Source organism: Mauremys reevesii, unplaced genomic scaffold, assembly GCF_016161935.1.
Source record: "Mauremys reevesii isolate NIE-2019 unplaced genomic scaffold, ASM1616193v1 Contig19, whole genome shotgun sequence".
NCBI classification, from domain to species: Eukaryota; Metazoa; Chordata; order Testudines; family Geoemydidae; genus Mauremys; species Mauremys reevesii.
The window spans coordinates 563,395-634,870 of record NW_024100815.1 but is presented as its reverse complement, the minus strand read 5'-3'; the positions used below and the strand labels follow the sequence as shown (position 1 = coordinate 634,870).

General features: G+C 50.2%; 4 non-coding genes across 4 annotated transcripts; 1 reads left to right on the top strand and 3 right to left on the bottom strand.

The window, feature by feature from the left end:
* Positions 1 to 10,671: 10,671 nt before the first annotated feature.
* Positions 10,672 to 10,744, bottom strand: TRNAQ-CUG. The gene has a single exon. It is a non-coding gene; the product is annotated as a tRNA-Gln (tRNA).
* A 13,964-nt stretch (positions 10,745 to 24,708) lies between these two features.
* Positions 24,709 to 24,780, bottom strand: TRNAQ-CUG. Its single transcript has one exon. It is a non-coding gene; the product is annotated as a tRNA-Gln (tRNA).
* Positions 24,781 to 27,502: 2,722 nt separating this feature from the next.
* Positions 27,503 to 27,584, top strand: TRNAS-AGA. Its single transcript has one exon. It is a non-coding gene; the product is annotated as a tRNA-Ser (tRNA).
* An 11,765-nt stretch (positions 27,585 to 39,349) lies between these two features.
* Positions 39,350 to 39,421, bottom strand: TRNAA-UGC. Its single transcript has one exon. It is a non-coding gene; the product is annotated as a tRNA-Ala (tRNA).
* Positions 39,422 to 71,476: the final 32,055 nt, after the last annotated feature.

Genomic DNA, 71,476 nt, shown 5'->3' with positions numbered 1-71,476 from the left:
GCCAGGATGGTTAAGAATGGTGTCCCTAACCTCTGTTCGTCAGAGAATGGAGATGGATGGCAGGAGGAAGATCACTTGATCATTGCCTGTTAGGTTCACTCCCTCTGGGGCACCTGGCATTGGCCACCTTCGGTAGACAGATACTGGGCTAGATGGACCTTTGGTCTGACCCGGTACGGCCTTTCTTATGTTCTTACACTTGGGGAGAATGACTAGCAACCTGGCTACCATGGCAAGAGCTACCTTTGACAACTGATTGCCCCCTTATTACCAGAACATCATTACAGAAAGGAAGTTTGTAATGAAACAGGGCCAGATGTGGATAGCCGGGATAGCCTCCTGCTGTGCTCATTTGGGTTTGTACTGTAGTACGGTGCAGTGTTTCTTTACAAAGGGCAATTGTTTGCTAGTTTCCTTAGTAAGGACTAGGTGAAAATAAGATGAAAAATTCCAGCTCTTTTCCTTGGAGATTGTTTATCTGCTCCTTGCACGTGGCTCTGCGCGCCGTCAGCCGGGGTGGGCCAGGCTGCGGACGTGACTCAGGCTTGGGCCACATGGCCGCACTTTCCTGGCGAGGCATGAAGCAGGCCAAGAGCTTTGCACAGCCTACAGGGAAGTGGGAGGGAGGCGTCTTCAAGCCAGCGTGTCTCGTCCGCTTCTCCCTTGCCGCTTGGTGGAGGCAGGAGGGGCGAAATGTTCCCGGCTGAAAGTTTTTGGGCTCGGCCTTGAGGATTAAGCCTGAGCCTCCGGCACGGCTGCTGGGAGATGGGTTTCTGAATGGCATCCAGCCCGCTCTTCGGGCCACCAGCTGAAAGCACTGAGGCCAAGAGGAAGCAAAATGGGGCCTTTGAGGCTCCCAGCAGGCCTCAGGGAGCAAGGAAGTAGCACAGGCTTACTACTGTCCCTGCAGGGCTTGAACCACCATCCTTTCCGTTAACAAACATACTGACCCACTGCACCACAGATCAGTAAGGCTGTATTGAGCATACAAGTCAGGAATCAGCTCAGAGTATGGTATAGCAGATGTGTGCAGTGATCAGGGATAAAAGTGACTTAAAGGACTTGGCAGTACTCCAGAGTCCAGTGGAGGGGATGGTTCCTCAACCGGAGGAGGTGCGGCCTCTATTGGAAGAGGTGGGGCCTTTAAATTCTGGGGCTTTTAAATTAGGATTTAAAGGGCTTGCGGATTTGGCTGAAGCTAGGAGCCAGGCCCTTTAAATCACCCCTGGAGCTAACAGCTGCAGAGGTGGCTGGGAGTCCTGGGGTTTGGGCAGGGGTGAAAGTAATTTATATTTCTTACCCATATAGTCCAATCGCAAGCAACCCACCTCTCCTACATACTTCATGGATCCCTCCCATTGCATGACATAGATAGAGAAAATAAAACTACTATTACTACTATCAGTACTGTCTGTAATAAAACTTTACTATTGGAATAAGCCTGAAAAAGTGAAAACTCACTGTCCCATTTTTCTCTGTGTCTTCCCTCCTCCTCCAGCGAGGCTGGAGACACTAGGCTCCATGCTTTCTTCCTGTCTGGCACTGAGCAGAGCCCCTGCTGGCGGGGGCAGGGGGAGGAATGCAGAGCTTTGTCTGCAGGAGAGGGAGAGGGAGAGGGAGAGGGGACAGGACAGTACAGTACAGTGAATTTTCCCCTTCCACCTGCTTTTATTAGCTCTGGATTTAAGATGTGCAGCCAAATGCTTGTATTTGTTGTGTATATTAGTATTGGAGAGATTCCCTCATCCCGGGGGCAGAAGAGGACTGCTCCTGCCATGGTCAAACACACTCTCCTCCCTCCCCCAAGCTACTGTGAGTGAAATTAACAAGAATGCCAGAAAGCGCTCCTAACCCCGGGGGCTGAACAGCTCAGGGAACAGCTGAGTTTAACTATTCTTATGCAGGGGGCAGGCTTCTCCCTCCCTCAGCCAGCCTCCTTTCCTTACTGGTCCTCCGTACCGGCCCGTACCGGCTTACTTTCACCTCTGGCCAGTGATTTCCCTACACCCCCCCCTGAATTTCCCCCCCCCCCCCAGTTTTGTGAGCTAGTTACATACCAATTTAGTGACTGTTTGGAAATCTGAATTTAAACTGAAACATTAATACACACTTTAAAAGCTTATACAGTGTATGATAAAATATGTGTATCTGAAAAAGTATAATAGATTTGAAAAGTATGAACATAGACTAGCTTCCTTGCTTCCTTATACAGCTGTTTTTTATGATGTCAGTGCATTCATTTCGGTGATGTTGGCCAACCTAATAATTTCAAATGATGATTTGTAGGCAAAGTCTAAATGAGTTCTCCCCGACAGCTAGTGATGAGCTGGGGGCTAAGGCTTCAGAGCCAGATTATATTTACATTCACACCTAATCTACCTAGGGATCCAGCAATCAGAGCTGTGTTGTCCAAGTGAGAGATTTTGGCTGGGGTTACATAACATAAGAACATAAGAAAGGCCGTACCAGGTCAGACCAAAGGTCCATCTAGCCCAGTATCTGTCTACCGACAGTGGCCAATGCCAGGTGCCCCTGAGAGAGTGAATCTAACAGGCAATGATCAAGTGATCTCTCTCCTGCCATCCATCTCCATCCTCTGACGAACAGAGGCTAGGGACACCATTCTTACCCATCCTGGCTAATAGCCATTTATGGACTTAGCCACCATGAATTTATCCAGTCCCCTTTTAAACATTGTTATAGTCCTAGCCTTCACAACCTCCTCAGGTAAGGAGTTCTACAAGTTGACTGTGCGCTGCGTGAAGAAGAACTTCCTTTTATTTGTTTTAAACCTGCTGCCTATTAATTTCATTTGGTGACCCCTAGTTCTTGTATTATGGGAATAAGTAAATAACTTTTCCTTATCCACTTTCTCAACATCACTCATGATTTTATATACCTCTATCATGTCCCCCCTTAGTCTTCTCTTTTCCAAACTGAAGAGTCCTAGCCTCTTTAATCTTTCCTCATATGGGACCCTCTCTAAACCCCTAATCATTTTAGTTGCTCTTTTCTGAACCTTTTCTAGTGCTAGAATATCTTTTTGAGGTGAGGAGACCACATCTGTACACAGTATTCGAGGTGTGGGCGTACCATGGATTTATATAAGGGCAATAATATATTCTCAGTCTTATTCTCTATCCCCTTTTAATGATTCCTAACATCCTGTTTGCTTTTTGACCGCCTCTGCACACTGCGTGACATCTTCAGAGAACTATCCACGATAACTCCAAGATCTTTTCCTGACTCGTTGTAGCTAAATTAGCCCCCATCATGTTGTATGTATAGTTGGGGTTATTTTTTCCAATGTGCATTACTTTACATTTATCCACATTAAATTTCATTTGCCATTTTGTTGCCCAATCACTTAGTTTTGTGAGATCTTTTTGAAGTTCTTCACAATCTGCTTTGGTCTTAACTATCTTGAGTAGTTTAGTATCATCTGCAAACTTTGCCACCTCACTGTTTACCCCTTTCTCCAGATCATGTATGAATAAATTGAATAGGATTGGTCCCAGGACTGACCCTTGGGGAACACCACTAGTTACCCCTCTCCATTCTGAGAATTTACCATTAATTCCTACCCTTTGTTCCCTGTCCTTTAACCAGTTCTCAATCCATGAAAGGACCTTTCCTTTTATACCATGACAGCTTAATTTACGTAAGAGCCTTTGGTGAGGGACCTTGTCAAAGGCTTTCTGGAAATCTAAGTACACTATGTCCACCGGATCCCCCTTGTCCACATGTTTGTTGACCCCTTCAAAGAACTCTAATAGATTAGTAACACACGATTTCCCTTTACAGAAACCATGTTGACTATTGCTCAAGAGTTTATGTTTTTCTATGTGTCTGACAATTTTATTCTTTACTATTGTTTCAACTAATTTGCCCGGTACCGACGTTAGACTTACCGGTCTGTAATTGCCGGATCACCCTAGAGCCCTTTTTAAATATTGGCGTTACATTAGCTAACTTCCAGTCATCGGGTACCGAAGCCGATTTAAAGGACAGGTTACAAACCTTAGTTAATAGTTCCGCAACTTCACATTTGAGTTCTTTCAGAACTCTTGGGTGAATGCCATCTGGTCCCGGTGACTTGTTAATGTTGAAATCACTGAGAGCTGGTGGAACCTCAAGAGACCAAATCGCAGAGGTCACAGTGGTAGGTGACAGCAGAAGGTGACTGTGCAGGGCCATTGGCAACAGAGTGGTGGAGTGAACAGTGGCACAATGAACAGCCGTTGCCAGAGCAAACTTTGCCTTTTTGTCCCCCACCTGGAAGGTGTACTCACGTGAAAGCACCTCTGAACTCTGAGTCTCCACTGACCAAGGACAACACCAGTGAGCGGAGTGCAGTGGAGGGAAAAGTGAGGGGCACGTTAAATAAACATTTGTTTGTTGGATTATATTTTAGTCACTTTGCTCCAGAATGCTAGATTTGTGACTGGGAATGGAAACTTATATAAATATGTTTCCCAGTAGGCCAAGATTTTTAAAATGCAGTATTTGCCAAGGTTGTTATCTCACATTGTTGCTATCTTGGGAGGTCATTATGTTGGGGAGTTTCTGTACTAAACATTTTTATTATAATTAATTTTTACATAAGAATGGTCATACTGGGTCAGACCCATGGTCCATATAGCCCAGTGCCCTGTCTTACAACAGTGGTCAAGGCCAGGTGCTTCAGAGGGAATGAACAGAACAGGGAATCATCAAGTGATCCATCCCCTGTTGCCCATTCCCAGCTTCTGGCAAACAGGCTAGGGACACTCAGAGCATGGTGTTGCATCCCTCTCATCCTGGCTAATAGCCACAGATGGACCTGTTCTCCAGGAATTTATCTAGTTCTTTTTAAAATCCTGTTATAGTTTTGGTCTTCACAGCATCCCCTGGCAAAGAGTTCCTGGGTTGACTTTATATTGTGTGAAGAAATACTTCCTTTGTTTTTTAAAATCTGCTGCCTATTAATTTCATTGGGTGACTGCTAGTTCTTGTGTTATGTGAAGGATTAAATAAAATTTCCTTATTCACTTTCTTCGCACCAGTCAAGATTTTATAGACCTCTATCATATCCCCATTAGTCATCTCTTTCGAAGCTGAAAATTCCCAGTCGCTTTAATCTCTCCTCCTGTTTCATACCCCTCATCATTTTAGTTGCCCATCTCTGTACCTTTTCCAATTCCAGTATATATATTTTTAGGATGGGTGACCAGATCTGCACACACTATTCAGGGTGAGCACGTACCATAGATTTATATAGAGGCAATATGATATTTTCTGTCTTATTATCTATCCCTTTCATAATGATTCCCAACATTGTTTGCTTTTGTGACTGTTGCTGCACGTGGAGTGGATGTTTTCAGAGAACTATCCACAATGACTCCAAGATCTCTTCCTTGAGTGTTAACAGCTAATTCAGATGCCATCATTTTGTATGTATAGCTGAGATTGCTTTCCAATGTGCATTACTTTGCATTTATCAGCATTGAATTTAATTTGCCATTTTGTTGCCCAGCCACCCAGTTTCATGGGATCCCTTTGTAGCTCTTCGCAGTCTGCCTGGGACTTAACTATCTTGAATAGTTTTATATCATCTGTAAATTTTGCCACCTCACTGTTTACCCATTTTTCCAGATGAATATGTTGAATAGGACCCTTGAGGGGTCCCAGTACTGAGCCCTCAAGGATACCCCTTGTATCTCTCTCCATTCTGAAAACTGATAATTTATTCCTACCCTTTGTTTCCCATCTTTTAACCAGTTACTGATCCATGAGAGGATCTTCCTCTTACCCCATGATGGCTTACTTTTCAAAAGTCAATTTAAATTAAATACTTTTTTAAATTATATATTTTTAGAAATCTAGATCTGTTATGTGTTTTGGTGTAACTTGCATTTTCCTTATGTTAAATTTCCATTATCCTAACAAAACATTTACTTTATTCACTTTCTTCACATCAGTCAAGATTTTATAGACTTTTAGCATATCTCCCCTTAGTCGTCTCTTTTCTAAGCTGAAAATTCCCAGTCATTGTGGGGGACTGTATCAAAAGCTTTGCTAAAGTCCAGAAATAGCACATCCACTGCTTTCCCCTCATCCACAGAGCCGGTTATCTCATCATAGAAGGCAATTAGGTTAGTCAGGCATGACTTGCCCTTGGTGAATCCATGCTGACTGTTCCTGATCACTTTCCTCCTTTAAGTGGTTCAGATTTGATTCCTTGAGGATCTGTTCCATGATTTTTCCAGGGACTGAGGTGAGACTGACTGGCCTGTAGTTCCCTGGATCTTCCTTCTTCCCTTTTTTAAAGATGGGCACTACATTAGCTCTTTTCCAGTCATCCGGGACCTCCCCCAATCGTCATGATTTTTCAAAGATAATGGCCAATGGCTCTGCAATCTCATCGGCCAACTCCTTTATCACCCTCGGATGCAGTGCATCCGGCCCCATGGACTTGTGCTCGTCCAGCTTTTCTAAATAGTCCCGAACTACTTCTTTCTCCACAGAGAGCTGGTCACCTCCTCCCCATACCGTGCTGCAGAGTGCAGCTGTCTGGGAGCTGACCTTGTCTGTGAGGACAGAGGCAAAAAAAGCATTGAGTACACTAGCTTTCTCCACATCCTCTGTCACTAGGTTCCCTCCTTCATTCAGCAAGGGGCCCACACTTTCCTTGACTTTCTTCTTGTTGCTAACATACCTAAAGAAACCCTTCTTGTTACTCCTAACATCTCCGGCTAGCTGCAACTCCAAGTGTGATTTGGCCTTCCTAATTTCACTCCTGCATGCCTGAGCAATACTTTTATACTCCTCCCTGGTTATTTGTCCAATCTTCCACTTCTTGTAAGCTGTTTTTTTGTGTTTAAGACGAGCAAGGATTTCACTGTTAAGCCAAGCTGGTCGCCTGCCATATTTACTTTTCTTCCTACACATCGGGATGGTTTGTTCCTGCAACCTCAATAAGGTTTCTTTAAAATACAGCCAGCTTTCCTCGACTCCTTTCCCATCATGTTATTCTCCCAGGGACCTTGCCCATCAGTTCCCTGAGGAGTTGAAGTCTGCTTTTCTGAAGTCCAGGGTCTCTGTTCTACTGCTCTCCTTTCTTCCTTGTGTCAGGATCCTGAACTCGACCATCTCATGGTCACTGCCTCCCCTTTCTTAAAAAAGCGAAGGTTTCAGAGTAGCAGCCGTGTTAGTCTGTACTGCAAAAAGAACATAAGCTTTCGTGGGCTACATCCGATGAAGTGGACTGTAGCCCGCGAAAGCTTATGCTCAAATAAATTTGTTAGGGCATGGCTACACTTGCAAATTTGCAGCGCTGCAGCAGGGTGTGAAAACACACCCTCTCCAGCACTGCAAATTGCGGCGCTGCAAGGCGCCAGTGTGGTCAAAGCCCCAGCGCTGGGAGCGCGGCTCCCAGCGCTGTACGTTATTCCCCACAGGGAGGTGGAGTATGGACAGCGCTGGCAGAGCTCTCCCAGCACTGGCGCTGACTACACTTAGCGCTTCAAAGCGGCAGCGCTTTGAAGTGCAAGTGTAACCATAGCCTTAGTCTCTAAGGTGCCACAAGTGCTCCTGTTCTTTTTTAAAAAGCAAACAGAATATTGGGAATCACTGACTGCCGCTGCACACTGAGAGGATGTTTTCAGAGAACTATCCACAATGACTGCAAGATCTTTCTTGAGTGTTAACAGCTAATTCAGACTCCTTCATTTTGTATGTATAATTGAGATTGTTTTCCAATGTACATTACTTTGCATTTATCAACATTAAATTTCATCTGCCATTTTTGTTGCCCAGTCACCCAGTTTTATGAGATCCCTTTGTAATTCTTCTCAGTCTGCCTGGGACTTACCTATCTTGAATAGTTTTGTATCATCTGCAAATGTTGCCACCTCACTGTTTACCCATTTTTCCAGATCATTTATGAATATGTTGAACAGCACTGGTCCCAGTACCGACCCCTCAGGGATACCACTATTTATCTCTCTCCATTCTGAAAACTGATAATTTATACCTACCCTTTGTTTCCCATCTTTTAACCAGTTACTGATCCATGAGAGGACTTTCCTCTTTCACCATGATGGCTTACTTTTCAAAAGTCAATTATATTTTTTTAGAAATCTAGACCTGTTATGTGTTTTGGTGTAACTTGCATTATTCTTATGTTAAATTTGCATAATCCTAACAAAACATTTACTTTATTCATATCTCTTTTATATATCTCATTGGTCCTGACACCCCCCCTGTAAATTCAAACACCCCCCCTAATTTCAATTCCTGGGGAAACCACTGCCTCTGGCAGTGGTTAGACAAGCAACAGCAAGGCACTGGACTGGTCTGGAGTGAAAGTTCTGTGGGAAGGAACTGAAAAGAGTATTGGGGCTGCGGTGCAGCGCTTGCAGACACTTTCTTTGGCCTGTTTTCCTGGAAGAGTTAGCAGCGAGAGATTGTTAGTCACAGGTCAGTGGGTGGGTTTGTGCAAACTAGGAGTGTACAGGGAACTGTCTTTGAACAGAAGGAAGGAGAGAAACCGGCAAGAGGAAGGAGGCTGAAAGACTTCTCTGGCTTTGAACAGAATTCTGTGTTAATAGTTCTTGCTTTTAGCTGATCTCACTGAGGTCAGTTGGGGTGCATGGACAGACATGGGAGTGACTCAGCCAGGTCATTCCCATCTTCTGCCAAGCAACCAGGAGATGACAATGGCTAGCAGTTGTACTGTACTGTTTGCTACCAGCCTAAGATGTAAAAACTAGATGAATCAAAACAAGAAATTGACCTGTTTTGTTTTGTGAAATCAACAGCCTGCTAAACCCAGGGTTTTGAGTTCAATCCTTGAGAGGGCCATTCTGTGTGACAAAGTTGTTTGTGTTTCTCCTTGATGCAAAGCCACCCCTTTGTTGATTTTAATTTCCTGTAAGCCATGCCATCAGTCGCCCCTCCCTCCATCAGAGCAATGGCAGACAATTGTTTCACGCCTTTTCTCAGTGCAGAACCAGAATCTGCAAAAGCGAAAACAGGCAAGGAGGTGACAGCAGTGCGGTGACAAGAGTGATGAGGACATAGACATGGTCATAGACTTCTCACAGAGTACAGGCCGGGCAATGTGCCCTGGCAATGTGCACATCATGCTGATGAGCTCTGCATGAGCTCTGCATGGTCAACTGTGCTGATCAGCACGCCACACTGGCCAAACAGGAAATGAAATTAAAAAGTTTGCGACCCTTTTCCTGTCTACCTGGACAGTGCATCTGAGTTGAAAACGCTGTCCAGAGTGGTCACAATGGAGCACTCTGGGATAGCTCCTGGAGGCCAATACCATTGAATTGCGTCCACACTACCCTAAATTTGACCCAGCAAGGCTGATTTCAGTGCTAATCCCCTCGTCGGAGGTGGAGTAAAGAAATCGATTTAAAGAGCCCTTTAAGTTGAAAAAAAGGGCTTTGTCGTGTGCATAGGTCTAGGGTTAAATGGCGATAACGCTGCTAAATTCGACCTAAAGTCATAGTGTAGACAAGGCCTCAGAGGAATTTTATAGCTACTGGCTGGGTGTCCAAAAAAGGGAGCTACCCACCTACCCTTTCATTGATCACACTTGGTAACTACTAAGCAGAAGCACAGAATCTAGATGGATTTGCTGCGTCTCCTGCAGGCCTTCCTAATGGCACAGCAGGGCTGCTCTTGGCTCTGCACAAGGTTGTTTTGTTTAGCAGTGACTGTGAAGGGACTTCCAGCTATTTGGCTGTGGGAACTCTGGTATTAAGTGGACACCCTGTCTTAACTGTGTATGGCTGTATTGCTTGTAGACTTCTATATTCTGTACTGATGTTACCAAATGGAGTATTTTGTAGCGGTCTGCTATAATTTAACTTATACAAACTATGAATATGCTCCCTCAGACTTAACCACCCGCCTTTCACACACTCCCTGCTTCTCACTCTCTGGGCTGGGAACAAGCCACCGGCATGTGCGTCCATTGGATTATTTTTATTTAATTACTTCTCATTGTTAAATTATTTATGTTTTTTAAATTTCATTGCAGTGCATTTTCTTCCTGCCACTGTCACCTGGCAGCTAAGGGATGTGAGATTCTCCTCCATTGCGTTTCTGCCCACGGAAAAAGAAGAGACCCCACACTTCAGTACCTTTGGAAATAAAAGCAACCTGGAAACAAACCAGCTGTCTCCTCAGTGTGCAGTTTGTGTCTCTTTGGTGCAGTTGATGTGTGTGCAGCATGTGTGGTGGACAGGGGCACTGTGTGCTCACATGGGAATTCACCATCCTTGGTGCAGCATTTGACTTGTTCTGGGAGTGAACATAGCACTTGTGGAGTTTCAGGCACAGGCTGCATGACCCCCTCCATTTATCTTTGGTGCAGATACAGCCCAGGCAGCACTAGTGCAACCTCCTCTCCTGCTGCCCTCCACCATCATCTGCACAGCCCACCTGTCAGGGCAGGAGGGGAATGTTGCTCCATGGATCCTGGTTCTCAGATGGGACTACCCTGGGATGGGGAGGTGTGGTTGCATCCATTAGGTCACCAGACTGAGCCTTCTAATATCCCTTGGTGATTGTTCCCAAGATCCAGGACTTTGTGCTCAAACATCTCCCAGCTTCCTTGTTTAATATAAAGGCCAAGGTTTCCTTGCAATATACAGGAAGAAAGTAGATTTTCACCCCAGATGGGACTTGAACCCACAATCTCTGGCTTCAGAAGCCAATGCCTTATCCATTAGGCCACTGGGGCCCTGATGTACAGCTACTGAAGAGATGGAAATTCCCTCTCATAAATGCACATTCCTCGCATTTGCTTCAACACCAAATAGCCCCTTTATGTGCCTTACAGAAATGTCTGCATCCCCTGGCAGCGAGGCAACTGGGCAGGTTGCTGACACAATTACAACACAGAATACAAAGTGTACAGTGCTGACTATATATAGTTTTATTACAAATATTTACACTGTAAAATATAAAGTACTATAGTGCAATCTCTTTATCATTAAAGTGCAACTTGCATATGTAGATTTTTTTTTGTTGCATAAGTGCACTCAAAAAGAAAACAATGTAAAACTTTAGAGTCCAGTCAGTCCTACTTCGGGTTCAGCCAATCGCTGAGACAAACAAGTTTGTTTACATTTACTGGAGATAATGCTGCCCGTGTCTTATATACGTCACCTAAAAGTGAGAACAGGCTCTCTCATGGCACTTTTGTAGCCAGCGTTGCAAGGTATTAACGTGCCAGATATGCTAACATCCATATGCCTTCATACTTCAACCACCATTCCAGAGGACATGCTTCCATGCTGATAATGCTCGTTAAAAAATAACGTGTTAATTTGTGACTGAAGACCTTGATGAAGAACTGTATGTCTCCTGCTCCATGGTTCTATCCGCATTCTGCCATATATTTCATTTTATGGCAGTCTTGGGTGATGACCCAGCACATGTTGTTCACTTTAAGAACACTTTCACTGCAAATTTGACAAAACGCAAAGAAGGTATAACGTGAGTTTTCTAGAGACAGCTACAGCGCTCGAGCCAAAGTTTAAGAATCTGAAGAGCCTTCCAAAATCCAAGAGGGACGAGGTGTGAAACGTTGTCAGAAGTCCTCAAAGAGCAACACTCTGATGCAGACACTACAGAACCTGAACCACTAGACAGGAAAATCAATCTTCGGTTGGTGGCATCGTTATCGAGCAGTACCTGTCATCAGCATGGAAGCATGTCCCTGGCCTCTGATTGCTAGCAGCTCGGAGAGGAGAACAGGGGCTGGACCTCTCCATGGCCGCCTGGTCTGCTCACTCCCTCTGAAGCCCATAGCCAGGGCCAGCCTTTGGGGTGGGTGCCACCAGGGAATTGCCCAGGGGTACCATGGTCAAGGGCGGTGCTGTACGGTAGCAGAGAGGTGTGTGCTGCTGGTGTAAAGTCAGAAACTGCTCCCGGCTGGCAGGGGAGTGCTGCTTGGGTGGTGCCCAGATTTCTCCCTGCTCCCTCCCGGCACAGGAGCATGGGGAGGGAGGAAGAGAAGGGGGAGATAGCGGTGATGAGCGGATACTGCTCCCCCCAATGTTCCTCCGTGCCCCCCTCTCACAGCCCCCTAGCGATGTGCGGAGGAGCAGTGTTCAGGGGCGGCGGGGGGAGCGAGCAGCAATGCCAGCTACTCTGTGCATCCAGGTCAGTTTCCCCAAGTGGGCACAGGAGGGGGTGCAGGGGTTAGGGGAAAAGGGGGCACAGTGCAGGGATTACGGGTGCGGGAGGAGGCAGGGGTTAGGGGACCTGGCGGGGGCACCGGGGGAGGGGTGCAGAGCTTCAGGGTTGGGGGCCAGCGGGGGGGGAGCAGGGATTAGGGGGACAGTAGCACAGACCCCACCTACTCCTCCTGCTTTCTCCTGACACCAGCACCACCCTTCCCAGCATCGCCTCATGGCAGCATCTGCTTCCGGACTCGCACCAGAAACGGGAAGTCTGGGCCCTGCCTGGCAGCAGCTGTCAGGAAATGGAAGCAGGAGACACGACCACTCCCATGGTGCTGTGGGGCCTGTCCTGGCTGGTGGGAGATGGAGGCAGTGGATACTACCACTCCCATGGTGCCATAGGGTTTTCAGGTGGGGTGCCTCCCCCCCCGGGTTGGGCTCCAGGGGAGGTTTGGCATCTTAAGAGACTGGGGGGGGGGTTGCTTGGAGGAGGTTTGAGGACCAACAGCGAAGGGGAAGTTGGACACTGGCCAGAATACCAGGGAGACAAGGCAGGTGAGGTGATACCTGTTACTGGACCAGCTTTGGAGCCACACAGGGTCTTCTTCATGCAGGGAAAGGTGCTCAGAGCATCACAGTTCAATAGAAGGTGGAACGCTCTGCCCTGAACACCAGACATTCCCCTGCTTCCTGGAACGGGGGGGCCTGTCCCCACTGTCCTGTAAACAGCCCCACCATGTACCCCAGAGGTGGCTGCATCTTAGCACCAAGACACCAGTGGTCACTGCTCCAGAGGAGATGGTACATACAGGCCACTGCCCTACGTGGCCCCACACGTTACTGCCCCAAGAGATGAGGTACACACAGGCTACTACTCAAACTGGGCACCTGGGGTCACTGCAGCAATGGTTGTGGGGGATACATGCAGGGCACTGCCGCACATGGCCACCAGGAGCCACTGCTGCAATGGTGGTGGTTTGGGGCAGGGGGGATGATAAACAGGCCACTGACTGAAGTGGCCACTACCACAATGGTGTGGGGAGAGAGGGAGGGAGATATCAATAGGGCACTGCCACACCAGGGCACCACAGGGAGGTCACTGCTCCAATTAGTAGAGATACACATCGGGTAGTGCCCCAACTGGGGGCCCTACCCCAGAGAGAGAGGGGGCTGGGGAGAGAAGAGGAAATCAAAGGCCACTGCCTCACTTAGCCACCAGGGGTCACTACCTAAATAGGGGGGGACAAACACACAGGGCACTGCCCCACCTGACCAACAGGGGTCACTGCCCCAATTGGGGGATATACAGAGGGTATTGCCCCACAGAGATGCCAGGGATCAGTGCCTGCCATACCTGGCTCAGGGATAGGGTGACCAGATGTCCCAATTTTATAGGGACAGTCCCAATATTTGGGGCTTTTTCTTATGTAGGTGCCTATTACCCTCCACCCCATCCCGATTCTTCACACTTTCTATCTGGTCACCCTGGGGGGCAGGGGCAGGGAGAGAGGGGGCTACACACAGGGCACTGCCATACTTGGCCACCAGTGCACATCCCTAGTGGGGGAGTGACACACACCAGGAGCAGGGCTCACTGCCACAAAGGGGTTGGAAGATACTGAGGGCACTGCCTGACACGGCGACCCAGGCACCCTGCCACCTTGGGGGAGGTGAAAAACACACCTCAGGCACTGATTCCTCTGGCTACCAGTGGTCACTGGCCCAAGGCAGGGGTTGGGGGGACTAAATACACAGGACTGCCCCACTGGGACAACACGAGTCACCGAGATGAGAGTGGGCTATGCAGAGGCACTGCCCCAATGGCTCATATACATACAGGGCGCTGCCTCACCTACCCACCAGCGCTCACAGGCACAATGGCAATGGTGGGGACACATAGGCAACTGTCCTCAGTGGCCAGCAGGGGTCGCTGCAGCAATGCTAGGGGGGATACATGCCAGGCATTGCTGCCCCTCACCACCAGGAGTCACTGCTCCTACAAGGAGGCCCCCTACAGGACACTCTCGTGCCTGGCCAGCAGGGGTCACTATCACTGGGAGGGGCTATGGGAAGCAGAGAAAGAGCAACTAACTGCAGTGGGGAAAATCGTCATCTACCGGGAGAAAGAACGGACTCCGCTAGGACATCGCACCAACTCCGGCCAGGCTGGATACCAGCAATTGGGCTGGAGCAGCTCCAGCTAGAGGCTGGGCGGAGGCAGGTGACCTCGGTCTCTGTGCTGAGCAGGATGCGTTGGCAGCGAGGAGGGACAGGGAACCCCCCAGCCAGGGTCTTGCTGCCCAAGGAGGGGGAGATCTGTGGCAGTTTTGGAGTAGCTGGTTCAGCAGCCGTGAGCCGCATGCTTGTCCCGCCTGAGCTCTCCAGGAGCACATAACACACAGGTGTACACTGGATGTAGGCACCAGTGTAACGACAGGGCCAGACTCTGCTGAGTGCTGCCTGCGAGAGACAGGGGCAGAGTCAGACGGGCAGATGGGGGCAGGAGATGACAGGGCCAGCGGCCATGAGCTGAACCCATCACAAGTCCAGCCTGTGACGTCACCATCCGTCCCTGCAGCTCTCCATCTGTCCCGCTGTCCGTCCAACTCTCAACCCCCATCCGTCCCCAATGTATGCCACACACCCCCCTTCACCCATCTGCCTCACACACTCATCTAGTTCCTCATGCGTCCTGGTGTCCTCTGATTGTCCCTGCAGTGCCCAGCACAAGGAGGCATAGTGGACCCTGAGTGAGGCTTTTGGGTGATGCAGTAATGGAGCTAGCGGGTGATAAGGAGGGTTCTGGGAATCTCTAATCCCAGCCCCACTTCTCCTGTGCCCAAAGCCATGACCACGAGCCCACCCCTCTCAGTCTCAGACCCCACAGCCCCAAAGACATGACTGGCCACTCATGCTGTGACCCAGTTACACCAATGAGGTCTCCCCGAAGATAGAGGATTGGAAGAGCAACCCCCTTATCCTGGCAGGCAGGACACATCCTTTCCAATATGGCAGAGACCTTGCCCGGGGGCAGATGGATCCAGCTGAGCCCATAGGAGACTGGGGGAGGGGGAGCAGAGGAAGAGGATGCAGGCAACTGAACATGACAGGTGTCCATGAAAGGAGAGAGAGAGTTTGAGTGTAAGTTGGCCAACATAGAGAAACCTCAGAGGAAGAAAGAAACTCAGAACAGGGAGTCACCCTCATGGATCCAACTTTCTGCTAGGGAGCACACACCACTCCTGGCCAGAGATGATCAGCCCTCGCAAATGGCAACATCATCTCCCTTGAAGCCACAGCTAGTCTGGAAACCCACACCCAGGTAACGGGAAGTCCCTGCCTGGAGCCAGGAGGACTGTGACCAGAGCCCTTCCCAAACCAGATACATATCTCACCGACAGAGACAGCTACTCTGATCCCAGCTGGGCAGGTCTTGCCTGGCATCAACAGGATTCACGCAGTCACTGCTCTCGCTCACTTTCCATCTCACCTCAGGGCTGGACTCCGTCCCCGCGATTTATTTTCTCTTGGTATGAAACACAACACAAAAGAAAAAGCAACGGTGGCGAGGCTCCTCTTCTCACTACTCCCACACCCCAGGGCTCCGGCTTCAACCCTCCTCCCATTCTGCCATCACAGCTACAATTAGAAATCTGTAGCCTGGGCTCACACCTGGTTGTCTCCCCAATCCTTGGCGCTGTCCAGCACGTCTCCCTCCACAGAAGTCACCTGGCCTCGTCTTAGACTCCATCTTCATATTGCTCTTCTCCTTCCCAGAGCTCCTGCTCTGCCCCTCAGGCCTGTCTGTGCTCAGCTCTGCAGGCAGAGGGGAAGGGGCAGGATGGGAACACACACGCCCCATTCCAGACACCCCGCAGCATCCACCGGGCTACCAAACCATGTCACCTGTGGCCAAAACCACCCCCCACCCCGAGGGAGCAAACAGCCTTGGTGAGCCCAGCACACACAAGGCAGGAAAAGAGTCACACCCACCCCAGCCCAGCCCAAGGGGGAGCTTCCTCACTTCCCGGCCACAGGCCCACGGGCTCCTGGATGGGCAGTGGGGCCCCTGAAGAACTAGCTCAGCGTGTGATGAGTGACTGGGGGGTATGTGGGGCAGGGCCGCCCGGAGGGGGGGGGGCAGGAGGGGCAGTTTGCCCCAGGCCCCACAGGGGCCCCCACTGGAGTTTTTGGGGCCCCTGGAGCAGGGTCCTTCACTCGCCCCGGGGGCCTGGAAAACCTGCGGGCCGGGCCCAGGAGCTTCTCCGCTCGGGCGGAAGGACCCTCCCGCTGGCGAGTTACCGCGCAGCGGCACCCGCGCCGAAGTGCCCGGGACCGAATTCCCGCCTCTGCCCCGAGCCCCCGCCCGTATCCCACGGATACCAACGTCAGCAGCGCGCCAAAGGGGGAGCCTCGGGCGAGGAACCGGGCCTCCCCGCGCCGAGTCTCTGTCCCGCGCTCTCCGCCAATCAGGAGCGGGAGGGGCGGCGAAGGACGAGTTACGCCCTCCTGCAATAGAGGCCGCGTGAGAGAGACAGAGAACTACGCTTCCCAGAGTGCACCGGGAGGAGGCGCGTTGTCCGAGCAACCGGCACTTCCGCTCTGAGACGAGCCAGGAACTACAACTCCCAGCCTGCCCCGGGCACCTCCGTCCTCTCGAGCCCAGGGAAGGGCGGGTCCCTGGGTCAACCTGACACCTCCTCACAACTCCTCAGCCCCGCCCCAGAGAGCCCCGCCCCTCCGGCTCCTGACGCGAACTCGCGTGTCCCGGGGTCTCGCCCGGCCCTGCCCCCCCCCCTGCCTGCTTCTCCCTTGGCCTCCTGTCTCCCCAACCGGGGGGGGGGCTGTTGGATGGAGCCATATGGAAATATGGGGGAGCCAGGACTCCTGGGTTCTCCCCCAGCTCTGGGAGGGGGGTAGAGTGGGGGAGGGGCAGGGCTGGGAGCCAGGACTCCTGGGTTCTCCCCCAGCTCTGGGAGGGGGGTAGAGTGGGGGAGGGGCAGGGCTGGGAGCCAGGACTCCTGGGTTCTCCCCAGCTCTGGGAGGGGTGGAGTGGGGAGGGCAGGGCTGGGAGCCAGGACTCCTGGGTTCTCCCCAGCTCCGGGAGGGGGTAGAGTGGGGAGGGGCCGGGCTGGGAGCCAGGACTCCTGGGTTCTCCCCCAGCTCGGGGAGGGGCAGGGCTGGGAGCCAGGACTCCTGGGTTCTCCCCCAGCTCGGGGAGGGGGGCAGAGTGGGGGAGGGGCAGGGCTGGGAGCCAGGACTCCTGGGTTCTCCCCCAGCTCTGGGAGGGGGTAGGGTGGGGAGGGGCAGGGCTGGGAGCCAGGACTCCTGGGTTCTCCCCAGCTCCGGGAGGGGGTAGAGTGGGGAGGGCAGGGCTGGGAGCCAGGACTCCTGGGTTCTCCCCCAGCTCCGGGAGGGGGGCAGACTGGGGGAGGGGCAGGGCTGGGAGCCAGGACTCCTGGGTTCTCCCCCAGCTCTGGGAGGGGGGAAGTGGGGGAGGGGCAGGGCTGGGAGCCAGGACTCCTGGGTTCTCCCCAGCTCTGGGAGGGGTGGAGTGGGGAGGGCAGGGCTGGGAGCCAGGACTCCTGGGTTCTCCCCAGCTCTGGGAGGGGTGGAGTGGGGAGGGGCAGGGCTGGGAGCCAGGACTCCTGGGTTCTCCCCCAGCTCTGGGAGGGGTGTGGGGGTCGAGTGGGGGAGGGGCCGCGCTGGGCGCCCGGACGCCTGGGTTCTCCCCCAGCTCTGGGAGGGGGGCGAGGGGGGTAGAGTGGGGGAGGGGCTGGGGTGCCTGCTGCCCTCGCAGCGAACAGCAGAGCGCCCCCTGCAGCTTGCCGCCCCAACCACGTGCTTGGTGTGCTGGTGCCTGGAGCTGCCCCTGGTTCCAGCCCCTCTGCCCAAGCAGCTCCCCCAGCCTGACACACACACACACACACACACAGAGCCCCTGTACCCGCCCCACCCCAGGGCTCCTCATCCCAGAGGAGCCCCCGGCTGAGTGGGAATCAGACCCCCCCGAAATTACCCTGGGACCAGCTTGATCTTCCTCCGCCCTGCCCTGCTCTGCATGTATTCAGAGTGAGTCAGTTTCCCTGTCCTGCCATGTGTCTCTTCTCCTCCCCAGTTCCTTCCAAACCGCCCCATTGCCCCTGCACCCCGGGCTGGGTCTCTGCCAACCCTCCTGCCCCCAATATCTCCCTGCCCCTACAGGTCTATAGGGCTGGATCCCTCCCTCCCCCCTTCTCCCCTCATTTCCTGCCTCTGGGGGTCTATGGAGATGGGTGTCTCCTCTGCCATCTCCTCCCCTGCCTCCAATATCCCTCTGGGGCTCTCTGGGGCTGGGGCTCTCTCCCTGCCCCTGTGCTCTCCCCTGCACACGATGTCCTGGGAGTGACTCAGTTTCCCTGGACCAACATTTCACACACCCCACCCCACCCGACATGTCTCCCTCCACCCCACCCCCTTCCTCCTGCACCCCAGGCTGGGTCTCTGCCAATCTCCCTTCTCCCCTCCTGACCCCAAGATCTCCTGCCCCTACAGGTCTATGGGTTGGGTCTCTCCCTTCCCCTGCCCCCCATCTCTCCCCCCAATATCTCCCTGCCCCAGGCCGTCTATGGGGCTGGGTCTCTCCCTGAAGCCCCGCCCCCAGCGCGGGGCTCATGGACAATCCCCGCCCGGCGGCTGTGACGTGCTCACTCCCTGCAGACAACTCAGTCCCTGGAGACTAAAAGGACAGAAGGTGTCAGGTGTCCATGGGCGGGGCTATGCAGATGAGCAGTGTCTGGAGGCAGGACGGAGAGCAGCGAGATGAACCGAAGGAGACCGGTGGAGAGAATTCTCTCCGTGTGGACAGAATCCGGTGTGGGGAGTTCGTGCTGTGGGTGCCTGCACCGGAGTCACTTCGGGGCAGTGTTTGCCACTGAGCTGCATATTGACCAAAGGTGTGTGAATGGAGTGTGGTGCCTGGCGGGGAGCAGCTCATGGTGAAAAAGAAAGCAGTGGGAGCAGCAGATCCTGTCCTAGCAGTGGTTTGTGCGGTTTCTTTGCAACCATGAGTGGGATTGTTGTGGGTGCAACTAGACCCCACCTTCTCTGATGGGGTGGGGCTTCTACTGTCTGCCTGGGGGGGGGTCCATGATGTCACAGCCCATGGGCGGGGTTGAATCATGTTTCTGAAGTGGGAGAGCAACTTCCCCTGTTCCCACTCATTCTCCACTAGGGGGCTGGGATCTCTAGGAGGAGCCCAGGAAAAAACAGTCTCCCCTATGGAACCAGGAGTCCTGTCTCCCAGTCCCCCTGCTCTAGACCCCCTCCACTCCCAGAGCCAGGGATAGAACCCAGGGGTCCTGGTGCCCAGCCCCCTCCCTGCTCTGACCACTCGACCACTCCCCTCCCAGGGTGGTGCAGGGGTCACTGGGTCTGTGTCTCAGCTCTGCTAAGGGCCTTGACTGATTTTCTCAAAAGTGCTTCCTTCTGTATCCAGCATATCTGCCCCCCCCCCGCCCCGGCGCGGCCCCCCCCCCAGGGGGGGCCCCCGCAGGGTGCCGGGGCGAGATGGGAAATTGTCCAAGCTGGCCCAGGAGAGACATGTGTGTCCCTGCTGGTGGGGCTGAGCCCCGCTGTGTGTGTGTGTGTTGGCTTTGCAGGATTTTGTATCCTGCAGCAAGTGACACACACATTGATGCACAAAGGGACTCACACAGTCCCAAGAACACTCACACACAACACACCCAGAGGGGCATGCTAGCTCCATCCCCAAAGAGAGAAACAATCACACCCCCCAGCCATGCTCACAATCACACACACACTGGAATATTCACAATTGTGCTCAGAGACACAACCGCACACAGTTCACTCCCACTGCTCCCAACACAAGGACCTCCTGCCCCATACAGCATGTGCCAAGGCCTGTGGAACTCACTGCCACTGGACAGCTACCAATGAGAATGGACCTTTCCAGGAGACCAATAGACATAGCCGTTGCGACAGCGGGGGCTGTGCTTCCAGGGCCTGACCCTGGCTGAGACTGGTTCTGACCATAGGGTCTATCCAGCCGGGGGCAGCGTGACACACACAAACCCACCAGAAGCGCCTTTCTTAGCAGGTCTCCCAGGCCATCCCCCACCCTGCCCCGGGCTGGGTAACAAAGGGGCAGTATGAGACTCTGGGCCATGTGTGAGGAAGTGGGACTGGTCTTACTGGGGTCTGTGAAGCTTCAGTGTCCCCAGTGCAGTTCTTAAGTATCTAGCAAAGCAAAAGGCCAGTGCAACCGAATGCCTGACACTCTGTCTCCTAGCAACTGATGGCCTGGGCCCCTCCCCTGCAAAGGTGCAATTGAAGGTGTTGGAGACAAAGGGGTCAGGTGACCTCCTGGCCCAGGAAAGAAGCTGAGCAGAGAGGAGGGGCTGGAGGGGGTTGGGCAGACTGGAGCTGGCTGGGGAAAGAAGGGAAGCACAGACAGGGCTCTGATCCCCAATGGGGGCTATAGGGCTCCTGGGGCCCCAAGATGGACCTAACAGGGGGGATCCTGTTATCTGTGCCTGCAAGACCTGTGTTGGACTGTGTTCCTGTCGTCTAAATAAACCTTCTGCTTTACTGGCTGGCTGAGAGTCACTGTGATTGCAGGAAGCTGGGGGTGCAGGACCCTGACTCCCCCACACTCCGTGACACCATGTCGCAACTCGGCCCCAGCCCCCCACTCACACACGCTGGTGACTTGGGTAACTGCCGAGGGATTGCACAAGAGAGAGTCAGAGCCAGGGAGAGAACCCAGGAGTCCTGGCTACCCCCGACACACACTCTAACCACTGGACCCCACTCTGCTCCCAGGGCTGGAGATAGAACCCAGGAATTCTGACCACCAACCCCTCCCCCCCCCACTCTGACCACCAGACCTCACACTCCCCTTTTAGATTTTAGTCTCGCTGCCTCTTCTATCCACCCACCCCACCTGTCCATCCCTTTGCTGCAGGTTTTTGGGGTGTCACCCCTGCTCTGCATTCCCCCAGTGCAGCCCAAGGCTTTTCCTCCCCTCAACCACACATCCTCACCCCTCTTGTGCTGGATCATCTGCTTGGCCCCTGCCCCTCTCGGATGCGCTGTGCGGCTGGGGATTGTGCAACGACCCAGCACCAGGCAACACAGAACGGACACCACGTGCCCTGCCCCACCTCATGTGAGCTGCTCTCCAGGTGCATCGGAGCCCGGTGCCCCACATCTTGGCACTCCTGCCCCACAGGTGAGCTGCAGCCCCACCACACTCCGCAGAGGGGAGAAGGGTCAGGCCAGCCAGCCCTTGTAAGATGGAAATCACCACCAGGGTGAATGGTATGGGGGCTGTGACATACAGAGAAACGGTTGTTGCCGGCAGAGGGCAGCAGAGCATGCACACACACACAATTGCAAACATACACAAACACATGCATGAATCCAGACACACACACGCACAGAATTGCTAATATACACAAACATCCGCACAAATCCAGCCAACATCAACACAACTGCTAACAGATGCAAACACATGCACAAATCCAGCCACATGAACACACAGACTTGCACAGCCACAAACACCCTCCACACACAAAACCCCATGCAGAAATCAATCAATCAATCAATACACACACGCACAATCCCCATTCTATGCACACACCTTGGGTCAGTGTGACACTGAATACTTCAATTGGATGGGGGGCCCAGCACCATGGCTATTCCCTGCCCCCCAGGGCTTGCAGGGGTGGATTGGGGGCACAGGGGGCACGATCCATTGCCAGACAAGGGGTGGGGGGGGTAGAGATGGGGATGGAACCATGGCACCACCCAGTTCCTGGCACAGGCTCCTTCCAGGATTTGCATTTCTTGGTAGTTTTCACCCCATCACCACTTCCTGCCCAGCCCCCTCCTGCTGTGCAAGACGGTTCTGGGGGGACGGGAAGAACCCAGGAGTCCTGGCTCCCAGCCTCACCTGTGCTAAGGTACGAGACTCTACTCTAACCCCAGTGCTGGGACTGGACCCTAGGAGTCCTGACACCCATCTTCCTTTCCTCTAACCACTAGACTCCACTCCTGCCCTTTTGGGGAGCCAGGACTCCTGGGTTCTGTCTCCAACTCTGGGAGCAGAGTGGGGTCTAGTGGTTAGAGCAGGAGGAGCCAGGACTCCTGGGTTCTACTCTCAGTGCTACTGTGTGACACTGGGCCTCTGTTTCTCCTCCCACTTTTTGGGTGTGGAGCCTGTAAACTCTCTGGGGCATGGCCTGTCTCTCGCTGTGTCTGGGCAGCGCCTGGCCCAACGGGGCCTGATCTCAGCTGGGGCAGGGACTGTCTCTGTGTCTGTGCAGCCCCCGGCACAACAGGGGCCTTGATTCTGCCCCGGTCTCTGTAGGTGCTGCTGTTGTACAGATAAGTAGTCGTGATACTAAAAGGCGTGGCAGTGCGTGAGTGCACCACCATTGCCATGCAAGGGCTAAATGTGATTCTTATCCCTGTGACCCCCTGTGAACCCTTCCCCCCCCCCCGATGCTCCACCCAGAGCCCCGTGTACCCCTGCCGTTTTAAACGGCAACGCAGAAAGCCACCCAGCTCTAGCCCTAAAACAAGAAGATGACCAAAAAAAACCTCACACCAACAGGAAACCAGCCCAGCAGTTTGTGACTTCACTTCCCAAAATTATATACACAAACACACACACACAGAGCCCCTCAAACAGCCCCCTTTGCCAATGCACCACCTCACCTCGTCCAGAGAGGTCTAGGTGGGAAGCTTCACGTGGGAGCAGTGATGGACAGCACCATCAAGGTAGGTTCTGGAGATAGTCCTCCAGATGCAGGCGTCTGGGCTCCAACTGGCACTGGGCTCACACTGGGCTGTGTTCAGTTCCTCTCTCTGGTGTGCGCCCCGGCTCCACAAACGCCCCGCCCCTGCTCTTTCCTTCTGGTACAAAAAATATCCTCTTCCTTCGCCCCAGAGAGAGACACCCACGGTGCTGCTCAGCACACGCCTTCCCCCCACCGTCCCCCCCCCTTCCCAGGAGCGTGCAGGAAGGGAGTCATGATTGGGGAGAGCCCGTGTCCCGAGGAGGGTATTTTGGGGCTTGCCCTCCACAGAGCATGGGGTGCCAATAGGCACCTATGGATGGTCCCGCCAAGCAGGGCCAGGATGGAAATGGGGCCTGTTCCCCAACATGGAGAATCTGGGTGCAACCTTGCTTAACGGGTCAGTCTGTCCTTTCTCTGACTCTCTCATTCCAGCTTCAGCTAGCACTTGTGGTTCATTTGCTCTTTTTCATTCCTTTCCTTCTCTAGCTTGTATGTCCTTGCTTTCTTTTTTGCCCTCTACCTTTCACGCTCTTGCTTTCTTTCCTTCTTTTTCTAATATTTTTCTCTCCCTTTATTTCTTTCTCTGCCTTTCACATTCTTTTCGCTTGCTCTCTCTCTTGCTGGTTATTTTTTCACTCTTTTCCTCGCTCCTTCCGACCCAAGCGGGTTCTCCTCACACAGATTTTGACAGGTTTTCCCCCTGATCAGCAAGTGGATTAAGCACGACTTCAGTGGGTGTTTGCCAGGCCAGGAAGCAGGCTGGCCGGGTGTCTTCATGGCCATCTGCTGTCCATGCATAGGCATGGTCCTCCCCTCCTCTGGCCCTGACCTCAGTCGCTCTGTGGCTTATAAGCCTTCCCTCAGAGCTGTCAGCACCAGCCGCCTCTGCTCTAGGTGCCCAGAGGAGGAGAGGTGTGCTGGGCTCCAGCCTGGGACTCTTCCTCAGGGCCGCCCAGAGGGGGCAAGAGGGCAATTTGCCCCAGGCCCTGAGCCACAGGGCCCCCACGAGTTTTTCGGGGCCCCTGGAGCGGGGTCCCTCACTCGCTCCGGGGGGCCCGGAAAACTCTTGCAGGGCCGGGCGCAGGAGCTTCTGCTCCCGGTCTTCGCCGGCGGGGGGATCCTTCCGCTCCGGGGCGGAAGGACCCCCTGCCGGCGAATACCGCCGAAGACGGAGCCGGACCCGCCGCTGAAGTTCAGCTTGGTCTTCGGCGGTAATTCGGCGGCGGGGCCCTCCTTCCGGGACCCGCCGCTGAAGTGCCCGAAGACCAGCGGCGGGACCTCCTGCCGCCGAATTTCCGCTGAAGACCGGACTGCGCCCGGGCGGGTCCTCTTCGGCGGTAATTCGGCAGCGGGGGGGGCCCCACCGCAGGTCTTCAGGGCACTTTGGCAGCGGGTCCCGGAACGGAAGGGCCCCCCGCCGCCGAAGACCCCAGGCCCCCGGAATCCTCTGGGCGGCCCTGCTCTTCCTCCCTCCTGCCTACCAAGCCTGGCCCTGCTTTCTTCAAGTGCCATGTGGGCAAGAGGAAAAGTGTGGCCACAAGCACCAAACTTGTGGGCATCAGGTCAAGCAGTGAGAATCCCAACCCCCAGAGCCACTTCTAGACCCCCACCAAAAGGGAGGAGTCACCCAGCAGGAGGGAAATGATTCACTCTCACATAGCTGGAGACAGGAAAGCACTTTGAGCACCAGATCTTTACCACCAGCTAACACAAGGTCCCACTGAGATTTGAACTCAGATTGCAGGATTCAGAGTCCTGAGTGCTGCCCTTTACACCATGGGACCAGCTCATACTGCCTTCTCTGCACATTGGTGACTCTCACAGGGCTGGCTTGTGTAAGGGACTGTTGGCCCTTTACTAAAACTTAGTGGGGTTTTTGGTTGGCTAGTTTCCAGTCCCAATAGAAGGGGGAAGGGTCAATGGGAAATCAGGACCCTGAGACTGACATGCCCCTGGTGCAATGGTCACCAACTGGTAGGGAACAAGTGAGAATTTGTTAATGGAGAAAAATTCCTGGTGAAAATTGGCAAAGCTGTGGAGAGTTTGAAAAGTTCCAGTGAATTTACACATGGGTCTTTACACATGGGTCTCAACCTCAATTTACCTTAGGGCCAGTGCCAGTCCTCCCAGTGGGCCAATAATGTCACTCACACCGCCCACACCCCCCCCCCAAAAACTCGCCCCCCCCCCGGCCTAGGGCTGTGGGTGGGAGTTTGGGTGGGGGTGGGGTTCGGGGGGGCTGGGGCGGGGTGGGTTTTTGGGTGGGGGTGGGGTTCTGGGGGGCAGGCTCTGGGAGGGAGTTTGGGTGGGGGAGGGGTGCTGGGGGCAGGCTCTGGGAGGGAGTTTGGGTGGGGAGGGGTTCTGGGGGCAGGCGCTGGGAGGGAGTTTGGGTGGGGAGGGGTTCTGGGGGCAGGCTCTGGGAGGGAGTTTGGGTGGGGAGGGTTCTGGGGGCAGGCTCTGGGAGGGAGTTTGCAGCGCCGTAACATGGGCGAGGCGAGTGAGGCACTTGCCTCAGCTGCAGAAAGTGGAGGGGCGCAGCTCTACCACGATCAGCGGCGCTTCGGCGGCAGCTCTACCACTGCCACTTCTTCGGTGGCAGTTCGTCAGTGGGTCCTTCTCTCCGAGAGGACTCAGGGACCGCTGCCGAATTGCCACCGAAGGATGAATGAAGCGGCGGTGGCAATTCAGTGGCAGGTCCTTCCCTCCGACAGGGACTCAAGGACCCGCAGCCAAAGAGCCTGGAGCCGGCCCTGGCCTTGAGTACAAAAATTCCTTGTAGGGCTCTGGGAGTTTGGGTGCTGGGTGCAGGCTCTGGGCTGGGGCAGGGAGTAGGGGGAACAGGAGGAGGGGTGGGGGTGCAGGCTCTGGGAGGGAGATTAGGGTGGGCAGGAGGGTGTGTGTGGAGGGAGGAGTTGGGGGCAGGTGTGTGTGGAGAGGGGCAGGCTCTGGGAGGAGTTTGCGAGGAGGAGGAGGGGGTATGTGGGGAGGGGATGGTGGTGCAGGCTCTGGGAGGGAGTAAGGGGTGCGGTGCTTACCGGGGTGTCCAAGGTGGGGTGGGCTGGGGGGCCTCCACATTCTGCTGCCCCCAGGCATCACCCCCGCAGCATCCCATTGGCTGCAAGGGCTCGGGGTAGGGGAAGCGCGCGGAGGCACAGACCCACCCTGCCCTGCCATGCAGAGGGGCCGGCAGCCATTGGAGTGAGCAGGCAGATGCTGCTCAGCTCCACTGCACTGCTGGGGCTCCTGGGGGGGAGCGCCTGGGGGCAGCAGGTGGGGCCAAGGGAGTGACCCGGTCCCAAAACTGCTGGAGCTCCACGGGTGAGACCTGGGGACCAGGACTGCCAGCCAAACTCCTTGAAGAGGAGGTGTCCCTCTCCTGTCAAAAACTGATCTTCCTCCTTCAGTTCAGTGACAGCTTGAATTGTTCCTTATCCCGGCAGAGCCAGAGGATTGAAAGCAGCAACATCAAACCCCTGTGTAGCTCGCAGGAATGGACATAAACACTCCCTGGTGTCTGAGGAGATGTTTAGCTTTGCCCTTGGTCAACTACAAGGCCAAAGGGAAAGGAGGTGGCACCAAAGGGAAAGGAGAGTGAAACATGGCACATCATTGTTATGCCCATGGTGGCTGCAAAATCTTTTTATGTACTTCTTCTTATCAGCAGTGCATTATTTTCTCTGGCGTCTAGACCTTGACTATACCTTGGCCAAGAAATTTGTACCTTGAAAAAATAATTGACTGCCCCTGGTGAAGGCAATGGACTTGACACCCACTGCGATGTCCCAACACCGGTACAAGTGCTAACAACATGGCTGCCTTTTAGCCATCGATTTTAATCGGGGCAATACATTGAAACAAACCCCTGTTAAATCATTTCTCAGCCCGAGTCCTTCACCCACATTCCCTAGAGCATTGGGCCACCACGTGGACGTTTCATTTCCCACCTCAAGTTCACAGAGACACAATTTCCTTTGCACAGATCCATGAACAGTGAAATCTTCCTGTGTCTCTGGTCTGAACCAGGGCATTCGATTCCAGTGAACCCTTCTCTCCTGCAATGGCAATGGTCAGACAGAGGGGTTGTGGCACCTGCATCCCTGGCAGGAAGCTATTGGCTCAGCTCTTTCTTTCTGCTGCTGCTGTTAGTCCATGTAACATCAAGGGTGGAATGCAAGGCTGAGTTCACGCACCAGCCCCCTGAAATATTTCAGTGCCCCAGAGAAATCCTGCCCCTGGAACAATGTGCTGGAGATTTGACTAGGAAAGGGACTGTCTGAATTGTCAGAGTGGGGAATGAACAACAATCTACAGCAATGTCGTTCACACAAACACACTCTCATCCTGCTCCAGCTGGAAGGGAAATGGGCAGGAATTCTCACTGTTCACCCAAGGGCACACTTACACTGATGCGCAGTCATGAGCGTGCTGGGGAAGCTGGTCTGAGCAATTTGAAGTGACAATTCAGTGAGAACAGAATCATCATGTAGTGGAATAATTGTATGTCAAGTAGTTGTGGCCGAGTGGTTAAGGCGATGGACTAGAAATCTATTGGCGTCACCCCGCACAGGTTCAAATCCTGCCAACTACACAAGCACTGTGCTGTTGTTATTATCACTCTAATCTTAGTGCCTGAGCATCCACAGTGCAAACTGGAGCCAGATCTACTTTCACTCTGTGGACACCTAAAATGCTGCTGTGGCATTGCTATAGCACTTTGGAGTAAACAGTGACTGGAGGGGTTTTCCCATCCCTGTAATAGCTGCATTGACAGAACAATTCTTCCTTTTCTTTACCACTATCTAACCAGGGCTTAGGTCACCTTAACTCTATGGGTTGGGTTGGGTTGGGGGGTTCACACCCTGAAAGACGTCACTCTGTCAGTTCAGTGCCCAGCGTACACCAGCCCTTAGATCCCTCTTGGTATTTCAATGCAGGCACTGACCTGTGAGAGGAAAACATCAGCTCACAAACACACAGACTGAATTCCCCACATTTCATCTCGCTGCACTTTCCAGAAAGTCACGAAATTCAATTCATTCTTGCTAGGACAGAGAAAAAATAAGTGACACTAAGTTTTTGGCTTGGGTAAATAAAATTAAGTGTTTAATTAATATAGTACAAATCTGTACTGATTCCTCTAACTAACACCACAGTGTGAAACAGGAACAGAGACAAAGCTTGTCAGTGACGACTAATTTCGCAAATGATCTTCCCATTATTAATTTCCACGCTGCCCCCATTGGAGGTCTGGGCACCTCCAGTGTCATTGCTCTGCATTCACCTGCCCCTAGAATTGTTCTCAGACATTCGCCTTCCTCTGCAGCATGGGGCTCGGGTCACTTGCTGGAGGATTCTCTGCACCTTGAGGTTGGGACAGAGGAGAAGGGTGAAGAGGAGCAGGCTCTGGTTGGGAGTGAGGCTGGGGACTGGGTCCCAATACTAAAATTTAGGGGTTAGATCAATGTTAGGACAGGGTGGCAGTGGAGGGATGAGTGAGTCCCTAGACAACACAGTGAGTACGGTGCCTTCTTATTTTCCCCCTTTTCCACCCAGGCAGGCAGGTGAACTCTACAGAGGCACCTCTGGGCTTGCACTGACTAAGGACAACAGCTGTGAGTGGGGTGGGAGAGGGGATGGCTCATGTTAAAGGACTTTTGGTTGCTGGACTTATGAACCGTAGGGAGAAGGACACTGCCTAGCTTATTTGGGGGTGGGTCTTTCCCTCGTGGTTTATGTTTATGTGTTGGGGCTGCTGACATGACTTCTGCTAACCCTGGGCTTACATTGCAGTGTAGACATACCCTGAGAGGGCATCTATACTGTGATAAAATCCCTGTGGCCCGGCTGGCCTGGATGATCTGATTTGGGCTCCTGGGGCTCAGACTGGAGCCCAGGCTCGGAGACCCTCACCCCTCGTGGGGTCTTGGAGGCTGGGCTGAAGCCCAAGTGTCTACACTGTAATTTTATAACCCTGCAGCACAAGCCCCACAAGCCTGAATCAACTGACCCAGGGTTTGAGAATAGTGACTTGGGTGTGTTAATGGCAGTGTAGACATAATGCTAGGCTATGTCCACACTGCAATGAAACACCCAGGGCTGTCCCGTGCCAGTGCAGGCTCCCAGGCTAGGGCCATGGGGTGGTAAATTTGCACTGTAGACATCTCAGCTCAAGCTCAATATCAGGTTCTGGGAGCCCTCAAAGTTGGGAGGGAGTTTAGCAAAGTGAAAAAGGTAAAATGGCAGTGGAGTATTGCCTGGAGTCAATGGCATTTCTCCATTGGTCTGTCTGCTTTGGGACAGGGACAATAACATGTCCTGCTGCTTTCGTTATTTCAAAGGGCGGTTTAGGATTTTCATTCTCACACACGGTGCACGAAGCAGGACTCAATCCTGGGTGGAAACTAAATGAGCTGCCTACAGATTCTGGCAGCCACAATGAGCATTTGGTGTGAGATCCCAGACCTGCCCCTGTCCTAGAGGGAGGGGGGTCATCTGTGATGGGCTGGAACACTGAGCTATCAGCTCTTAACTCCCAAACTTTCAGTAACTCTGTTATCAGTGCCTGTGAGTGTAATTTAAACCATAAAAACAGCCACCCTGGGCTGGACCAAAGGCCCACCCAATGCTGTATTTTGTCCTCTGACAGCAGCTAATATCAGGTACCCAAAGAGTTATTCAACAAGGCACCACTGGGAGTTGAACTCAGGATCTCCTGTTTAGAAGGAAGGTGCTTTAGCCAGCTAAGTCATGGTGCCTACCTAGAGCTAAGACACAGTGATGCCCACAGCTGACTCCCTGACAGCTCCACCAGGGCCTGACACGCTTTGCATGTGTTTGGATTCTGCAAAGCAGAGAAGCAGGTGAGCTTTTCCTTGCAAGCTATGTGTGTGTGTGTGTGTGTGTGTGTGTGTGTGTGTGTGTTTTGTGACAAAATAAAAACACCTTGACGAGAGGTCTAGAGCTTTTTGCAGCAAACTTAAAAAGACAAATTGTCAGTGTAAATGCTGCTGGTCATTATATCACCATGACTGGCCTCCACCAGTATCCCACCATGCCTGCCGTGAACTCGCCGGCCCTGCATTCCTGCTACAGAGGCTGGGCCTCTCCCATTTCATAGCTCCAGAAAGTTCTGACAGTTGAGTCACTATCTGGAGGGAGGAATAGCTCAATGGTTTGTACATTGGCTTGCTAAACCTCAGGTTATGAGTTCAATCCTTGAGGGGGCCATTTAGGGACTGGGGCAAAAAAACTGTCTGGGGATTGGTCCTGCTTTGAGCAGGCGGTTGGACTAGATGATTTCTTGAGGTCCTTTCCAACTCTGATATTCTATGATTCTACACTGGGATTAGGTTGATATAACTGCATTGCCAGCCTAAGTAATGTAATTACACCAACCAAATTTTGTAGTGTAGACCTGTCCAAAGAATCACACACACACCTTGGGAGCAAAACTTCAGCTGCTCCTCTGCTTTACACAATCCAAACAGGAGCAACACTTGTCAGGTCCCAGTGGGGATTGGCAGAGAGTCAGGTGTGGGCAGACACGATGCTTTAAATAAGAGCAGGTACCATGGCTTAGCTGGCTAAAGCACCTGTCTTGTAAACAGCAGATCCTGGGTTCAACTCCCAGTGGTGCCTTGTTGGTTAACTTTTAGGACACCTGGTATTGGCTACTGACAGAGGACAAAACACAGAGCTAGGTGGGCCTTTGGTCCAGCCCAGTGTGGCTGTTTAAACTGGGATTGAGGAGAAGGGTGAAGAGGAGCAGGCTCTGGTTGGGAGTGAGGAGCAGTGAGCATAGGAGGGACTGAGGGTTGGGTCTGAGGGGCACTGGGAAAAGAGGGGAGGTGGGTTTAGGCTGAAGAGCATCTTCATTTGGGGATCCAGCAGGACAGGGGAAGGCAGCAGGTGATTCTAATTCCTTAGGGATATTCTGTGTGTTCGTGTGTGTGTGTGTGTGTGTGCAGGGGAGGAACATGCTCTATGCCCAGAGGCCTTTATTCCTTCAGGCTGCAAGGACAGAGGGGCTGTCAGGAAGTTGCCCCTTCAAACCCAACAACACAAAAAGGCCCTTCTGAGGAAAGGAAAAATCCTGCAGAGAAAAAGTAACCTCCAAGAGGACTCCAGCAAGACAGTGTAAGATCTTGGGGAGTAGTTTATCACCTGACCAGGGACTTGAACCCTGGACCCTCAGATTAAAAGTCTGATGTTCTGCCAACTGAGCTAACCAGGCTCCCAAAGCGAAAGAGCAAGTTGGTGCAGAGGAGAAACTAGTCAAGAAAACAAGAGCGGGAAACAATAGGGGAAACCTGCTGCTCTCTCTGGCCTGGTCAACACTATGAGTTTATATCGAATTTAACAGCATTAAATCACATTAACCCTGCACCCGTCCACACAACGAAGCCCTTTATATCAATATAAAGGGCTCTTAATACCGATATCTGTACTCCTCCCCGACGAGGGGTGTAGCATTGAAATCGATATTGCCATGTTGGATTAGGGTTCGTGTGGCCGCAATTCGACGGTATTGGCCTCCAGGCGCTATCCCACAGTGCACCATTGTGACCGCTCTGGACAGCAATCTGAACTCGGATACACTGGCCAAGTAGACAGGAAAAGTCCCGTGAACTTTTGAATTTAATTTCCTGTTTGCCCAGCGTGGAGCGCTGATCAGCACAGGTGACCATGCAGTCCCAGAATCCAAAAAGAGCTCCAGCATGGACCATGCGGGAGATACTGAAGCTGATCTCTGCATGGGGAGATGAATCCGTTCTATCAGAACTCCGTTCCAAAAGACAAAATGCCAAAACATTTGCAAAAATCTCCAAGGCTATGATGGACAGAGGCTACAGTAGGGACTCAACACAGTGCTGAAACTTAAGGAGCTGAGACAAGTGTACCAGAAAGCCAAAGAATGAAATGGATACTCACAGAGGGAGGGGCGACTGATGACTGTAGCTATCCCACAGTTCCCGCACTGTCCGAAAACCATTTACATTCTTGGCTGAGTTCCCAAAGCCTGAAAGGTCAAAACATTGTTGTGGGTGGTTCCGGTATGTGTCATTCCCGCCCCGTGAAAGCCGAGGATAAAAATTGTTTCTCACCTTTTTCACTGTCACCGTATGTCTACTGGATGCTGCTGTGAGACACGGTGCTGCAGCGCTACACAGCACCATCCTCTTCCCTTCCCTGGCGGACGGCAGACGGTACAGTAGGACTGGTATCCGTCATCGCTGTCCCATGAGTGCTCCTGGCTAGCCTCGGTGCGATCAGCCGGGGGTGCCTGGGCAAAAATGGGAATGACTCCCAGGTCATTCTCTTCTTTAAGCGTCTGTCAGCACCATCCAGTAGACATATGGTGACAGTGAAAAAAGACTGAATGGGCTCCATGGTTGCCGTGCTATGGCGTCTGCCCAGGCAATCCAGGGAAAAGGGCACAAAATGATTGTCTGCCGTTGCTTTCACGGAGGGAGGATTGAGTGACGACATTTACCCAGAATCACCCGTGACACTGTTTTTGCCCCATCAGGCATTGGGATCTCAACCAAGAATTCCAATGGGTGGGGGAGACTGCAGGAACTATGGGATAGCTATGGCATAGCTACCCATAGTGCAACGCTCTGGAAATTGACGCTAGCCTCGGTACATGGACGCAAACCGCCGAATTAATGTGTTTATTGTGTCACCGTGCACTCGACTTTATACAATCTGTTTCCAAAAAACAGTTTCTGTAAAATCGGAATAATCCCGTAGTGTAGACATACCCTGAGATTAACAACTTTGGTGGCTAATTGAAAGGCTGATGATTCAAACCCAGGTGAAGATGGAGGTGTTTTTTTTTTAAGTGATGAGCATCCAGTACATTTTAACAGGCAGAAAAATGCCTCAATGCTGGTCTAGCCTCATTGGGCAAGCATAAGGAACACTTTTGCCGGTGGTATAGTGGTGAGCATAGCTGCCTTCTAAACAGTTGACCTGGGTTCAATTCCCAGCCAATACAGGGATGTGATATTCTCTCCTTTGGGAGCTGGTTTAATTTCAATCATGTTGTATCACTTTATCAATGGAATGACAGAATCCATGTGCTGCGGGTCACTCAACACACAATGAAAGAAGAAAGGGGTGGGACTATACAATGAGCTGTTGGAGTTATCCTGGCATTACAATGTTTGGTTAACTTCTTGAAAAAGTATTTCCTTTACTTCCCTCTCCCTTTTAGACTCAGAGCCTTTAAGGTCAGAAGGGACCAGTGTGATCATCTAGTCCGACCTGCTGCACCACGCAGGCCAAAAGACCCCACCCACCCACTCCTGTAATAGACCCGGGAGGGGAGGCAGCTCTGTGCACTGCTCCTACCTCAGGCAGCACATGGAGGCCCTCTGCTCCCCTCCCCCCATGGGTGTACAGAGATGTGCCAGCAGCACTGAGGTGGCTCCCTGCCCACTCTGCCTCCGTCCCTCTGTGCCACTCCCAGAAATGGCCGGCATGTCCCAGCATCCCCTGGGGTGGGGGGAGTGTCTCCATTCATTGCCTCTGCCCCGAGGACCGACTCCGCAGCTCCCATTGGCCAAGTCACACAGAAGAGCCGGCCGCCATAGGCCAACATCCAAGGGCAGAGGAAGCCAAGCCACAAGGCTTCAAAAGGTGACTGGCCAAGATCCTCTAACTTTCCCCTGCTGATGCCAAGGCTTTTTCCTGAGCTCATTTCACCACCCTCTGCCATGCAGGGGTTGGGGTTATCGCAGGTGTTACCCAAAATTGGGCCAGCCAGTAAGCAAAGGGAGGACTAATGACCCACCAGAGTTTGGCAGAAAGCAGCACATTTATTATACTGACAGTTAAGCTCAAAATAAGCAGGGCGGGGGGGAGTCACACTCGCACTCGCATACTCACGCTCCCAGGACAGGCACAGCGCTGGAGATGTCAGGATTCTGCAAGGTAAGTGTCCCACAGCGCAGCTATGGACGGTGCGATGAAGGTAAGTCTCCCTGAGGCACAATGAAATACAACGCAGAGAACCACTGGCCAGGCGCTCCGGGCAAAGGGCCTCACTGGAGCTACAAGCTTGTGAGTGCTCTCCTGAGCACAGGGCCCCTTCCCCTTTTAAGGGCCTGCACCTCATGGCCTGCGACTAGAGATGACTTGGCTGCATCTGGTTGGTCACACTCCACCTTGGGCAGTGTCCATGCTCTGGGTGTGTGAGTGCTGCCTAATTAGAGTCCCAGACACCTTGTCTACCTGGGAGCTCTTCTGCTCTTCAACCAGCCCATTCATCCCACCAGCATTCCAGGAGGGAGCGGGAGGGAGAAAGCCACTTCACAGGCATTCAGAGAGGGAGAGGAGACAAAAGTGGGAGCAGGGGAAGTATAAGAGAACTTTTGAGCATAGAAATCACTGCTGCTCCTACAACAGCAGGGACAGGCCAGTAGGAGCTGGGAATAAGCCACCATATTTCTGCCTGGTTTCAAACCAGGCACCTTTTGCGTGTTAGGAAAACATGATAACCCCTACACTACAGAAACTTTGCCACAAGGCTCTGCCCCTCCCTTTATAAGACCATAAGAATGGCCATACTGGGTCAGACCAAAGGTCCATCCAACCCCGCATCCTATCTGCCAACAGTGGCCAATGCCAGGTGCCCCAGAGGGACTGAACCTAACAGGTAACGATCAAGTGATCTCTCTCCTGCCATCCATCTCCACCCTCTGACAAACAGAGGCTAGGGACACCATTCCTTACCCCTCCTGGCTAATAGCCATTCATGGACTTAACCTCCATTCATTTATCTGCGAAAAGAACAAGGAGCACTTGTGGTGCCTTAGAGACTAACAAATTATTTGAGCATAAGCTTTCATGGGCTAAAACCCACTTCCTCGGATGCCTGCAGTGGAAAATACAGCAGGAAGATATAGATATACAAAGAACATGAAAAAATGGGTGTTGCCATACACACTATAATGAGAGTGAGCAGCTAAGATGAGCTATTATTAGCAGGAGAAAAAAACCTTTTGTAGTGATAATCGGGATGGCTCATTTCCAACAGTTGACAGGAAGGTGTGAGTAACAGTAGGGGGACAAATAAACATGGGGAAATAGTCTGACTTTGTGTAATGACCCATCCACTCCCAGTCTTTATTCAAGCCTAATTTAATGGTGTCCACGTTGCAAATTAATTCCAAATCAGCAGTCTCTCATTGGAGTCTGTTGTTGAAGGTTTTTTGTTGTAATATTGCAACTTTTAGGTCTGTAATCAAGTTACCAGGGAGGTTGAAGTGTTCTCTGACTGGTTTTTGAATGTTATAATTCTCGATGTCTGATTTGTGTCCGTTTATTATTTTACGTAGAGACTGCCTGGTTTGGCCAATGTACCTGGCAGAGGGGCATTGCTGGCACATAAGAGCATAAAGAGCTAAGTCAGCACCCGAATAGCACTTTTTTGGGCCTGCTGCTTCTCTGTCTGGGAAGTTTTTGTCAGCCCTGACACACGAAAAGAGCATCATTGCAAGCACCCATGAAGGCGAGATGAATTTTTGCCTGCCTTGCTCAGCTTGACTTGCTTCCTTACCCCATTCCTGTCTCAGATCCTGGGTTACCTGGTGGCTGAAGATGGTCCATTGTCTCAAGCGGTGCCAGAGCCTGACACAGTGCCCCTGGGCAGCCTTTGCTCTGCACATGCTGGTCATGCACACTTGCAAATACTTTAAAGCTCCTGTCAGTAAGTTCTGGGGACAGTTGCTCACCTTCAGAGGAAGCTCCCTAAAATTGGCCTGTCTCACCTAGTGGTACATTGACCTCTGTTCAGATTGAGCCAATCTGTGGCTGCCGCCGCTGTGAGGGCAGCCACTGTTGCGGATGAAGCCATCCTGCAAGCACCTTCCACCTAGCCACCCACTGAAAATCCTGTAGGGTGTAAGGTGGGAGTAGAAGAACACTAGAGGGGGGGGCTCCCCCTTCCCCCACCATCGGCCATCCCCATACCCGGTGCTGCACCCAGTGGGATAAAAAAAATACGGCCATATCGGAAGAGTCAGTTGCGTTCTGTGCGGTTGCCCCATCATTCCCCTCAGGCCTGACCTGCCCTCCAGCTCAGCCACTCACTGAAAATTGAAAAACAAAACAGTAGAGCTATAAAAGTCTTCAAAGCCCACCAAGCCCAACCCCTCTTCTAATACGGCAGAAAAGCCGCACTTCTCCTGACTAGGTAGGGATGTCCTATTGCCGCACAAGAAGTGGAAGGACATTTAATGTGGATAAATGTAAAGTAATGCACATTGGAAAAAATAACCCCAACTATACATACAACATGATGGGGGCTAAGTTAGCTACAACGAGTCAGGAAAAAGATCTTGGAGTTATCATGGATAGTTCTCTGAAGATGTCCACGCAGTGTGCAGAGGCGGTCAAAAAAGCAAACAGGATGTTAGGAATCATTAAAAAGGGGATAGAGAACAAGACGGAGAATATAGTATTGCCCTTATATAAATCCATGGTACGCCCACATCTCGAATACTGTGTACAGATGTGGTCTCCTCACCTCAAAAAAGATATTCTAGCACTAGAAAAGGTTCAGAAAAGGGCAACTAAAATGATTAGGGGTTTAGAGAGGGTCCCATACGAGGAAAGATTAAAGAGGCTAGGACTCTTCAGCTTGGAAAAGAGAAGACTAAGGGGGGACATGATAAAGGTATATAAAATCATGAGTGATGTTGAGAAAGTGGATAAGGAAACGTTATTTACTTATTCCCATAATACAAGAACTAGGGGTCACCAAATGAAATTAATAGGCAGCAGGTTTAAAACAAATAAAAGGAAGTTCTTCTTCACGCAGCGCACAGTCAACTTGTGGAACTCCTTACCTGAGGAGGTTGTGAAGGCTAGGACTATAACAATGTTTAAAAGGGGACTGGATAAATTCATGGTGGCTAAGTCCATAAATGGCTATTAGCCAGGATGGGTAAGAATGGTGTCCCTAGCCTCTGTTCGTCAGAGGATGGAGATGGATGGCAGGAGAGAGATCACTTGATCATTGCCTGTTAGGTTCACTCCCTCTGGGGCACCTGGCATTGGCCACTGTCGGTAGACAGATACTGGGCTAGATGGACCTTTGGTCTGACCCGGTACGGCCTTTCTTATGTTCTTATGTGTTTGGTCTCAGCAGCACTCGTGGAGCAGAGGGAAATACCTGTCTGAGTTAATTCCCCACAGATGGGTCTTGAGCATGACAACCTTGTAGGTAATGACAAGGTCCACTTACGCCACTGGCCAAACCATTCCTCACAGGCCAGCAACCATTTCTCCCAGTTCGCGTTCTCCACCATGTCCCCAACCGAACGCTAGAAGGCCCAGCCATCAACCTGCCCACTCTTGCAGCCCTCCTCTTCCGCCCTGACTGATAGGGGGGAGTATTGAGCCTCCCTCCCTTAGGCCCTTCAGCATCCCTGGGGAACACCAACACTGCCCAAGTGACTTTGGGCCAGTAGGTCAACCAATAGGGCTGCCTCCTAGGCCAGGCTGCAGCCCAGCTTCAGGACTCAGCAGAAATGGCGCTTGCATCCCTACCTACAGGACTCCAGGCACGGCCAGGCTTCTGGATCAAACGTCCCCTCTTGTGCTCAAGTCACAACAGCTAGTGGGCAAAAGACAGGCTTTCATGGCATTTGAGAAAGCAAGATAGAGCCTTGGAAGACCCAGCAGGGTTTGTGGCACAGGGGGCACAAGGAATTGTCCTCAGATCCCACCGAGACTTCAACTCCGATTGCAGGATTCAAAGTCCCCAGTGCTGGCCTGTACACCATGGGACCAATAGGGAACCCCCAGACCTCTGCCGAGGATGACTCTGTGGGGGCAGCCCTGCATTTACTCACCAAGTTGTCATGCAGCAGTTTGCTGCAGCTCCCAGAGGCCTTTCTTAATCCAGACTGAAAGGCCAATAGGCATGTGAGGAAGTTGCCCCTTCAGTCCCAGGCAGTACGTGGCCCTTCCTAGTGAAAAGAAGTGATGTCAAATAACATCCTGGAGAGATTCTGTCTTTCATTTTGAGGGGAAACTGTTCCCTCTTCACCTGAGCAGGGACTTGAACCCTGGACCCTCAGATCAAAAGTCTGATGCTTTACCAACTGAGCTAGCCAGGCTCACATTTAACAAAAGCAAATTTCATGCAGCAGAGAAACTCGTCATGAAAATGTGGGCAGGAAACAATACAGAAAACCTGCTACTCTCGCTCTCTTAGCAGTCCTAGCCCCAGCCTGCTCCTCCATCCGGCGCCCTGAGGCCTTATTCTTTTTTAAGTTAGCTATCAAATCCAGGAGAAAACACAGATATACGAAGCAAAACGAAATCACAAACAGAAATGTCATTGGAAATACAGAAATAAAAAAGGAAAATGCAATCCCCATCACTTTACCGTGTCGGGGCCATTCCTGTATCGAGAGCACCCGCTAAGGTACATGTGTGCTTACGAGAAAGCTGGAGGAACTCATACCACAGCCAGAACATGAAACTTGACTGCTTCCAGGTGCCGCAGTAAAACCCTTTCCCTGCTGTGATGTTGCACTCCGTGTGATTTTATGAAAATATGCTAATGAGTGTGAATATAAAGTGACTGGACTATGCTTCATGCAAAAGGTCTCTTGTAAGGTATCATTACAAAGCTTATAATCTACTGTGTGTGTTCATCCTATTTGTATGAACTGATCATTCTTGGATCTGAAACTAGAAATATGAACTATAACTCTGAGGTCCTGTTGTAATGATGCAAAGTGTGGGCCATTAGTAGTGGTTTGGACTCTTGAATGCTCCCATTAACCAGGACAACTGACTGGAGATGGCTCTGTCCTGCACCATCTGTGAGTCAGGCCAGGAAGAATGAAGGCTTATGGGGTCTCACAGGACATGTGACCATGTCACCTGGTACAGGAATCCACCTTAAACCTGGGGCTCTTCCTCAGGAGAGAGACAAAAAATTCCTGCCTTGTGCCAAAGCTGTATAAGGGGGTGGAACTGAACAAACATGGCTGCAGTCATGAAACATCCCCTAGCTACCACGTGAGCTGGAACAAGGGCTGGACCAGGTGAAAAGATTGGGCCCAGACAAAAAATAAGTCTAGTCTTTGCCTCTCAGTCTGTGCATATGGGACCTTTCCCTCCAGTGGTGGAGGATTCTCCCTTTTCATCTATTCTTGTCCCAAGCAGCACAACTGGTGGGAATCTTAAATGTACAGAGGAGTCTTAGGAGCAGAAAGCCCACCCAGACCTTCCATGCAATTGGCACTTGCCCCTCACTGAGCAGGATTGAAACTCCTGCAGGGTCACATCCTCTCTGGGCATGAGCAAAGCAGCAGGGTGAAAGGAACCTAGATATGCTGGGAATTGAACCCAGGACCACATACATGCAAAGCATGTGCTCTACCACTGAGCTACATCCCCAGATGGATGATGTGGGCTATAGGTTACACTCAGAGCCCTCCTGTTTCCAGAATATCCAGTGGCCTAAGAGCAGCATGAGGGACACATTCCCGGCTCTGAGGCCAAATCTGCTGTCCTGGAGGCTGCTGGTTCTTGGGGGTCACATTTCAGCAGGGCCAGATTCGATGTGTGGGGCAGAGAGAGTGGGTGCCCTGGACTCAGGGTGCAGAGATACACTCAGCCCTCTCCCCTGCTTTGGGTGGGGGGTGCTGCCACCCCCTGCTGGAAGGTAATGGGAGGGGAGGGGTGCTGTGAGTCGCTCACTGCCTGACTCTGGTGGTAGCAGTGGTGTGGGAAGCTCCAGGTGTTTCTAGGATCTGCTCTTTCCACCTGCCTGTAAAGTCCAGCTTTCCCCAGTACGTTCACTGCGGTGCACTGTTTCCATGGCTGCACAGCAAAGAATCACTCCCAGTTTCCCGTCTATCTGCGGCAGGATTAGCCTGTGTCAGTGATTAATGAGGTGGATCTTGTTGTAAATTGTTATTCATTCCCCACCTTGACAATTCACACAGTCCGATTCCCAGCACCTCAGTGATCCTGGTAGCAGGAGTTGGGTCCTGAGACTTTCAGGGTTCTTTCCCCCTCCTCCTGGAGTGAACTGAGCTTTTTCCCCATCCCAGACAATCCATGAAATAACAACAGGGGCATAAAGAAAGAGGAGGGAACATCTCACGGCCAGGGCTGGATGTGCCCAGGGCCCCCTGCTTGTCCATTGTTTCCATGGAATTTGGCCCCCTGCTTTGCACAAGGGACAGAGAAGGATCTTGCTGTTCCTGTGTCTGTGCAAGGAAAATTGTTCTTCCCTAGGAAAGAGAGGCGGGAAATGGCCCCATGGTGGGACAATATCCTCAGGATTAAGAGCAAAGGACTCAGGCTGAGAACTGATTTAACCCCACTTATCTATCCGTAGGGGCAAACTGCTGAGCGGGCAGCCGAGCCCTGAGTAGGTGGCGGAGCTAGGCTGAGGAGGGGGCCTATAAAAGCGGCCGCCCAGCCAGGCAGCGGCACAGGAGCCGGCGAACAGGGCTGCTAACAGGGGAGTTTGAGTGGGAGTTAGTTTACAGGGGGAGTCGGAAGGGGCAGGGGGTGCGGTGCTGTGTTCCCCAGGTGAGAAGGCTGATAGAGGCAGAGACAACAGCAGCCATGAGCCAAGCAGCAGAGGATACAACGAGGATGATTGCATGCAGCAGCTGCGGAATGTACATGGTCCTAGTGGGGGCACCGGAACAGAGGTATGTATGCATGAAGTGCCGCCTAATAGAGCTGCTGGAAGAAAAGATCGTAGGTCTAGAGATGCAGGTAGAAACCCTGGTAGAGATTAGAAGGGGGCTTGAGCAGCTGATGGAGCAAAGGCAAGCTGTGGCTGAAGGGGAATGCTCAGGGGTACAGGGGGAAGCAGGGGCTAAGGCCTGTGAGGGGGGAATGCTGGATGGGGAACATGGGCAGTGGAAGCATGTGATCGTGAGAAGCAGGCCGAGGAAAAGGAGAGCCAGTGAGGGAGAAATAGAGCTAAGGAACAGGTTTGAAGGTTTGGAGAATGAGGAAGGGGTACAGCAGGTGGTAGCTGACGGTGGGAGACCAAGGAAGAAGAGAATAGCGGCTAGTCCGATAGAAAGAGGAGGAGTCGATGGTGACAGCACCGACTTTGGGCCCCGGGAGGATGCAGGATGGCTTAAGGGGGACTACAAGGGAGGATAGGAATGGAAGGAGCTTGCAATCAGGGGGAACGGGGGATAGGTTAGCAGACCGCACTGTCACCAGGCAAAGGCAGGTCTACGTGATTGGGGATGCCATACCGAGAAGGTTGGACAGGCCTGTGACCAGGGCCGATCCGGAGAACAGAAGGGTGTGCTGTCTACCGGGCGCTAAAATACGGGATGTGGACCTGCAGTTGAAAAGGATCCTAAAAGGAGCAGGTAAGAACCCATTGATCATCCTTCATGTAGGAACGAATGACACGGCTAGATTCTCGCTAGAGAGGATCAAGGAGACTATGCCAGGCTGGGTAAGACGCTCAAGGAAATTGAGGCTCAGGTGATCTTCAGTGGGATTTTACCTGTCCCTACGGAAGGGCGACAAAGGGGTGACAGGATTGTGATGATAAATAGTTGGCTCAGGAAGTGGTGCTATAAGGAGGGCTTTGGGACGTATGGGCACTGGGAGGCTTTCGGGGACAGAGAACTCTTCTCACGGGATGGACTCCACCTGAGTAGGGAAGGAAATAGACTTCTAGGAGGGAGGCTGGCTCATCTGATCAAAAGAGCTTTAAACTAGGAATTCAGGGGAGACGGTTGGGAGATGTCCAGGCACTCTCCACGCCAAATTTAAACATTGAGAGGAGGACAGCATACCCTGCAGCTGGGTGTGTCCCTGCCTGTGCAAAGGTTTGTGTGAGTGCAGGGCCGGGAGCGAGCTGCATCTTCTCCCAGCAGCTGTGTGAGAGGAGCCCAGGCTGGGAGACAGAGGGCTCAGCGGTACCCCAGCTCCAAGTTGCACCCCTGGGGGCCTTTAAACATTAGGAACCATCAGAGTTAAGGTGACGTGTACAAACTTTGTGCAGTGCTGTTGTGCATGCGTGTTATGATACAGACTCCCAAGCGTGGCCTTGGGGTGAATTCCCTGCCCCCGACAGCATCAATTTCCTCCAGACCACCAAGGGAAGTGGTGCTTTCTCCATCCATCCCTTGATGAGGTGCCTTTGTGGAGTCTGCTTTGGTCCAAAACTTGCTAGAGTGCCATACAGGAGGCCTGGGCTGTGCAGAGGGGTCAGATGAGATGATCTAAGTGTCTCTTGTGGCCTTAGTCTCCAAATCTCAGCAAAACTGAGTGTGGCACATTGAGAGCCTCTGAGGTTTCCATGTGCTGCCTGCTTGATCCCCAGCACTAACCCTGAGTGCGTGGGGGTGTCACAGGGAGAGCAGCTCAAACATGCAAAGGGGCTGGCCAGGGGCAGGACATTAGCCCTGCAGGGCAGGGGTGGGTGAGGCGGTGACATCACAAGGGCCTTGTGCAGCACCTCAGCTGATTGGTGAAAGGAGGTTGGGAGGCGGTGACCTCACAGAGCGTCCATGACAACAGCCAGGTAGGACAGGCTGCAGGGCTGGGGCCATCTCAGAGACCCCCGGGGCTTTGCTGCAGAGAGTCTCCTTCTGTAGGTCTCCCCAGCCTAGGTCCGTGCTGATTAGGCCTCCACTGGATTCTTGTGTACAGTTCTGGGCATCACATTTTTGGAAAGATGCAGAGAAATTGGAGAAAGTCCAGAGAAGAGCAACAAGAATGATGAAAGTCTAGAAAACATGACCTATGAGGGAAGATTGAAAGAATTGGATTTGTTAAGTCTGGAGAAGAGAAGACTGAGAGGGGACATTACAGTTTTCAAGTACCTAAAAGGTTGTTACAAGGAGGCGGGAGAAAAATTATTCTCCTTAACCTCTCATGATAGGACAAGAATCAAGAGGCTTAAATTACAGCAAGGGAGGTTTAGGTTAGACATTAGGAAAAACTTGCTAAGAGTCAGGGTGGTTAAGCAGTGGAATAAATTGCCTAGGGAGGTTGTTGAATCTCCATCCTTGGAGATTTTTAAGAGCAGGTTAGACAAAGCCCTGTCAGAGATGATCTATATAATACTTAGTCTTGCCTTGAGTGCAGGTGACTGGACTCGATGACCTCTTGGGGTCCTTCCAGTCCTATGATTCTATGATCCAAAGGTCTCTTCTTGCCTTAACATCTACAAATCTCTGCAAAACTAAGTATGGGCCATTGAGCAGCCTCTGATGTTTTCATGTGTCGCCTGCTTCGTGTCCAGAAGTAACACTGAGTGAGTGGGGGTGTGGGTGTGACACAGCAGGAGCAGCTCAAAGATGCAAAGGGGCTGTCCAGGGCGGTGACATCACACTAGCCTTTTACAGGAGCTGGGCTGATTGGTCAAAGGAGGTTGGGAAGCGGTGACCTCACAGAGAGTCTATGAGCAGGGGCAGGTAAAGAGGCTGCAGGGTGGGGGAATGGCTTTGCTGCAGGAGTCTCCTTCTCAAGGTCTCCTTGAGGAGTGAGAGAGAATACAGGGTCACGCCTGTGAGCGTGAGGAGGAGCCTCCTTGGGGTTTCCCCTTTCCCACTGCTAATTGGTGAGAAGACAGACGTCCCTGTGGAGCAGAGAAGAGCCTCAGAGAGGTTTCATGTTGTTGTTTCATGTTGTCATAGGTTTCCTTCATATGGACTGCATGACCAAGTGGAATTGATGGCAAAACATTGCCATTATGCAGTAAAACATCTTTAAGACTCGTCTTCGATGAATCAACGAACAGTCTCCACTCATGTGGATTGTGAACGATGTTGAGGGCTGCCATCACACCATGGATGTTGTTGCAGGCTACAAGATGGCCTTCCATGAAGAAGAATGGGACAAGATCCTTTTGACGGTCCCGGAGCAGGCTACATGAGGAAATCAGTCCTTTCGTTGGACTTGCTGGCAGAAGAGCCCAGTGATGGTGCAGCTCCCCGAGCGCCAGTGACAAACGCAGCGCTCCAGCAACTGAGCTCTAGGGCTCGCTGCTGAAAGAAAAGCTTCACGAGTGACAAAGGGAAAAGGAAGGTGCTGGTCTTTAGCCAAGGGCAGGGAGCCCCACCCTCCAACACAGACCATTTCCCTCGTTGTCTGTCTGTGCTGGGACAGGAGCAATAACACGGCCTCCTGCTTTTGCTATTGCAGAGAGTCGGTTCTGACGGTCTCCTCAAACCCAGGGTGCGAAACAGGCCTCAGAGCTGACTGGGTGTAAACAAGAACTACGCAGATAGACTGAGCCAGCTGGGAATTCAGATGTGCCCTTTTCCTGGAGAGATGGACTGAGCTGTGAGGGGACTGGAAGCGGAGCTCCCAATGTTTAACTTGCACTCGTTCAGCATCTTTCCTGCGAGTGCCGTCACTGTAGGTTAAATCCTCCAGCCCAGGACTCCCCACCAGCTGTGGGCCTGACAAGCTTTCCCTGGGATTGGATTCTGTAGAACAGGGTGCAGGAACCAGCAGGTGCATCTGACTCCTTGGTGAGGTTTTGCATGCAAGATGTGTGTGTGAGTCTTTGTGTGTCGGAAGCAGTGAGTGTGGCACTCTCAGTGAACCGACAGAGGGCGACGGTGGTCAGAGAGAGACAAAGGAAGAATAAAGAGGCACCGATGGGCATAAGGATGATGATTGTGTTGTGTTTCATTCCTTAGATGTGGTGCCACCGCCCGTCCCTTTAGCCTTGTAGTTTACCAAGAGTAAAACTAAATATCAGTTGAGATACAAGGGAGTGTGTGTGTCCATTCCTGCTAGCTGCACAGGGGTTTGATGTTGCTGCTTTCAATCCTCCGGCTCTGCCGGGATAAGGAACAATTGAAGCCATCACTGAAGTGAAGGCGGGAGATGATTTTCTGACAGGGAGGGACGGCTCCTCTTAAAGGTGTTTGGCAGGCAGCCTCCTTCCCAGGTCTGTCCCAACAACACCCAGTTGAAAAGGAACCCTGCCCAGCCCTCCTCAGCCCGGTGAAAAGGAGCAAGTGAGTGAGCGTGTGGGAGAGCGAGCGACGGAGGGAGATGGATTGAGCGGGCTGGGATCTCTGCGAAGGGGCGGGATGAGGGTGTTCAGTTTTGTTGGGTCAGAAAGTTGGCAACCCCAGATCCAGGGGAAACAACTCAAAGACCCAATGAGTCTGGCCAGGGGCAGGACATCAGCTTTGAGGGGAGGGGTGGGTGTGGCAGTGACATCACAAAGGCCTTTTGCAGGACCGCGGCCTATTGGGCAAAGGTGGTGGGGAGGGGGTGACCTCAGAGAGAGAGAGACCCCGACATCAGCCGGGCAGGACAGAGGTGCAGGGCCAGGTCTGTCTCTGAGACCTCCCGGCTTTGCTGCCGCAAGTCTCCTTCGCGAGGTCTCTCCTCGAGGGCTGAGAGAGAATTCAGATTCATGGATGTGAGCATGAGGAGGAAAGACTGTGGAGTTTTCTCCTTTCCTACCATGGATTGTGCTGAAAAGAAACTTCCCTTTGAGAAGGTAAGAGGCTCAGAGAGGTTTGGAACCTGTTCAGTCTGATCCACCTGGCGCAGGCAGCATTCTAGGCACAGACAGCACTGGCTTCAGGTGGCAGAATTTGATTTCCTCCCTAGGTTTTGATGGTTGGAATCCCTGGGGACATTGGGGTTTGTCCTTTTTGGTTTCTCTTTTCCTCTTTCCTCCCTCCATTCCCCTCTTCTCTTGCTTCTTTTTTCCCTTTTCCCAGCTTCCCTCCCTCTACCGAAGAGGGATGTGTGTGGAGTGCGGCAGGGGAGGGGTATTGCTCTCATTGCAGAGGTCCTCACCAAGAGGTGGGGCTGGATCTGAGAGTGATCCCCTGTGATGGTGACCTGGGCCGTCCTTTGGGACATCTGGTGAGACCCCTCAGCCTCCTGCCCCTCAGAGTCTCAGTGGTGATTGCCCGAGCAGGGGGCTATCGTGAGCGAGGAGACTCAGGTCCTTTTGGTCTTTTTTCAAATCAGGCAAAGAAGTCACAACCAATCCAATGTACGGGATTAATCTTGCTGCTTCTCTCCATTAATTGTCTCTTAGCAGGTGATGATTTCCTCTAATGTTCTAGGTCTTCTAAAATACTTGCTGAATAATTCCACTGAACCACTGTTGGTCTGTAGCTCACTTGAGAGCACTTTCTTCTGATGAGTCAATGTATGAAATTCAAGATCTGAGAGAGAGTTTGAATGTCAGCAGCAGTGTTTCCTCTAATTTGCTATGTCCGTGTGCGGAATGAATTTTGCTGAGTGCACCAATACGGAGGTGAGGTGTGACACCTCACCTGTCTATTGGTGCTCATTCCAAACTTCATTCTGCAGATGGATGGTGTGTGGCAGGGTGAGGCTGAAGTGTTAGGAGTGTGGAGGGGTCTGAGGTAGGGCAGAGGGTGGGGTGAAAGGGCTCTGTCTGGGGGTGCAGTGTGTGGGGTGGGGTTGGGGATGAGAGGCTGAGAGCTGGAGTAAAGGGTTGGGGTGCAGGGGTGTGAGGGCTCCGGCTAGGGATGCGGGCTCTGGGTTGGGGCTGGGAATGAGGGGTTTGGGAAGTTATGCTTCAGTTTTCCCCTTCTAAACTTAAGTCCTGTCTAACCTACAGGACACTATGGGAATAAGACACCATGCTTTGTGGTGACATGACAAGAGGAGAGGGTGTGAGAACTACAGCAACAGAGATGGCAGTGGGTTTAGAGTCAGATTGTTTCAAATGTTGCATTCGTCTACTGACATTTAACAGCAACGCTTAGCTAACACAAAGGAGAAAGGAATTCTCTGCTAAAGATTCAACCTTCCCCTTTGGCCAACTCCACCCCTTCCCTGACTGGAGTGTGCTCACAACACCCCCCCCTCCAACACACACACACACACACACACATGAGCCCACAGCTGGGCACCCAGCACAAAGCAAGGGAGGGGGTTGCTTGGCTTACACTGGGCTACAATTTTTCAGAAGTCGTCTGCTTCAGAGATCAAATGTGCTATTTAGAATGTATTTTGATTTGCTCAATTCAAATATGACAATTAAAACAACTGATTGGCTTCTGTTTCTAAGATATTTAAGTTTTTTACATTTTATGTCTATGTATATTGTGTAGATAGCAGAGTTTTAATCATCAATTTTAAACCTAGGTCTTTTTGTGTGTTTATGGTTGCTTTACATGATAATATTTCACCTCTCCTGTTTATGTAACAATTTAAAAATCAGCAAAAGGGTTATCTAGCTTAAATGTATTAGGAAACAAAAGGCAAAAAGCTATTCTGTACATAGTTTAGTCCTATTCAGTGTCTACTCGGCGCTTCTTGGCTTGTCTCTTGTATTCATTAAATGGAGCATCTCTTGTCACTGTCCAGCAATAGTCTGCCAGCATTGATGGGCTCCATTTGCCCTGATAGCGGTTCTCCATTGTTGCAATGTCCTGGTGAAATTGCTCGCCATGCTCGTCGCTCACTGCTCCGCAGTTGGGTGGAAAAAAAATCTAGATGAGAGTGCAAAAAATGTCTCTTTAGTGACATGTTGCAACCAAGGCTTTTGTAAGCCTTGTGGAGGTTTTCCACCAACAACCTGTAGTTGTCTGCCTTGTTGTTTCCGAGAAAATGTATTGCCACTAAGTGGAAGGCTTTCCATGCCGTCTTTTCCTTGCCACGCAGTGCACGGTCAAATAAGAAAATAAGAACATAAGAAAGGCCGTACCGGGTCAGACCAAAGGTCCATCTATCCCAGTATCTGTCTACCGACAGTGGCCAATGCCAGGTGCTTGGTGGAGATTTTCTAGGTGTTGGTCTCTGTCTGCGGGTTAGAGCAGATACGGTTGTAGCTCAGTGCTTGGCTGTAGACAATGGATCTTGTGGTGTGTCCGGGATGGAAGCTGGAGGCATGAAGGTAGGCATAGCGGTCGGTAGGTTTTCGGTATAGGGTGGTGTTAATGTGACCATCACTTATTTGCACCGTGGTGTCTAGGAAGTGGACCTCCCGTGTAGATTGGTCCAGGCTGAGGTTGATGGAGGGGTGGAAGCTGTTGAAATCGTGGTGAAAATCTCCACCAAGCATTCTCAAGACTACAGTACCCACACGAGGAAATAAGGAAACAGATCAGCAGAGCCAGACGTGTACCCAGAAGCCTCCTACTGCAAGACAAGCCCAAGAAAGAAACCAACAGGACTCCACTGGCAATCACATACAGTCCCCAGCTCAAACCCCTCCAACGCATCATCAGGGATCTACAACCCATCCTGGACAATGATCCCACACTTTCACAGGCCTTGGGTGGCAGGCCAGTCCTCGCTCACAGACAACCTGCCAACCTGAAGCATATTCTCACCAGCAACTGCACACCACACCATAGTAACTCTAGCTCAGGAACCAACCCATGCAACAAACCTCGATGCCAACTCTGCCCACATATCTACACCAGCAACACCATCACAGGACCTAACCAGATCAGCCACACCATCACCGGTTCATTCACCTGCACATCCACCAATGTAATATATGCCATCATATGCCAGCAATGCCCCTCTGCTATGTACATCGGCCAAACTGGACAGTCGCTAAGGAAAAGGATAAATGGACACAAATCAGACATTAGGAATGGCAATATACAACAACCTGTAGGAAAACACTTCAACCTCCCTGGCCACACAATAGCAGATCTTAAGGTGGCCATCCTGCAGCAAAAACTTCAGGACCAGACTTCAAAGAGAAACTGCTGAGCTCCAGTTCGTCTGCAAATTTAACACCATCAGCTCAGGATTAAACAAAGACTGTGAATGGCTTGCCAATTACAGAACCAGTTTCTCCTCCCTTGGTTTTCACACCTCAACTGTAACTATGTAACCTTCATCTGATAATCTCAAAGCATCTTACACAGCTGGGTCAGTATTCTTCTCCACATTTTACCAGTGCAGAAACTGAGTCACAGAGAGGGGGGAAGTGACTTGCTCAGAATCACACGGATAGTCAGAAGGACAGCTGGCTACAGAGCCATGGGACCCTGAGTCCCATTCCTTGGTCCTAACTAATAGATAAGTCTGTATCTCTACTTAATTTATAATAGTTTTCAGAAGATAAAACTCTCTGATTCAGCCATTGAAGCTTCTGCTGCTGCCCCATACATGTGAGAAGATGCTCGGTCAAATCCCATTATTGAATTGTGTGGGGATTGCGCCTTTCTCTTCCCCTTTTCCCTGTGATGGAGCAGTATCTTCAGTCTGGAGGCCTGGGAACTGCAGGAGCAGAGATGTACCTGAAACAGGAACTTTCAACTTTAAAAAAATTGTAATTAAGTAACTTGAACTTTTTTAAACAAACACCTGCTTCTTTCTGCAGGATCTGCATGCCCTCACAGAATGAGCACCCTACACACAATGTGTGTATGCCATCTCATTCTCATCCCACCCCAGCCTACACACAGCCAAAAATAAACACAAATAGCTTTAGTGTGTTTTTTTTAAATTAAAAAGCAATTTTTCCAAGCTTTAAGAACATAAGAACATAAGAAAGGCGTGCGGGTCAGACCAAAGGTCCATCTAGCCCAGTATCTGTCTACCGACAGTGGCCAATGCCAGGTGCCCCTGAGGGAGTGAACCTAACAGGCAATGATCAAGTGATCTCTCTCCTGCCATCCATCTCCATCCTCTGACGAACAGAGGCTAGCGACACCATTCTTACCCATCCTGGCTAATAGCCATTTATGGACTTAGCCACCATGAATTTATCCAGTCCCCTTTTAAACATTGTTATAGTCCTAGCCTTCACAACCTCCTCAGGTAAGGAGTTCCACAAGTTGACTGTGCGCTGCGTGAAGAAGAACTTCCTTTTATTTGTTTTAAACCTGCTGCCTATTAATTTCATTTGGTGACCCCTAGTTCTTGTATTATGGGAATAAGTAAATAACTTTTCCTTATCCACTTTCTCAACATCACTCATGATTTTATATACCTCTATCATGTCCCCCCTTAGTCTTCTCTTTTCCAAACTGAAGAGTCCTAGCCTCTTTAATCTTTCCTCATATGGAACCCTCTCTAAACCCCTAATCATTTTAGTTGCTCTTTTCTGAACCTTTTCTAGTGCTAGAATATCTTTTTTGAGGTGAGGAGACCACATCTGTACACAGTATTCGAGATGTGGGCGTACCATGGATTTATATAAGGGCAATAATATATTCTCAGTCTTATTCTCTATCCCCTTTTTAATGATTCCTAACATCCTGTTTGCTTTTTTGACCGCCTCTACACACTGCGTGGACATCTTCAGAGAACTATCCACGATAACTCCAAGATCTTTTTGCTGACTCGTTGTAGCTAAATTAGCCCCCATCATGTTGTATGTATAGTTGGGGTTATTTTTTCCAATGTGCATTACTTTACATTTATCCACATTAAATTTCATTTGCCATTTTGTTGCCCAATCAGTTAGTTTTGTGAGATCTTTTTGAAGTTCTTTACAATCTGCTTTGGTCTTAACTATCTTGAGTAGTTTAGTATCATCTGCAAACTTTGCCACCTCACTGTTTACCCCTTTCTCCAGATCATTTATGAATAAATTGAATAGGATTGGTCCTAGGACTGAAACTTGGGGAACACCACTAGTTACCCCTCTCCAGTCTGAGAATTTACCATTAATTCCTACCCTTTGTTCCCTGTCCTTTAACCAGTTCTCAATCCATGAAAGGACCTTTCCTTTTATCCCATGACAGCTTAATTTACGTAAGAACCTTTGGTGAGGGACCTTGTCAAAGGCTTTCTGGAAATCTAAGTACACTATGTCCACCGGATCCCCCTTGTCCACATGTTTGTTGACCCCTTCAAAGAACTCTAATAGATTACTAAGACACGATTTCCCTTTACAGAAACCATGTTGACTATTGCTCAACAGTTTATGTTTTTCTATGTGTCTGACAATTTTATTCTTTACTATTGTTTCAACTAATTTGCCCGGTACCGACGTTAGACTTACCGGTCTGTAATTGCCGGGATCAACCCTAGAGCCCTTTTTAAATATTGGCGTTACATTAGCTAACTTCCATCATCATCTCGAAGAAGTTCATGAATCTGAGGACCAATAAAGACACCTTCCTTTATCTTAGCTTCACTTAACCTTGGGAATTTTCCACGGAGCTGCTTGTGTTTTGTCAATGGCCTTGACAAAGTTCTTCATCAGCCCCAGCTTGATGTGTAAGGGTGGTAACAAAATCTTCTTTGATTCAACAAGTGGTGGATGCTGAACACTTTCCCTCCCAGGCTCCAATGACTGTCGGAGTGGCAAATCTTTCTTGATGTAGTGGGAATCTGTTGCACGACTATCCCATTCGCAGAGAAAACAGCAGTACTTTGTGTATCCAGTCTGCAGACCAAGCAAGAGAGCAACAACCTTCAAATCGCCACAAAGCTGCCACTGATGTTGGTCATAGTTTATGCACCTCAAAAGTTGTTTCATGTTGTCCTAGGTTTCTTTCATATGGACTGCATGACCAAGTGGAATTGATGGCAAAACATTGCCATTATGCAGTAAAACAGCTTTAAGGCTCGTCTTCGATGAATCAATGAACAGTCTCCACTCATGTGGATTGTGAACGATGTTGAGGGCTGCCATCACACCATGGATGTTGTTGCACGCTACAAGATGGCCTTCCATGAAGAAGATGGGAGAAGAGCCTTTTGACGGTCACGGAGCATGGAAACCCTAACGTCACCTGCCAGGAGAGTCCACTGCTGTAGTGCGGAGCCCAACAGCTCTGCCTTACTCTTGGGTAGTTCGAATCCCTGACAAGGTCATTCCGTTCACCTTGTGTTTTGAGGTGTGGTTCAGAGGAGGAGGATGGGAGAAAATGTGGGTCCTGTGACATTGATGGTTCAGGACCAGAAGTTTCGTCCTCTTCCTCTTCCTCGTCTGACTCAAGTGAGAATGATTCTGGTGCATCAGGAAGTGTCAGTCCTTCTCCGTGGGGTACTGGGCATAGAGCTGATGGAATGTTTGGATAATGCAGCATCCACGTTTTCTTCTTTGTCACACCTTTCCCAACTGGAGGCACCATGTAGAAGTAACATTTGCTGGTATGATCTGTTGGCTCTCTCCACATCATTGGCACTGCAAAGGCATAGATTTCCTTTGCTGTTCAACCACTGGCGAAGATTTGTTGCACAAGTGTTGCAGCATATGTGTGGGGCCCACCTCTTGTCCTGATCTCCAATTTTGCAGCCAAAAGAAAAGTGATAGGCTTTCTTAGCCATAGTGGTTCTACTGCACTTTGGTGATGCAAAAGTCACTTCACCACAAACATAACAGAAGTTATCTGCACTGTTCACACAAGTATGAGGCATCTCTGCTCACTTTGGCTAAAGAGAAATGGGTCCCTTTGCAAAATCAAACACTGACAAATAAGAGAGCACGACACTGTCTGATTTCTAGAGCTGATATAGGGCAATTGGTTCAGCTTCATTATGATTGCATCATCCATGACTTCTAGGAATAACATGATGCAATTCATACCATGTATGAGGCAATACCAGCTTCAGATTGCATCCTTCATTGTTTTGCCTATAAAGCAAGTACTGTCCAAAGCCATTCATAGATTTATTCATAGATCCAGTCAAAGATGGATTTTAGTCATTACTGGTTAAATTGAGATCCGTCCCTTTATAACTCACTTCTCCGCCATTCCCAAGTCAAGGGTCATAAAGACTGACTCAATAGCATATCTTGAAAACTAGAGCCAATCAAGAATTTTAAGCATCATTTTCGTTCTCAGTGACCCAGAATTAGTAAAGTTGGACTCCATTTATTTCAGAAGCATTTTGGCTGTAGAGCAGTGTAACAAGCCTCTCCTAGCTGCCTCCTGGTGGGGGGAGGCTGGGGAGCTGTGGGGACCTGTTTGAGAGGGTCACTAGTAGCAGCATAGCACAGGAGGTGTCCTATCGGGTTGAGTCATTGCAGATGATGATGTAGTGCAGCAGACCCCCGTTTTGCCAACTTGCATTAGGCAGCTTTCCATGTTAAGCGAACTCCCAGTGCCCACAGGTGCAGCAGCCGGCGATTTGTCCTGTGGCCGCTAGGTGGCGCTGCAGCCTCGCACTTTCCCGTTCCCCCGGGTATGGGAAGGTTTGAGAAGGTGAGCTGGCTCCACCCGGCCCCGGGGAGATGCCGTCAGTGGGGTCTGCTGTGTAAGGGCTGAAAGAGTCAATTTGACTGGCATTTTATGATCTTTCAATCATGAAGGAGGAACTGCTTACCCTGACTGAAGCATCTTATCTCATTTCTAAATTAAAGTGTCTCCTCTTTGTGTGCGAAGAGACAGTTTAAGGGGACGCCACAAACGGGAGATGCTTTTGGTTTGGAAAACGAACTATTTTTGCAAAGATTTTTCATCCAAATTGATTTAGGATTAATGGGGTCAAATTCCAAGCTGTGCCCTGTGGCTTTAAGGCATTGGAGAACTGCTGAAGAGGTTAAAGGCCGCAGAGCTGGGGAGCTGGGTGTGGGGCTTCCAAAGTTATTGTGCTCTGGTGAGACTGAGCAGTTGTGGGGATTGTGCAAGCTGTGGTGTTTACATGCACATAGAAATTGTAATGAAACTCCATTTTTAAAACCACTCATGTCTGGGAATGGAAGAGAAGCTCTTTGAAATAAGTGTCCCCTTCATACTCTTCAAGATCACTGGCTCCAACACTCAGCTGCCTCAGGGAACTCAGTGGTGGTGCATTTGAGGGCGGATCGAGAGGTTTCTGGTTCAAGTCCAGCTGCTCTCTTACATGTCCTCTTTTTTAAGTGATCTATATTTTCATATCCATCTCCTGTATGTTCAGGAGTTCCGCTGAACGGGGACGTGAAATGAATTTCACCATTCAACATTTTCCTGTTAAAACACAGTATTCGAGATGTGGGCGTACCATGGATTTATATAAGGGCAATAATATATTCTCAGTCTTATTCTCTATCCCCTTTTTAATGATTCCTAACATCCTGTTTGCTTTTTTGACCGCCTCTACACACTGCGTGGACATCTTCAGAGAACTATCCACGATAACTCCAAGATCTTTTTGCTGACTCGTTGTAGCTAAATTAGCCCCCATCATGTTGTATGTATAGTTGGGGTTATTTTTTCCAATGTGCATTACTTTACATTTATCCACATTAAATTTCATTTGCCATTTTGTTGCCCAATCAGTTAGTTTTGTGAGATCTTTTTGAAGTTCTTTACAATCTGCTTTGGTCTTAACTATCTTGAGTAGTTTAGTATCATCTGCAAACTTTGCCACCTCACTGTTTACCCCTTTCTCCAGATCATTTATGAATAAATTGAATAGGATTGGTCCTAGGACTGAAACTTGGGAACACCACTAGTTACCCCTCCAGTCTGAGAATTTACCATTAATTCCTACCCTTTGTTCCCTGTCCTTTAACCAGTTCTCAATCCATGAAAGGACCTTTCCTTTTATCCCATGACAGCTTAATTTACGTAAGAACCTTTGGTGAGGACCTTGTCAAAGGCTTTCTGGAAATCTAAGTACACTATGTCCACGGATCCCCTTGTCCACATGTTTGTTGACCCTTCAAAGAACTCTAATAGATTACTAAGACACGATTTCCCTTTACAGAAACCATGTTGACTATTGCTCAACAGTTTATGTTTTTCTATGTGTCTGACAATTTTATTCTTTACTATTGTTTCAACTAATTTGCCCGGTACCGACGTTAGACTTACCGGTCTGTAATTGCCGGGATCAACCCTAGAGCCCTTTTTAAATATTGGCGTTACATTAGCTAACTTCCATCATCATCTCGAAGAAGTTCATGAATCTGAGGACCAATAAAGACACCTTCCTTTATCTTAGCTTCACTTAACCTTGGGAATTTTCCACGGAGCTGCTTGTGTTTTGTCAATGGCCTTGACAAAGTTCTTCATCAGCCCCAGCTTGATGTGTAAGGGTGGTAACAAAATCTTCTTTGATTCAACAAGTGGTGGATGCTGAACACTTTCCCTCCCAGGCTCCAATGACTGTCGGAGTGGCAAATCTTTCTTGATGTAGTGGGAATCTGTTGCACGACTATCCCATTCGCAGAGAAAACAGCAGTACTTTGTGTATCCAGTCTGCAGACCAAGCAAGAGAGCAACAACCTTCAAATCGCCACAAAGCTGCCACTGATGTTGGTCATAGTTTATGCACCTCAAAAGTTGTTTCATGTTGTCCTAGGTTTCTTTCATATGGACTGCATGACCAAGTGGAATTGATGGCAAAACATTGCCATTATGCAGTAAAACAGCTTTAAGGCTCGTCTTCGATGAATCAATGAACAGTCTCCACTCATGTGGATTGTGAACGATGTTGAGGGCTGCCATCACACCATGGATGTTGTTGCACGCTACAAGATGGCCTTCCATGAAGAAGATGGGAGAAGAGCCTTTTGACGGTCACGGAGCATGGAAACCCTAACGTCACCTGCCAGGAGAGTCCACTGCTGTAGTGCGGAGCCCAACAGCTCTGCCTTACTCTTGGGTAGTTCCGAATCCCTGACAAGGTCATTCCGTTCACCTTGTGTTTTGAGGTGTGGTTCAGAGGAGGAGGATGGGAGAAAATGTGGGTCCTGTGACATTGATGGTTCAGGACCAGAAGTTTCGTCCTCTTCCTCTTCCTCGTCTGACTCAAGTGAGAATGATTCTGGTGCATCAGGAAGTGTCAGTCCTTCTCCGTGGGGTACTGGGCATAGAGCTGATGGAATGTTTGGATAATGCAGCGTCCACGTTTTCTTCTTTGTCACACCTTTCCCAACTGGAGGCACCATGTAGAAGTAACATTTGCTGGTATGATCTGTTGGCTCTCTCCACATCATTGGCACTGCAAAAGGCATAGATTTCCTTTGCTGTTCAACCACTGGCGAAGATTTGTTGCACAAGTGTTGCAGCATATGTGTGGGGCCCACCTCTTGTCCTGATCTCCAATTTTGCAGCCAAAAGAAAAGTGATAGGCTTTCTTAGCCATAGTGGTTCTACTGCACTTTGGTGATGCAAAAGTCACTTCACCACAAACATAACAGAAGTTATCTGCACTGTTCACACAAGTATGAGGCATCTCTGCTCACTTTGGCTAAAGAGAAATGGGTCCCTTTGCAAAATCAAACACTGACAAATAAGAGAGCACGACACTGTCTGATTTCTAGAGCTGATATAGGGCAATTGGTTCAGCTTCATTATGATTGCATCATCCATGACTTCTAGGAATAACATGATGCAATTCATACCATGTATGAGGCAATACCAGCTTCAGATTGCATCCTTCATTGTTTTGCCTATAAAGCAAGTACTGTCCAAAGCCATTCATAGATTTATTCATAGATCCAGTCAAAGATGGATTTTAGTCATTACTGGTTAAATTGAGATCCCGTCCCTTTATAACTCACTTCTCCGCCATTCCCAAGTCAAGGGTCATAAAGACTGACTCAATAGCATATCTTGAAAACTAGAGCCAATCAAGAATTTTAAGCATCATTTTCGTTCTCAGTGACCCAGAATTAGTAAAGTTGGACTCCATTTATTTCAGAAGCATTTTGGCTGTAGAGCAGTGTAACAAGCCTCTCCTAGCTGCCTCCTGGTGGGGGGAGGCTGGGGAGCTGTGGGGACCTGTTTGAGAGGGTCACTAGTAGCAGCATAGCACAGGAGGTGTCCTATCGGGTTGAGTCATTGCAGATGATGATGTAGTGCAGCAGACCCCCGTTTTGCCAACTTGCATTAGGCAGCTTTCCATGTTAAGCGAACTCCCAGTGCCCACAGGTGCAGCAGCCGGCGATTTGTCCTGTGGCCGCTAGGTGGCGCTGCAGCCTCGCACTTTCCCGTTCCCCCGGGTATGGGAAGGTTTGAGAAGGTGAGCTGGCTCCACCCGGCCCCGGGGAGATGCCGTCAGTGGGGTCTGCTGTGTAAGGGCTGAAAGAGTCAATTTGACTGGCATTTTATGATCTTTCAATCATGAAGGGGAGGAACTGCTTACCCTGACTGAAGCATCTTATCTCATTTCTAAATTAAAGTGTCTCCTCTTTGTGTGCGAAGAGACAGTTTAAGGGGACGCCACAAACGGGAGATGCTTTTGGTTTGGAAAACGAACTATTTTTGCAAAGATTTTTCATCCAAATTGATTTAGGATTAATGGGGTCAAATTCCAAGCTGTGCCCTGTGGCTTTAAGGCATTGGAGAACTGCTGAAGAGGTTAAAGGCCGCAGAGCTGGGGAGCTGGGTGTGGGGCTTCCAAAGTTATTGTGCTCTGGTGAGACTGAGCAGTTGTGGGGATTGTGCAAGCTGTGGTGTTTACATGCACATAGAAATTGTAATGAAACTCCATTTTTAAAACCACTCATGTCTGGGAATGGAAGAGAAGCTCTTTGAAATAAGTGTCCCCTTCATACTCTTCAAGATCACTGGCTCCAACACTCAGCTGCCTCAGGGAACTCAGTGGTGGTGCATTTGAGGGCGGATCGAGAGGTTTCTGGTTCAAGTCCAGCTGCTCTCTTACATGTCCTCTTTTTTAAGTGATCTATATTTTCATATCCATCTCCTGTATGTTCAGGAGTTCCGCTGAACGGGGACGTGAAATGAATTTCACCATTCAACATTTTCCTGTTAAAATGTAGAAACACTGAGCAAAGCTGTCCATCAGCTGAAATCCGTTCCGGTCCCCTGAGGCGCTAGTTTGTTTTTATTCTTGAAACAAAGATAGACTACGACTGTAGATTTGCAGGTCCTTGTTCTCCACGAGCAATGCCGTGGAGAAGAAGAAGAACCAGTGGCTATCAAGTGGACACTAGGGAGTTTAGACTTGCCTTCCAAGGGGTGTAGTGGGGACAAAAGACATATCTGGCTTCAAGACTACACTTAATACATTTATGGAGGGGATGGTATGATGGGATAGGCTAATTTTGGCAATTAATCTGGCAATTGATCTTTGATGATCAGCAGGTAAGTATGCCCAGTGGTCTGGATGGGATGTTAGATGGGTTGGGATGTGAGTTCCTGCAGAGAATTCTCTCGTGGGTGCTGGCTGGTGAGTCTTGCCCACATGCTAAGGGTTTAAGTGATCAGCATCTCTGGGGTCGGGAAGGAATTTTCCTCCAGGGCAGATTGGCAGAGGCCCTGGAGGTTTCTCGCCTTCCTCTGCAGCATGGGGCACTGGTCACTTGCTGGAGGATTCTCTGCAGCTTGAGGTCTTCAAAGCACAATTTGAGGAGTTCAGTAAGTGAGACATAGGTTAGGGGTTTGCTATAGAAGTGGATGGGTGAGATTGTGTGGCCTGCGTTGTGAAGGAGGTGGGACTAGATGATCATTATGGTCCCTTCTGGCCTTCGAGTCTATGAGCCCATGAGACCATGGGAGGGTGGGGAGGAGCTGTGAGGCCGGCGGGTGTGTGCGGTGCAGGGCATTTGGAGTGTGGGAGCTGCTGGGGGGCCGGTGGGTGCCTGGGCTGCTGCTGCTACTGCCCCAGCCGGGTCTGTATGGGGGAGAGATCTGCATTAGCCCCCTTTGTGCCCAGCTCTGGGGGGCAGGGAGGGTTCGGACTCTTTGCGGTGGCTGGAGTCAGCCGCTGAGCCGGAGCCTGCCGGCAAGGGGAGAGACCTGGGGGAAAGAGCTGGGGCTGAGCAGGAAAGTGAGTCTGGAGCTTCAGCTCTCACCGCCCCAGATCTGCCGCTGAGTCCAAAGCAGAGGGTTCTTTTGGTTCAGTTCTTGGGTAACCTGCATTGAGCTGTGCGCTCATTGCTTACAATCCCTTCAAGCCTATCTTTGCATAGTTAATCAATGTGTGTTCTAGTTCCCCCTAAAACTCTTCGTTTTGCTAGATGAGGTTGGGGCACCTGCTCAGGACCAGAGACTGGTGCATGATCCTCTCCACTTGGAGGGTGGAGCAGACTGGGTAATAAACAGATCCCGTCAGGCTTTTGGCCAGGGCAAGACTCTGCAGCACCGGGGACCTAGGCTGGGGAGCTGGGGAGAAGCTTCCTAGTCCCTGCAGCTGGGTGTGTCCCTGCCTGTGCAAAGGTTTGTGTGAGTGCAGGGCCGGGAGCGAGCTGCATCTTCTCCCAGCAGCTGTGTGAGAGGGAGCCCAGGCTGGGGAGACAGAGGGCTCAGCGGTACCCCAGCTCCAAGATGCACCCCTGGGGGGGTGTTGTGAGCACACTGCAGTCAGGGAAGGGGTGGAGTTGGACAAAGGGGAAGGTTGAATCTTTAGCAAAGAATTCCTTTCTCCTTTGTGTTAGCTAAGCGTTGCTGTGAAATGTCAGTAGACAAATGCAGCATTTGAAACAATCTGACTCTAAACCCACTGCCATCTCTGTTGCTGTAGTTCTCACACCCTCTCCTCTTGTCATGTCACCACAAAACATGGTGTCTTATTCCCATAGCGTCCTGTAGGTTAGACAGGACTTAAGTTTATAAGGGGAAAACTGAAGCATAACATCCCAAACCCCTCATTCCCAGCCCCAACCCACAGCCCGCATCCCTAGCCGGAGCCCTCACACCCCTGCACCCCAACCCTTTACTCCAGCTCTCAGCCTCTCATCCCCAACCCCACCCCACACACTGCACCCCCAGACAGAGCCCTTTCACCCCACCCTCTGCCCTACCTCAGACCCCTCCACACTCCTAACACTTCAGCCTCACCCTGCCACACACCATCCATCTGCAGAATGAAGTTTGGAATGAGCACCAATAGACAGGTGAGGAGTCACACCTCACCTCCGTATTGGTGCACTCAGCAAAATTCATTCCGCACACGGACATAGCAAATTAGAGGAAACACTGCTCCTGACATTCAAACTCTCTCTCAGATCTTGAATTTCACACATTGACTCATCAGAAGAAAGTGCTCTCAAGTGAGCTACAGACCAACAGTGGTTCAGTGGAATTATTCAGCAAGTATTTTAGAAGACCTAGAACATTAGAGGAAATCATCACCTGCTAAGAGACAATTAATGGAGAGAAGCAGCAAGATTAATCCCGTACATTGGATTGGTTGTGACTTCTTTGCCTGATTTGAAAAAAGACCAAAAGGACCTGAGTCTCCTCACTCTCAATAGCCCCCTGCTCGGCCAATCACCACTGAGACTCTGAGGGGCGGGAGGCTGAGGGGTCTCACCAGATGTCCCAAAGGACGGCCCAGGTCACCATCACAGGGGATCACTCTCAGATCCAGCCCCACCTCTTGGTGAGGACCTCTGCAATGAGAGCAATACCCCTCCCCTGCCGCACTCCACACACATCCCTCTTCGGTAGAGGGAGGGAAGCTGGGAAAAGGGAAAAAAGAAGCAAGAGAAGAGGGGAAAGGAGGGAGGAAAGAGGAAAAGAGAAATGAAAAAGGACAAACCCCAATGTCCCCAGGGATTCCAACCATCAAAACCTAGGGAGGAAATCAAATTCTGCCACCTGAAGCCAGCGCTGTCTGTGCCTAGAATGCTGCCTGCGCCAGGTGGATCAGACTGAACAGGTTTCAAACCTCTCTGAGCCTCTTACCTTCTCAAAGGGAAGTTTCTTTTCAGCACAATCCATGGTAGGAAAGGAGAAAACTCCACAGTCTTTCCTCCTCATGCTCACATCCATGAATCTGAATTCTCTCTCAGCCCTCGAGGAGAGATCTCGCGAAGGAGACTTGCGGCAGCAAAGCCGGGAGGTCTCAGAGACTGGCCTGGCCCTGCACCTCTGTCCTGCCGGCTGATGTCGGGGTCTCTCTCTCTCTGAGGTCACCCCCTCTCCACCACCTTTGCCCAATAGGCCGCGGTCCTGCAAAAGGCCTTTGTGATGTCACTGCCACACCCACCCCTCCCCTCAAAGCTGATGTCCTGCCCCTGGCCAGACTCGTTGGGTCTTTGAGTTGTTTCCCCTGGATCTGGGGTTGCCAACTTTCTGACCCAACAAAACTGAACACCCTCATCCCGCCCCTTCGCAGAGATCCCGGACCGCTTAATCCATCTCCCTCAGTCGCTCGCTCTCCCCCACGCTCACTCACTCGCTCCTTTTCATCGGGCTGAGGAGGGCTGGGGAGGGTCCCCTTTCAACTGGGTGTTGTCGGGACAGACCTGGGAAGGAGGCTGCCTGCCAAACACCTTTAAGAGGAGCCGTCCCTCCCTGTCAGAAAATCATCTCCCGCCTTCACTTCAGTGATGGCTTCAATTGTTCCTTATCCCGGCAGAGCCGGAGGATTGAAAGCAGCAACATCAAACCCCTGTGCAGCTAGCAGGAATGGACACACACACTCCCTTGTATCTCAACAGATATTTAGTTTCACTCTTGGTAAACTACAAGGCTAAAGGGACGGGCGGTGGCACCACATCTAAGGAATGAAACACAACACAATCATCATCCTTATGCCCATCGGTGCCTCTTTATTCTTCCTTTGTCTCTCTCTGACCACCGTCGCCCTCTGTCGGTTCACTGAGAGTGCCACACTCACTGCTTCCGACACACAAAGACTCACACACACATCTTGCATGCAAAACCTCACCAAGGAGTCAGATGCACCTGCTGGTTCCCTGCACCCCTGTTCTACAGAATCCAATCCCAGGGAAAGCTTGTCGGGCCCACAGCTGGTGGGGAGTCCTGGGCTGGAGGATTTAACTTACAGTGACGGCACTCGCAGGAAAGATGCTGAACGAGTGCAAGTTAAACATTGGGAGCTCCGCTTCCAGTCCCCTCACAGCTCAGTCCATCTCTCCAGGAAAGGGGCACATCTGAATTCGCAGCTGACACAGTCTACCTGAGTAGTTCTTGTTTACACCCAGTCAGCTCTGAGGCCTGTTTGGCACCCTGGGTTTGAGGAGAAGGCCATCTTGTAGCCTGCAACAACATCCATGGTGTGATGGCAGCCCTCAACATCGTTCACAGTCCACATGAGTGGAGACTGTTCGTTGATTCATCGAAGACGAGTCTTAAAGATGTTTTACTGTTTAATGTTTTGCCATCAATTCCACTTGGTCATGCAGTCCATATGAAGGAAACCTATGACAACATGAAACAACAACATGAAACCTCTCTGAGGCTCTTCTCTGCTCCACAGGGACTTCTGTCTTCTCACTCAATTAGCAGTGGGAAAGGGGAAAACCCCAAGGAGGCTCCTCCTCGCGCTCACAGGCGTGACCCTGTATTCTCTCTCACTCCTCAAGGGGAGACCTTGAGAAGGAGACTCCCTGCAGCAAAGCCATTTCCCCCACCCTGCAGCCTCTTTACCTGCCCCTGCTCATAGACTCTCTGTGAGGTCACCGCTTCCCAACCTCCTTTGACCAATCAGCCCAGCTCCTGTAAAAGGCTAGTGTGATGTCACCGCCCTGGACAGCCCCTTTGCATCTTTGAGCTGCTCCTGCTGTGTCACACCCACACCCCCACTCACTCAGTGTTACTTCTGGACACGAAGCAGGCGACACATGAAAACATCAGAGGCTGCTCAATGGCCCATACTTAGTTTTGCAGAGATTTGTAGACGTTAAGGCAAGAAGAGACCTTTGGATCATAGAATCATAGGACTGGAAGGACCCCAAGAGGTCATCGAGTCTAGTCGCCTGCACTCAAGGCAAGACTAAGTATTATATAGATCATCTCTGACAGGGCTTTGTCTAACCTGCTCTTAAAAATCTCCAAGGATGGAGATTCAACAACCTCCCTAGGCAATTTATTCCACTGCTTAACCACCCTGACTCTTAGCAAGTTTTTCCTAATGTCTAACCTAAACCTCCCTTGCTGTAATTTAAGCCTCTTGATTCTTGTCCTATCATGAGAGGTTAAGGAGAATAATTTTTCTCCCGCCTCCTTGTAACAACCTTTTAGGTACTTGAAAACTGTAATGTCCCCTCTCAGTCTTCTCTTCTCCAGACTTAACAAATCCAATTCTTTCAATCTTCCCTCATAGGTCATGTTACTAGACTTTCATCATTCTTGTTGCTCTTCTCTGGACTTTCTCCAATTTCTCTGCATCTTTCCAAAAATGGGATGCCCAGAACTGTACACAAGAATCCAGTGGAGGCCTAATCAGCACGGACCTAGGCTGGGGAGACCTACAGAAGGAGACTCTCTGCAGCAAAGCCCCGGGGGTCTCTGAGATGGCCCCAGCCCTGCAGCCTGTCCTACCTGGCTGTTGTCATGGACGCTCTGTGAGGTCACCGCCTCCCAACCTCCTTTCACCAATCAGCTGAGGTGCTGCACAAGGCCCTTGTGATGTCACCGCCACACCCACCCCTGCCCTGCAGGGCTAATGTCCTGCCCCTGGCCAGCCCCTTTCATGTTTCAGCTGCTCTCCCTGTGACACCCCCACGCACTCAGGGTTAGTGCTGGGGATCAAGCAGGCAGCACATGGAAACCTCAGAGGCTCTCAATGTGCCACACTCAGTTTTGCTGAGATTTGGAGACTAAGGCCACAAGAGACACTTAGATCATCTCATCTGACCCCTCTGCACAGCCCAGGCCTCCTGTATGGCACTCTAGCAAGTTTTGGACCAAAGCAGACTCCACAAAGGCACCTCATCAAGGGATGGATGGAGAAAGCACCACTTCCCTTGGTGGTCTGGAGGAAATTGATGCTGTCGGGGGCAGGGAATTCACCCCAAGGCCACGCTTGGGAGTCTGTATCATAACACACATGCACAACAGCACTGCACAAAGTTTGTACACGTCACCTTAACTCTGATGGTTCCTAATGTTTAAAGGCCCCCAGGGGTGCAACTTGGAGCTGGGGTACCGCTGAGCCCTCTGTCTCCCCAGCCTGGGCTCCCTCTCACACAGCTGCTGGGAGAAGATGCAGCTCGCTCCCGGCCCTGCACTCACACAAACCTTTGCACAGGCAGGGACACACCCAGCTGCAGGGACTAGGAAGCTTCTCCCCAGCTCCCCAGCCTAGGTCCCCGGTGCTGCAGCGTCTTGCCCTGGCCAAAAGCCTGACGGGATCAGTTTATTCCCCAGTCTGCTCCTCCCTCCAAGTGGAGAGGATCATGCACCAGTCTCTGGTCCTGAGCAGGTGCCCCAAGCACATCTAGCAAAACACAGAGTTTTAGGGGGAAATAGAACACACATTGATTAACTACTCAAAGATAGGCTTGAAGGGATTGTAAGCAATGAGCGCACAGCTCAATGCAGGTTACCCAAGAACTGACCCAAAAGAACCCTCTGCTTTGGCCCCAGCGGCAGATCTGGGGCTGTGAGAGCTGAAGCTCCAGCCTCACTTTCCTGCTCAGCCCCAGCCCTTTCCCCCAGGTCTCTCCCCTCACCGGCAGGCTCCGGCTCAGGGGCTGGCTTCAGCCACCGCAAAGAGTCCGAACCCTCCCCGCCCCGCAGAGCTGGGCACAAAGGGGGCTAATGCAGATCTCTCCCCATACAGACCCAGCTGGGGGCAGCAGCAGCAGCCCAGGCACCCACCGGCCCCCCAGCAGCTGATTTGTGCAGCAGCCCCCAGACTCCCAATGTCCTGCACCGGACACACCCGCCGGGCTCACAGCTCCTCCCCACCCTCCCATGGTGTGATGGGCTCATGCAGGAGTCTGACTCCTACCAGCTCAGTTCAACTCTCCGTGGGACCATCTGGTGCCCTGTTGGCTTGTGGCCAAGTCCTGGAATCTCTGCTTCTTTCTCTGGAGTTGTGCAAGAGCAAGTCTTTCCCCTCCTGCTGGTGAGTTGATCCCACTGGAGCCAGGCCTCGGTCTGGCCGGCTTGACGCAATGGCCGCAATGGGCCGGGCCCTAGAACTTGACACCCTGTGTGACATTATTGATATAAATGGGGACCATATAGAACATGGGTTGCAACCAAGGTCCTGTAGTGGCACCAAATCTTAGGTAAAGGGGGTCATATAAGGTGTCTAAGACCAGGTTATGGGTTGCTGGTTATGATTATGCTGTCTGTGTGCATGTGTCATTTTTAGTTGAAGTTATGTATATTGGCTCTATACTGTCTGTATTTCAAGTTGGTGATGTGCTTCTGGGTGATATCCCAGACAAGTTGGTGTCAGCTCTGCTTAGCCTGCTTGATGGCCCATTAAGGACCATCAGCTACACAATTGACCCATGGAGAGAAGGCAGACACGCCTTATGACTCAGCGAAGTATGCAGGGACTGGCCCATGTGACTCCAGACTCCATTTTGCTGTAATTTTCCACAGTGGGGACAAAGAGATTCTTACACCTGGAAAAGCCTATATAAGGCTGATGCATCATCTCCATCTTGTCTTCAACCCTGCTTCTTACCTCTGGAGAGACTTTGCTACAAGCTGAAGCTCTGCACAAAGGACTGAGGACCCATCCCAGCGGGGGATGTGCTCCAGAGACTTGATTTGAACCTGCAGTTTACTCCATCACTGCTGCAAGCCTGAACTAAGAACTTTGCCATTACTGTATGTAATTGATTCCATTTAACCAATTCTACCTCTCATCTCTATCTTTTTCCCTTTGTAAATAAACCTTTAGATTTTAGATTCTAAAGGATTGGCAACAGCGTGATTTGTGGGTAAGATCTGACGTGTATATTGACCTGGGTATGGGGCTTGGTCCTTTGGGATCAAGAGAACCTTTTTCTTTTATTGGGGTGTTGGTTTTCATAACCATTCATCCCCAGGACGAGTGCACTGGGTGGTGATACTGGGAAACTGGAGTGTCTAAGGAAATTGCTTGGGTGACTTGTGGTTAGCCAGTGGGGTGAACCCAAAGTCCTTTTTGTCCGGCTGGTTTGGTTTGCCTTAGAGGTGGAAAAACCCCAGCCTAGGGCTGTGACTGTCCTGTTTGAGTAATTGGTCCTGATTTGGCACTCTCAGTTGGGTCCCGCCAGAATCGCTCCGTCACAGTGGCGTAGTCGTGCTTGGATCCACAGAACCAGGTCAATTAAGCTTTGGGTCAGAACCCCACGCTATCCAAATTCAAATTTTGGGTTTGAGAGTTTGGTTGGTTAAAGATCAGTGACCATGAGACAGAAAGCATCAGGAAAAGCAAGGAAACTGCAAGCCTTGAGAGACAGCCTGCAGTTTGAATATGAGCAAAAACTGGCAGAAATTCGAATGGAAGAGAAGGAAGCCTTGGCCCAGCTGGAGAAAGAAGCTGCTAAGAGAGAAGAAAAAGCTCGTAAGGGGCATCTGGAGCTGCTGGCTGCTGAGGAGGAAACTCTACAGATGCAGCAGGAAACTGCCAGACTTCAGCTCCAAGTCAAAAAAGCAAGGGAAGAACGGCAGAAACTGTATCCTCTTGAAAATCCAGTTTATAACTGTGTTGATATGTGGTGTCACTCTGGGCAGTTTTCTGTGTTTAACCAGTTTTGCTATGGCTGGGGAGAGGGGAGTTCTAACCTGGAGAGAAATATCTGTTTGTCTGTGCAAGAAAGCAGTGTGTCTGTAAATGAATTTTCTGAATGTCTGTCTGATGTGTCAGAAGGAAATCTGAAGTTAGATCAAGAGCAGAAAGATCTCATTGGTGAGGAAAATGTTTCTCAGAAGCAGATTAAAGTAGATGGTCAGGTTAAAGCCCTAACTGAGGAAGGAGAGGGTAGATTTGTGATGGGTAATGGATTGTTGGCTAGTACAGCTTGTAAAAGTGAACCTGAAATGAGTAACTGTGATTTGCTGGAAGTAGCTCAGTGTAGTGAAAAAAGCAGCAGCTTATCCATTGGGAGTGGCAATGTGCCTGGTAGGGAAAGTTTGGAGGAGCCTAGGCAGCCTTGTGAGCTGATGGCTTTGTCTAATCAGGAGTTTGGGAAGGGAGGGATAGTGGAAGATGAGTGTCCCTATCCCTTACCTGTGTCCTGTGGGGAGAAATGTGACAGTGAAGGGAATGTGCCTATGTCTGTCAGGGGTATTGACTTGCCTATGAAGGGAGCTACCTCGGTCTCCAAGCAGTTGTCTGTGAACAGCCCTGTGTGCTGGGACAAGGGAAATGAGATCCCAAGCTGTGTGTCTGGTGAAAGAGAATGTGTCTCTGGCTCTTCGGTGTCTGTGGAGCAGACAGAAGGGGCCTTTCAGCCTGTGATGGTTGAGGGTGATTCAGTTGTCTCGGAGTTGGTTGTAAATACAGCTAAAGCCCAGGAAGGGAATGGTCCTGAGTTTGTGTCTGCTGGGGAGAATGGCACTGTGACTAGGTTGCATCCAGTTAGTGTCATAGCAAAATCCCAGAGACCAGACAATTCTGGTGCGTGTAGTTTGCCAGTTGCTAATGTGTGGTTGGAAAAGGGTGTTGCAACTCTGTCTGATCAGGGTGATACCCCAGCCAGGGCACAAGGAGAGCATGAAGGTGATTTAATTGTGTTACCTACTGACAGTTTGACAACTTGTAGCAAGAAGGAAAAGATTCCTAAACTTGTTCCAGGCCAGGGAAAGGAGATTGTTTCTAACCTGTTATCTAGGAAGTCTATAAGTTTGCCTGAAAGGGGATTGTGTAGAAATCTGCCTGATGGGCCTAAGGTGATTATGAATGTAAGTAAGAACCAGAAAGAATCTGTGATTGCTCAGGAAAATGTTCCTTTAGAGCAAGCCCTAGGTGAAGCAGGGAAGGGCAGAATTTCTGTGAGGGGTGAATTGCTTAGAAAAGCTCCTGGGGAAAGGAATCCTCATGGTAGCCTGTGCAAGCGGTTTACTGCAACTGAAGGGTGTAAAAGTGATTTAATCAAGGAAGTTTCAGTTCCTAACAGCCAGAAATTTTCTGTTGTGAATGGATCCACTGACTTTCCTTTTGAGAGATCCAGTGTGGGCAGCTTTGGAAAGGTCTCAGATGGAGTAGGAGCTGTTAACAAAGTTGAACAGCCCTATAACCACGAGGCTGTGTGTGGCCAGCCTGTTGGGAAGACAATGGTGTTGGAACAGGACTGTCTCCATGCTGATTCTGTGAGTAAGCAGTCTGTGCTTCAGGGTCTGAGGACAGATTCAGCTACTGGTGTTTCTGAGCAGAACAGTTTTATGGCTGAATGCCTAAGGATGCAGGGGAGAGCAAGCCAGCTCTCACCCTCAGACCCTTTGGATTTGTGTGGTATCTCTGTAAGACAAAGTCCAGCCTTGGAATCCATAGCAGCTAAGGAGTTAAAAGCTAGTGTCTGTGTTAATGCAAATTACTTGGCTGGCAGGGAGAAGAAAGACTTGCTAATAGCTGTTAGCACAGAGAGCCCACCCCATCAGCCAGTGAATTCTGTTAAGCAAGAGAAATCAGGGTCTCATCCTGCAGGACAAGAAGGAAAGAAAAGACTGAATTTTGCAAAGGGAAGCCACAGGTTAACCCTAAAATGCCCAAACTCCAATGGTATTGAGCCAAGGGTGTGGCATGACAAACATGATTGTAAATGGACACTTGCAATTAATTTGTTGTTATTGCTAATGCTAATTTTTGTAACTAATGTGTTGCTATTGCCAAGAACTGTAACAATGTACAATGTGCCTAATCTTTTGGAAAATCCATTGAACATGTTGAAAGGAATACATGGAAACACACTTTATGTTAAAGGGCCTTGCTATACTGATGTTTCACAGTTAATGCCTGTAAACAGTATTGAAACTTTTCACAGGGGAAAATACATTCCAGACCTGATGTGCTGTATGAAAGGGGAAACTGAGGCACGCTACCATATTGCTTTCATGGCTAAATGCCAAGATTCCTGTACTATGAACAACCTCAATATCTACATTGGTTTAATGTTAATTGGGTTCCAAACATTGGCCAAAGCTGGTATGGATAAAGTAGCTGTTTTCTTTAGCTCTTGGCAAAATCACATGAAACATACAGGAACCATGCTGCAAAAGCTAACCAAGTTATACCTTGAGTTTGTAAAGAAATTCAATCATGTTATTGAACATGACTTTGATAAACCATTTCTGTTATACGCTGGTACGGCCTCTAGCCCAACACTAGCTGTAGTGAGACAGACCCAAGGAAAGGGGGCTCTTGGGATGCAGTCAGCGATGTTTGTGACATCCCTTCCTGTATCAATTTTGCGTTGGGGGTGTGACGTTATTGATATAAATTGGGACCATATAGAACATGGGTTGCAACCAAGGTCCTGTAGTGGCACCAAATCTTAGGTAAAGGGGGTCATATAAGGTGTCTAAGACCAGGTTATGGGTTGCTGGTTATGATTATGCTGTCTGTGTGCATGTATCATTTTTAGTTGAAGTTATGTATATTGGCTCTATACTGTCTGTATTTCAAGTTGGTCATGTGCTTCTGGGTGATATCCCAGACAAGTTGGTGTTAGCTCTGCTTAGCCTGCTTGATGGCCCATTAAGGACCATCAGCTACACAATTGACCCATGGAGAGAAGGCAGGCACGCCTTATGACTCAGCGAAGTATGCAGGGACTGGCCCCTGTGACTCCAGACTCCATTTTGCTGTAATTTTCCACAGTGGGGACAAAGAGGTTCTTACACCTGGAAAAGCCTATATAAGGCTGATGCATCATCTCCATCTTGTCTTCAACCCTGCTTCTAACCTCTGGAGAGACTTTGCTACAAGCTGAAGCTCTGCACAAAGGACTGAGGACCCATCCCAGCGGGGGATGTACTCCAGAGACTTGATTTGAACCTGCAGTTTACTCCATCACTGCTGCAAGCCTGAACTAATGTCGAAGAAAAACTCAGTTCTCACTTTTTGTTTGGATGCAGCAAAATCAAATACTTTATTATTTCTCCAGTAATTACCATGGAGGGAGAGAGTGCCATAGGACACAGGGTCCTGGACAGGTCTCTCAACTGGTAAAACAATCACAGCAAGCCTTTATACCTTTTACAGACAATTTCTAGCAATAATACAGACAGTAAAAAACAACAACTACATTTTGTTTATACATAGCAAAAAGGCTTATCTTATTTGTCTCAATCCTAAGAAAAGCAAGCCTGCATTTTGGTTAGTGATTGCAAGGTCATAATAACTTTGTACACAGTTCCTGTCCTGTCGCCTCGCACTATCTTTGCTCCTACAAGTCTTACGTCATTAAGGTTACAGTATGGCCTGACTCTTGCTAACTAACATTCATTAAGATCTCTTCAAATCCTTGTTAATTATTTACTGGCTTCCACACTCCCCCCTTTTGTACTTCTAGTACAACAAACAATTTCAAATCTCAATTCGCATGAAACCATGGACTTCAGATTCCACAGCAAACATGTCAACCATCCTGGGACGTAATGACAATGCATAATTAGCATGAACATGAAAGGTATTGCTATTCTTACAATATTTACAACAACAACAACAATAATATAATCCTAAATTAACTAACAACATTACAAACAATAACAATCCCATAGGAATAATATAATGGGGCTGTTGTACAATTGCGAACACAAAGCACAAAACATCATACCTAGTACATAAAATAAACACTCTATAAGCTGTATGATAGGCATTCCTTCCATCTTGATATATATTCTAAAGCATGGGAATTTGCCCTTGCAATTCAGAGATTCTTTGAACCTTTGGTAACAATGAAAGCAAATTTTGAAACTGATCAGGCATTATTCTAGTCCAATCAAAATATACCTAAAATCCAAGAGCTACTTACAATATTCTATCTGCATTCTATCTGCAGGCCAGTAAATGATATAATTGCCTGCAGCAGTGGTAAGATCAATATGTATATCTTGTAAAGTGGTGGCATTAACGCATACACAGCTATCATTAGGTTGAAAAAAAATGGGTGTCCCGTCAGAATGGTTCCTTGACCTCCACCCTCTCAACAAATATTGTCATAAACAGTGACAACTTCCCCTAGCTTCAGTTTATAGATACACTGAGCTGTGGTGGTTCTAACGGCCAAAATGTCCATTGACTCTCTATTCTCATCCAAAATGTCAGGTGTCATTCTAGGGGTACTGTCTAGAAATCAGTTGGAGATACCAGGTGGTCTAATTTCCCCAGATGTCTCGGTAAACAATTACAGTCCCACAGGCATCCTCCCCATGGACCCAGCAGGATTCGGTATGTGGGAGCCCACACCCACCCTAACCGGTCCATATGCTTGGAAGGAGCACTGTGAATGTCCACACTTCCATCCAGAAAGTGTCCAAGTATGTCTTCATGACCACAGATCAGAGGGTACTCCTGACGTCTGTAAGGGCAGTGGGCCAAGTCTAGTCCAGATCCCACTGCAATGCCTTCCCAGCCTCAGTGATATTCAATACCATCTCTGTCAGTAACTTCTGGGTCATAGAACTAAGGGTGGAAATTACATGTAACTCAGCAACTCCAGCCTGTACTGAAGATAGCTGAGCTTCAAAAATAAGACTAGTGGCCTTTTGTAGTTGCCCCAATTTCTTATCACGTTCTTGGCCTGGAAGAATAGTCCAAATGGCTACTACACTATTGGCCAGATGAAATAACCCAGCCCACAGGGATCTGGTCAATTCCCTTTTTTGTCCAGAGGAAATAACCCAGGCCGTGGTGTTGTGCTAATCTAATGGTAGCCCCTTGTGAGCAATCTGGGTATGTAGAAAACTGGATAAGGGCAATGTCAGGTAAAATCCAATTAGGGAGGGAAATACATACTGAAGGATTTATCCAAAACACAGGGCACAG